Here is a 72,089-nt window from a genome sequence, read left to right as displayed (position 1 = left end):
AATACACGATCCTGGAGGTGCTGCCATCGTCACCAATGAACTTAGCCTTGACCAGTGGAGGGTCCATCATAGAGCTGGTTCGTGCTGGCTTCTTCAGACGTAGGAGAAGCTTCTGGCAGCTTCTCAAAGAAGCTGCTCCTGTAGCCCCCTCGCTACCAAAACCTGGTCATGCAAACCTAATACACCTGCTTTTTGAACAAGATGAAACTGGTAAATGGCTAGTTCTCACCAAGAATTTAATTTTGCTGAAAACTTATCAGAAAACAGTGTGATAAAAAGAATTTGCATATTAATGATATTTGCATATCATTATCTGTTTTCCCTTTTTAAAGAATAATGCTGTTTCTGCCAGACAGCAGATCTGTGCTGCACCAGAGGGAGGTTTATAAGATATATATTTCCTGAAATTGCAAATGGCTGCGCCTGAGATATACTATCAGAAAGCACTGAACTCAAGGGAAACTAGGAAACATAACTGACCATCTGTGCTTGAGGGATTAAACTCTCCTGCTGCATAACAAACCTGTAGCACCTAAAAATACTGAGCTTTCTACATTACCTACAACTGCTTTCAAATTATTGTAGGCTGATTTTCAAGGTGTTTGGACCAGAAGGTCTTGCAAGGGAGGTTTTTTAAATTTCTTGGGTACTGGCTTGTTAAGGTTTGTCATTACTGCCTCTTGAATGTCATCTGTTTTCCTGTCTGTGTTCTCATCCTTACTATATGGTCTTAGATCTTCTGGAAAGTAAATATATAGTCTTTTTAAGTCAGAACCTGGCTTTTTGTTTTGGCTGTCCTATGGTTGCAGCAGGTCTTGTCATTATGTTCTCAAACACTCTCCTGTTCCAGCCATCTCTTCACTTCCCTTGCTTTGCTGTTGGCACAACTGGGCCTTTCTCATGCTTTTGTCCTCTTTGTCATGGGTCTCTGAGTTGCCTGAGTACATGTCTGAAGGTTTGCTTTCTCTTTTTCTTGCAGTGGGGTGCCTCAGACAGGTTTTGCAGCACTAAATGAAGTTGGGGAGAAGTTTCCTTCTATCCACTGGTATAGTCAGTGTCAAGTTTGCTTTCTTTGTGAGAATTGACGATTTTCCACCTACAATAGAATTATTTGCTGGTCCTTATGGGTTTGTCTCAAACGCTTTTGGCATTCATGATCTGTATTAAACTTGTGTTTTTCATGTCAGTGAACTGCTTGGTGCGATGTTCTCATTTTCTAGCTTCCCTGTGTTCAATTCTTTCTATGTCCATTCTTCTGACACCTTTTTAACCACACAGCAGCTAAACAATTGTTCTTTGGGTACTAGGAGTCAAGCAAAATATATTCACTCTTTCAGGCCAATAAAAGACTTTTTGTATTCTTTCAAAAGTAGCCAGCACTGAAGAATGGTGGATTCGCAAAAATTGGTGTTATTTAGGCACATTAGTTGATTATTAACCTAAAAACAAACAACTGTGTCTTCCAAGACACCTTATGTATTTTGTCTCCCTCTCTCCTGCTCCTGTGAGACTGATGGAGCAGACATGATTCATTGACTGAATTCTTTGATGTCAATGGGATGAAAGTCACAGCCAAATATGCATATGAGCTTTCAAGATTACTTGGTGTATTTTCTGTTTGCTTTAATAAGGCTACTGTAGCAAATCTACAGCTACCAAGATAATTTTAATACAAGAACAGTGTTTCTCATAATTATACTGAGTCTAGAAAAAAAATGTCTTCAGGATATTTCTGGAGGCTGCTCTTCTAAAATATTAATTTTGATTGATAATCTGATAGAAAAACATGTTTACCTGTCACGCAGTCAGTTTGCTTGTTTTGTAAACGTGACTATATAATCTAAGATCTGCCTTTCATTCAAAGAGCTTGTATTGCCTGAGAGGAAGAAAACAAACTGGCAGTTTTACTCCAAAATGTCAGCACCTGAACTGCAGCATTAGCTCCCATGTTGGCTAACTCTTTGGGATGTGGCCAAATCTCAAATTCAGAGATGCTATTTTTTAAGGGCCTCATTTCATCTGCATGGGCAAGTCAAGTTTGCTTCTCCCTGACTCATATCAGCTGTGTGGATTCTGCCTGTGTCACCTGTCTGACAGGGCTGTGGCAGGTGGGTGTCCCTCTAAGTGCCTATAATGGTTCTGCAGAACCACGTGGAGTAAAAAGCAGTAAATGCATATTGTGACTAGAAAATAAGCAGGTATCCATCTACTAAAGGATCACAGCACCTTCTGCATGAAAAGCCTTGGTTGCTGTGCAGTCACAGTTTAAAGAGCAAATGAACCCTTTAGATGGTTTTCATTTATTAGCTTGTTCTGTCCAACATGGATATGAACATTTATTTTTGCTTCCCAGAAAAGAGGACTGCAGTGATTGCAAGTCTTCAGGTATTTTACATGTTTATTTAATTTTTTTCCAAACAACTACCTAAAGCTTCGTGAAATTAAAATTTATCAATTTAGGTTTAATTGAATTGTGTTGCAAAATCACAACATATATCTTTACTCCTAAGGTAAATTAAAAAAGAAAAAACAAAAAAAACATAACTGCTGAGACTATAATTGACCAGTATTTATCTCTTTAATCACTTGTTGGTTATGTTCCAAGCTTAGCATTTACAACTGAATATTCAACAAAATATCAGAAAGATTTTCTTTCTACACTACTACTTCAGTGCTCAAGGCATTTCAGCTGTTAGTAATCTAGCCAATACTCAGTGCTTAGTATGCTAGATCTGTGACAGAAACTTTCCCCCACACAGGCAAGTGTCTTTGACTTCAGTACAGTATTAAATAACTAATGTTGTGACAATCTTTCAGAAATGTCATCACTCCTGCTTGTCAAATGACTCTTCAGCACGTTTACTAACCAGCCGATAGCAGCATGGCTTGTTAGGTCAGCTTAAATAGTGGCTTCAAAGTATAACTTCATTTACAGATCAGAAGAGATTTTAAATTTCTGTCAGGGTGATTTTACAAACCATTAAACAAGCTGTGAGGCACAGGGGTGCTCTCAGAAAAACGGGGAGGAGCAGTGGATCCCATGTGATTCCCCCCTGCAGCCCCTCCATGCCCCTGCCATGAGCGACAGTTCTCCACTCAGCTCCTCCTCAGAGAGGGCTTCTTCCAGTTAGGGAAATACACAGGCATCCACACACTCTGCCTTCCTATTTATTAAAAAAAATAATAATCTGAAAAGCCTTTCCTATCTGTATTGTTGTACAACAGCAAAATGGTATAACTGCCCTGTGGCTCTGATGTATAGTGAGATTCCAGATGCAATAGATTGGGCAGTAGATTTCCACTAACCCACTCCTGTTTAAGCTCAGGTGACCAACTATTCTTTTCCATTAATATGTTGATCTTTTTATTATGCAAACAACAGAAGATGGAATATGGGAAGAAATAAGGAGGTGGATGTGGAACTGAATTTTCTTTTTATCATCAGCTAATTCACCTTTAAAAACCTATGTACAATCTACAGTGGCTTTGAGTATGTACTTACAGCATTGTGATGCCTGCCTCATATTTTGTCTGTTTGAATGTATTTATATTTAATCAGGGTACTGTGTATTTTTCCAGATACTACCTTGCCTGCAGCTATGGCAGCAGCCTTTTAAAAGAGTCTTTTAAATTGTAATTAAATAAAACAAATAGAAACAGAAAAAGTGCAGAAACTGTTAATGGAGGATAAGAGCATTCAGGATGTGAGAGGTACTATTTTTCTGTGTTGACCTCTAATAATTTCCATAAACCACCTGCCTTAGTTTATCCAACTGTTAAATTGTTATAAGAGCACATTTCCCCCCCCAAGGGTTGTGGACAGAACTCATTAATGTTTCATAAACACTTTCAAATACTTATCTAAGATCATCCTATTCATAGAGGTTCACACTAATAAGATCAAGTAATGAAAAGTAAAAAACAAGTACTATTATAATACTACTTATTCATTTACAAACAAAAATACTTTGACAGAGTATAATCATTATGGCATCTTTACAATAAGGATTTTATAATATTTTTAAATTTAAGCATTATTTCTAATTAAAATGGCATTAATTCTATAGCAATAACATTTTTTCCATTCACAAGCCAATCAAAATTCTGACACTGATAGAGATTCTGTAATTAAACTCTTCATAACACAGCTTTGCCTCTGATTTTTATCCATCTCCATGCACAGGGCTGCCAGTAGCTCCCCACAATGACTTGATGACCACACACAGCACCTGCAGTTTGTCCACTTCAGAATCGTGGAGATTTTAAAGATTTGCTACATTACTGAAGCTTTCCAAAGACCTATCTGCATATTCAAAGGTGAAGTCTCTTCCAGACAGATTCAAATATTTTTGTAGGATACTCTCAACTTTTCTTGAAAATGATCCCTGAAGGTAGTATTTAGTGCCTTGTGGGGGAATATTCAGTCCTCCAAATCTGGGCACGAGGTGCAGGCTGAATATGCTCAGATAAAGTTTAAGGCTGCTCTGGTCAAAGTTGGTGGAATTATGGCAACCAGAACTTCATAAATACACGAAAAATATTATATACTGTTTCCCAGGGTTTTTTTCTTTGTTTGTTTGTTTGCAGTCCTAGGACTGTCTAATAGATGGTAGTCTTGTTTACACAAGATTCCCCAAAGAAGTGCCTTATGGACACAGGGATCTGTGCAAAGATTTCCTTTCTATTCTACACATATTTAAAGCCAGCTCTAAAGCAGGCTAGAAAAGGTAAGTCCTGCTCTGTAGGAATTATTATATTCTTAGTTGACTGCTCCTAGTGAAACATTTGAGAATGTGTGTTCCATGAGACAGAAAAGCTGAAATGTTAACAGTGACTTTTTTCAACATTGTAGAAACTAATTTGCAAGAAGATTTTTAATTCATAGTTCCAGTGAAATGAATAAGTTGCTGCTGAATATTTTGATTTATCTGAAACTGCTTCCAACTGGAAAAATACAACAGCAATTGAAATACTGAATCCTGCTGTTGATTTCTGAGGCTATATGATTTTGAATCACTCTTCTTAAAAATACCTTTTTCAAGGAGGCTTGTTTGGGTGCAGGTAATGCACACAGCAGTGCAGAAGGACAGTTCAGCTTGGGTGCATAGCACTGTCCTCCAGCTGGGCCCTTCTGCCCCTGGCAGGGTGCCTAGGAAAGACAGCCTGTAAATGCAAGCACCCGATTTAGAGGCTGTAAGGCTCTTCTTTCATGTAAATAAAACACTTCACCATGGATTTTTCTCAACTTCACATAATCAGTTTTTACAATAGGAAGAAGATAATAAGGAAAGTAGCAGAGGATTTCATGTGGCAGAAAGAACGTCGTGATTACCCAGTAATGTTTCCTTCATTAATTGCTTGGAAAAAAAAATCGTCTGTTTACAAAGGTAAACAGGATTTACTGGGCTACCATGTAGCCACAGGATATAAATACTTGAACAGAAAAAGACAAAAAATAAGTTTTAATTGTAGATGCTTGATGTGCACTGGTAGCAAGCAAATAAAGTCTAGCATGAAAACTTTATTAACCAGGAATCTGTACGTGAATCACTGCTGAAAAGCTATAGTTTATCCAACTTGATTTACAAATCTCTTATGTGTTAACCTGAAATAGCTTTTAAGGTTCTGAAGGTAATAACTAACATGGATTTTGCTGCTTTATGAAAATTATTTAGGTCCTAAGAGTCTACGTGCTTTGCTACTGACCTACTGAATTCTATGGAATTTAAAAATGTAGGCCAGAGCTGGCCCTTTTTTTTTTTTTTTTGGAGAGGTTGAAGGCTGTGAATTTCTACTATGATGACCAGAAGAAAGCAACTGAACATAAGGGACAACTACAGACTTAAAGACTGTGGAATATTAAAGATAAAACAACCCACTTCTTCCTAGTCAGCTTTGGTGATACAGGTGATAAGTAACTTAGAGTGGGCCTTCCTTTCAGAACTTCTTCTCTTGTTTCTAAAGTACATATGGCTTTTCCCATCTACACAGATGACTTTCTGAATGCTTACTTTCTAATGAAACACAGAAGTAAAATGTTCCTTTGCAAGTCTCATGGAAAAAAGCATTTCTTGCAAGCTTTCCATTTTGCCCAAGACATTTTGAAGGTCTGCCAGTTGTATCAACAACAAAACAGCTTTGGATTGTGTTAGACAGGAGTTAAAAATATGATGTGCCTGTCCCAGAAACCATGATCACATTGTTGATCTTCATAACACAGCCGTGGCACAATTGCAATGAAATGTATTTCCTTTGGCTACAGGAGGTCCACAGTTCCCACTGACACCAGGAAATGGAAGTACCCTTAAGAGTAAGCAGACATTGATCCAGATGCAGGAAAATACCCACCAGAGCAATTGAACCCTGCTCTAATGAAGAGATGGGGTGAGACAGTGAAGGGCCCTGACTTTGCCCATGGCATCCACAGAGCCTGAGCTTCCCAGTGAGCTGGAAGCTGCTGACCTCACAAAGCACTGTCAACCAAAAGTGACAGCCACTCCTGTCACATCTCATCTTTGCAGCTCAAGGACCAAAAGTACAAAGCTCACTGGAGAGAAGATCTAGAGAGGATGTCTTCTGAGTGTTTGACAGAGCCTGGCCATTTCATTGCTATTCTACCAATATGCTATAGAGGATACTAATAAGGCCATTGTAATTGAAACAAGAATTTGGAACTCAGTTCTTCAAAAAATTGGAGCCATACAGGCAAGATTTTGGTTTTATTTGACACATTGTACTCTCATTGTACCAGAATAGCACCAATGGATTTAGCTCTGCGGGGGAACATGGGACTGTGCAGCTTCTAGCATCGCTCACTGCTATTGTACACTGCTGCCTACACTGGTGAGCAGCCACCTTTACTGCAGGCTCTGAACCAGCAGGCACAGCTGGATGTGCTAGAGGAAGTTTGCCCCAGGTCTGTGCCCACTCCTTCCCTCTTCAACATCTGCATATTGTGTTAAGTTCTTCTGAGATGATTATATCTTATCTAAACCCTCCTTTTGGCTTAGTTGAAAAGAATCATTACACACCTGATGATTTGGAAGCTTCACTGTAACATTTCCAAATCCCACTCCTAATTAACAAAGGAGGAAACCCAGCACAGAACTACTTAGTGTGCCACTTTTTGCTGCCAGCAAATCCAAAATGAGTCTTATTTGAAGCTTACAGACATAGCTTTGGACTTAGGACTGACTTTAAAATTAATCTGAAAAGAATATATAAGAAAACATTAAAACTGATATCTCACCTCAAATGAGAATACTGATGCTACTTCACACACACACACCTAGAAATGTGTGGGCTGAGTGTACAATATTTGCACCGAACACATCCCTGGTTGTGTAGCTGAATTAAATTAATAAAACAGAAAGTGTTTTCCCTTGGCGGCACCCATTTTGCAAATCTTTTTAGAATCACCAGGCTCTTAAAGCACCTGCGGAGTCTCCAGGGCCCCAGATTGCTGGTGTTTCAAGCAGACCACTTACAGACAACATCATTGAAAAGCCTCTAAGTATGAGCCCACCCTGAAAACTACAATTTGCATTGAACTGTTTCAGTTCTGATATTGCAGAACATCTTACACCTTGGGAAGGCGAGGACATTATGAGCAAAAGAGCTGGTCACAAGCTACAGCTGCATCATGAATCAATGCTGATGACAACTATTTGTCAAATGTATTTTACACTTAACAACAAACAGCATAACATCCAAAACTGTCTGTTCATAGCTCACTGACCTGAATTTATTTAGCTAAATGTTTCCTATGATTCCTTTCAACATGGGAATCATGGCCTTTAGTGCAGTTCTTATCAAAGGGATCAGGCTCTTATTTCTGCCTAGCAGACTGAGTTCTCCGCTGTGTTAACTAGCAGATCCTTCCATTACCTGGTATTAATACCTCCAAAATCTTGTCAATGTGGTTACCTAAATCCAGTAAATGTGTACTAAATAGCAATGCTAACAATTTAACAATCTAGTTTCAAGCAGTAAGTTACAAAAGAAGTCATCTCTGCCTTTCATTAATTTCCCCCTTAATGGTCTCATTAGTTTTTGTAGTTGGGCACAGCAGTTAATGGCCTCAACAATAAATCCTGCAAAGTGAGATTTTAAAACTTCAAGGTAGATCTGTGCTACTGGTTTGTCTTGTTATTTTCTATGTTGACCTCTGCTACCTTTATTTAGGTCATTGTCCCTTAACTTTTAACTTTTTCAGAGTCTAACAAGTGATATCTAATTCTGAAATATTAAATCTGGACCACACATATGCCAAGTGAGTGCTCCAGGCTCTGCAAAATGATGTAGCAAGACCTTCCAGGATTACAGTAGCTTAAAATCAGAAGTATTTGAAAACAGTGACAGTGAAAACATAGTTCCTTTTTATTTGTGTCTTGAACCTCTGAACTTTATTATTCAGGTCCTTCCAGCAGCCCTGTGAGGGCCATAAAGCCCCTTTTAAAAAATAACAACACAAAGCCAACAGTTTTTATTTAATCATCTGACTTGAGCACCTGCGAGCTTATGGAAGAGCAAAAAGGAAAACAAAAGTCACAATCAGAGCTCAAGGCTGGTAGCAATGCGCCTGACACAAAGACCCTTCTCGTGGCTTTGGGATCAGTGCACCACAATAATAACCAGATTAGTGATAAAGATCGTTGCATTCTGTATTTCCTTTCTCTTGACAGCTTTCATATCTGATTCACTAGGGTGCTTATTGAGTCCAGGGGTGTTCAGCCAGTGTACAACTGGAGTAAAACAGCCATGAATCATGCCCTCAAAGTGCTCTTTACTGCAGCCACTAACACTTTATAATGTTGTCTAGAAATCCAAAAGAATGATTTAGTCAAACCACAGCTTCTATTTCATTTTTATTAAACCTGGCTCTCTGCCTAAACTCTTGCCATTTTGAACAGTGAATATATTGCTTTATCCATAACATTTGTAACCTTCATTGATCCATTCAGGTAAAAGCACCAAGTAAAAGTCCTTTATTATTGATGTGGAAAATATTACTTCTCCATTGCTTTTTGTCCACAAACATCTGTCACTTTTCCCTGACAAATCTCCTTAAGGCTTCTTTGTTCTGGGCCTAGAAATCCCAGCCATGGTTATTTTGTGGGATGGAGTTGTTTCTCCATAAAAATCATAGCATACTTTGGTTTGAAAGGGACTGTCCAAGGTCATCTGGTCTAACTTTGAGCAGGAACATCTCCAGGTTCAACCTGACCTTGAAAGTCTCCCAGGATGGAACACCTGTCACTTCTCTAGGCAACCTGTGCCAGTGTTAATTGAACTTCGGGTAGTTAAATTAACACTGGTTCACAGCACTTTCCCCACACCTCAGCTTTGAGTACAATAATTTTGCACAAACACAGCTTACTGTGGTTACTCATCTTCTCAAACAAAGTAGTCTTTTCCTACAGCTTTGGGGACCCCTTGCCAGGGATCCCATTGCATTCACTTGCAGCAGCACTACCCCAGGGCAAGCGTCCATCTTGAGAACACAGCAGGTCTGCAGCTTGCTTTTCCCAGTGTGTGCATATTTTCCAGAAGAAAGTAAATTGTCAGCATAGCTTGTTGAGCAGAGCTTTGCTTTCTGATTTTATCACCCCTGTTTTTATTGCCCCCTGCCCCTCTGTGGATATTCTCAACTCAGTCAGAGAGAAAGAGAAAAGTTTTCTAACCAGGCAAGAGCCTGAGAAACAGTTGGGAAAGAATGTAAATAATTCTCTAATCTATCTTGTTATTCATATTGTTTATAGATATGTTCTACTACTGTGCGTCATTCACTGCACACCAATGGTGTGACATGTTTTTACTCTAAGACCAATAAAATTAACCTTCTCGATGTTCTCTATATATAGCGTAGCACATTTGAAATAAAGAGAGAATTCATTTTCTTAGCCTTCTAATCTAGAGTTCTCTGTTCCTGTCCTGCTCAACAGCGTCACCCCTCCTCTCCTGTTGCCACAGGAGCCAAGCTCCCCCCAGCAGTGGGGAACCTAACACCTGGACCCGCCCCAGAAGTTGTGGGTGTAATATCATGGCTAATGATTTTCTGATGTTTTTCCCCCTGCATGATGTCTCTAGTCTCTGTATCTGACAGTTCCAGCAGTGTAAGCAATAATTTTCCTACCTGTCACAAGTCCCATGACCCAGGTGCAGCCTGGGGAAGGTTGCTCTGTGCCTCTGCCCTGCCAGGGCTGCTATTCCAGCACCCTTTTTACTCTTGTGGCTTCTGAGGCAGAAGAAGCCTCCCAAGGTTTTCGGTCAGTGCATGGCTGTCATATTTCATTTTGCCTAATACACATCAAAGTGATACCTTTGACAAGTGCATTTTCCTATGCCATTTGTTGATTCCTCCTCTATAATTCTATCCGCTGGGACCCAAAGTGTCACCACATCAGTCACCAGGGCACAGAAAATTTCAATGGCTGTTTTCTGTGTCTGTGTACAGTTGGTTTTTTTTTACTTATTAGCATTTCAAATTATTATAGCTTATTATTTATGTATGTGTCCTTGCTGTGTATGAGTATGCAGTCATCGTTTTTGTTATTTGTTCATTCCCATCTGGGCCACATGTTAACTTTGTGTATATTGGTTTGCATATTGAGGGTGATATCATTCATCCCTGTACATGCATGGTGTGTGGGTCTGTGTGCATGCAAGCAGCTTACTGTATTCATCTCTTCTTCTATGTGCAACATGTTCCTGTCTGTGTTACACAAAGATGAGCCAATGCTGTGGTTTGTTGTTCTGCACGCAGCACATCTCTGTCTGCATGTTAATATTTCTCTGCACCCTGATGATTTAATCATGTATTAGGGAAGGAAGTCAGCACTGCTTCCCAGTGGAGAAATTTATTTTAGGTTTCCATTTTCAGAAATTATTTCAGGATGATTCTCCACCATTATGAAAGGGGAAAAAAGTAGTCCACTTGACTAAGCTATTTACTCATATTGGGAGCAGTATTATGCTCCCGCTGTACTAAAGAACATCTCTGGGTCCAGTGGGGATGGATCCAACTCCCCTGTTGATGGCCATTGCAAAGTCATCAACAAGCTCATCATCATGGCTCCTTCTGTAGTCAGTGAAAAAAACATACAGATGTATAGACTCCCTCTGTAGACAACCCATCCTACAACAGATGTCTAAAGCCGTGAGAGGACCACTGCCTAGGGACAGGTGTTTGTAGTAGCCCATCAAAACTTGCTGGGTTTTGCATTGCTTATGTAGGAGGAGAGCTTTACTCTCATCTTTATCTGATGAGCTGAATCCTGGGACTCCAGAAAAGCAACACTAGCTGAACTGAATGTGTCAGTTTTTCTCTTTATATGTTTCACGACTGCAGTTGTTCTTGCAAGCAAGTTTTTCAAGTCTAGACATGACCCACACTGGATAGAAGGCCTTAAAGGGAGTGGACTAGAATATGTAACCTATAAACAGCAAAGGCATTTAAAAGCATAGATCCTAGACTAACCCCAAAGCCAATGAAAACCAAACCCCTTGAATTTACAAGCTGGAGTATCATCCCACAGGTGAATGATGATTATCTTCCAAATGTAGATATCATCTGAATTTTAGTGAAGGTCAAGACCAACAGCTAATGTTTGTATTGCACTGTAACTGCTGGTCAAACAGGTCATCAGTACTACAGCACATGGCATTTATAGTAGTTATCCCCAAAGAAGCTTGAAGATGCTGAGTAAAAACAGTACAATCCAGGCAATGATCAATTAATACCCAATTTTGGATGACTTCCCCAAGAGGACTGAGGAAAGATAAAAATTCAAGGTGAAACCTGCTGCATTTTGTAGCTATTAAAACATAAAACAGACACAGATTTGAACTTAACAAAACTACAAAATATCTGTTATGCAGTGGAACTGGAACATCAAAAGGGTCTCGGAAGTCTAATAACATACTCAAATTTGAACAAAAGGTAAAAATATGAGCTTTCTCTTTTTTGGGTTTGATACTCTTGAGACAGTCAGTAATTTGATGGATCTAGGGAAGCACACTTATTTATAGAACAGAAAGGTTTTTATGAGTATCAGGTTGCTGATATACATAAAATTTACAGAAGTGGGTTTCTATGTTCCAAATCTCTCCTCTTAAGTGAGTTTTTTAATGTGTGATCAGTTGACAGCTTATCTCTGTGCAGGGTCCCAGAATGATAGAATCTGGGGAAAAATAACTGTCAACACCTAATTTAAAGGGCTGGGAATTAATTAATTTTTTTTGGAATGTCACTGGGATTGGGTGTAACTGAATCCAACTGCTTTTGGTAAGACTGTATTGGATTTCACTGGTTTTACTCTCATAAATGTAAAAATGCTTCAGATTATTACTTTTTTCCAGGGCAGTAATGGTTGATTGGTGTTAGGCATGCCCTATAGCTGTAGCCTTTCATTATGTACTTTGTTCCTGCCCTCCTCCAACATCCCATGACCCTTGATTCCTCGGTGTCCCTGTCTTCAGAGATTTATAGCACTCTATTTCCTTCCAACCAAGCAGCATCTTCTTTTGCGCTTAGATTTGGACCGAAGAGTGTAAAACAAAGTAAAGAAACATAACCTAACAATTCTCTCTCTTCTGCTCTTGAGTGTCAGCAGTACCTCTGCTCTGTCTTTTATATCTTATCTTTAATGCTGTCATGCCTCACTAAGAGGGCTTGACTCATGGGTTGGACATTACTGCTTTTGGTGATGACTTGTTACTTTTTTTTTCTTCTGTTTCTCACATCTGAGTGAACTCGACAGCATTCAGTCACTGCCAGATTGTCAACACTGGACCCAGACATTCTCCGTGTTCAGGACAAATGGGGTCATATCTTTCCAAGTACAGCATCTAAAAGCCTACTTCCCTCTGCTTCTTTCCTCTCCACAGCAAATATGCCTCAGTTTTTTCCTGGAGATATGACACTGGCACTGGGGAGGGGGGATTTGGCTTCTTTACTCACTTGCCGCGCTGCTTTTCAGTTGAGATGCCAGCCTGGGAGTCTGCAGTGCTGCTGGTGTTGGGATGTGGCTTACAGCAGAACTGGAATGGCTGTTTCCCATCTGGTTCAGAGCAGCTGTCAGAGACAAGGAATGCCAGTATCCGACAGCAGGAGTCTGTTTTTGTTGTGTGTACTTGTTTGTGTTGTGCACGTGTAACTTCTGAACTGCCTCTGTGCTGGGAAGCAGCTCTTCTCTTTGCTAATGGATGCTCATGTAAAGGTACATATAACCCTGTGCTGTGGTCTGCAAACCATAGCTTGCATTGCTCTGGCTCACTAGCTAAAAGATCAAGTTAATGTGTAAGTCTCAAAGTAATTTAATGAACTATTAACTGGAAATACACATTATTTATATTTTGCAAAGGGATCTGGGAGACAAGCCAACTTGACATTTTAACTAAGAATCAAAAAGGACTGTGATAAGTCCTTGGTTTAACATATAACATGATCCAATGGCTAAAACATCAGCTGTGATGTGTATAGATGGTGTTTACATAGGAAGCGTGCAAGGGAAGCAGGCTACCTGCAGGGTAGTCCTGCTGCAAGGACACCATATTTTCAAGCATTATAGAAACATTCTAAAGCCTGTAGCAAACCCACAAAATGGAAACAGTTTTAAAACTTTCCCTAACAGAACATTTTCAAATAAAAAAAGTGTATGTCTTCTGCACAGCAGGTCAGTTTGGATCCCTGCCTAAGGAAAAGTGAGGACTATTTCAAAACTGATTATAGGGGAGCAAAAAAGCTAAATAGCTGAGTCATGTTAAAAACTAGCACTGCTTGTCTGGAATTCTGGACAAGTCTTGTGTGAAGTTTTAACTACCTCAACTATCGACTGGGTGACAGGGCCAGCCTTCCAGCAGTTGCTCTTGCCCATCTGGCTGAGGCACTCTGTGTGCTTGGCCAGAACCTGAAAGCTTTCGGGACTGCTGGTGTGTGGCATTTAACCAGGGGGAGCAGCTGTTCCTTGTTGGAGAGCCAAGATCTTGCCCAGTTCCCAACTGAGAGCTTGTCATATTACATAGCCCCATAATGGAGATAATAATGCCTGCCCTTCTTTAGAAATTACTTTGAGATCTGCCAAAGAAAAGGGCCTATTCAAATGCAAAGCCTGATGCTTTTATTTATTAATAGATATTGTGCCAGAGTCACCAATCTGCTCCTGGTGTCTAGTGTGGCTTTGAAAACAGAGGATCTGCTTTCTTCATTGAACCCAGCTGGTGAGTTGAGGCCTAGGGCTGTTCTGTGATATTGGAAGGAGAAGGAAACAGCCAGATGTTAACCAGCAACTACTCAAGCTTGGTGTTTTCCTGCCCATTATTCCTCTAAAACTAGAGCAAACATGGGAGTGCCTAAGCTCACCCAGCAGCAGCAGCAGTGCTTCTGATGCAGAGGACTGGGCTTCTCAGAACACTTGTTGTTTCCTTAAAGGATCTCATACGCTTGCAAAAAAATAGCATTTATAGGTAAAACTATTATCTCCCCAGGGAAATATATTTTATCTACTCCACAGGATCCCATGGGAATTCTGTGCTGTAGCAGGCTCCTTCCTGGCAGGACCTGTGGCCCTGAGGAGAGAGAAACCCATGCTGGGGAAGGTGAAGAGTGTGAGAAGTCCTCTCAGCAGAGGAGGAAGGAGTGGCAGGTATAATATATGATGACCTGACCACAGCTCTCATTCCCCATTTGCCTGTGCTGCTTGGAGATAGGAGGCAGAGAATTCAGGAAATAAGTTGTACCCAAGAATAGGAAGGGGTGTGTTTTAAAAATTAGCTTTATTTCTTACATTCCTGCTCTGATTTGACTGGTAAGAAATTCAGTTAATTTCCCCACGCTGAGTTGTTTTGCCCATGACAGTAATAGATGATCTCTCCCTGTGTTTATCCTGACCCATGAGCCTTTCCTTGCATTTTCTCTTTCTAGCACAGGAGGAGAATGGTAGAGAGGCTTTGGTGGGTACCTGGCATCCAGCCAGGGTTAAGCCCCTATAGACTCAGAAGCACAGCACAGTATTGAAAGGTTCACCCGATGCATTAGCTTTACTACAGTACTACCTGGCATCTCTGGAGCCTCTAGCTCAGTTCAATCCCTACAAAGATTTTCAGGAAAGACAGACAGAAAAAAAAAAAAAAAAAAAAGCTTTTTTTTCAGTCTTGTTCTAGCTTTATCTCTCTGCTGTGAATGATTAACAGGTGAGAGGTCTGCTTGTCCAAATTTGTGCCTTCCCTGTTTTGTTTTTGGCTGCACTTTCCTGGTATGGAAAGCCTGCTACTGATTTCAGTCAATCCATGGTCCACACGGCTCGATTTATTTTTGCTGTCCTCAAGAGAGTCTTTCCATAGAATCAAAGAGTCACAAAATGTCTTGAGTCAGAAGAGACCTTAAAGATAATAGAGTTCCAAATGCCCTACATTTCTTCCTAATACCTAATGTAAACATCCCCTCTTTCGTTTTAAAGCATTCCCCCTTGTCCTGTCACTACATGACCTTGTCAAAAGTCCCTCTCCAGCTCTCTTGTAGGCCCTCTTCATGTACAGGAAGGCTGCTCTAAGGTCTCCATGGAGCCTTCTCTTCTCAGAGCAGAACACCTATGAGTCTCTTGGCCTGTCTTCATAGGAGAGGTGCTCCAGCCCTCTGATTATCTTAATGAGCCTCCTCAGGACTTGCATCAAAAGGTCCATGTGTTTCTTACGTTGGGATTTTGTTCACTTTCCCCTCTACACTTGCAGTACCAGATGACTTTTTGAAACAGTCCTATTAAAATGAAAACAGAGGGTGTTTTTCTACCCACAAATTGGTTGACAAACTTTATTTTATCAGATTAAATATAAATTTAAGTACCTTCACTAATGTGCTTTTACCAAGCTGTCTCCTTAAGCTGATATGTTATTGTCCATTTCTTTTGATCTCTCACATTTAGAATTGATTTCTCACATTAGGATTTTTCCTGTAGCATTTTTATCCCAGACATATTGTAAAATGATGGATAATTTTAAATGCTTCCTTACCACCTCATAAGTTGGAGAGAGCACAGTAGATCAATGCTGCTAGATGATGTACAGCGGGGTGTTTTGATAAATAAAGGAGGCGCTTCAGCAGGACCGAATGAGTTCCTCTCGGAGCTCCAGAGGCGGGTCTCCGGCCGGGCTGCGGGCCGGGGAGAGCCGGGAGGTGGCAGCCTCGGCTCGGCAGAGCCACCTCGGCTCCGGGGCGCTCCCGGCTGGAGTGGAAATTCCCCCTCCTTAGACACAAAAATAAAACACTGCGTTGCCATGGGTTTAAAAGAAAACCGAAGGGGTATTGTCAGGGAAAGGCTTTGCCTTGCTGCCCGGGCGGTTCCTGCGGCCACTTTCAGGGAGAACTGCGGGGCGGTGAGGAAAGCGGGATGACAGCGAGGGAGCCACGGTGGGAAACGCGCCAGGCTTGGGGAGCTCAGTGTGACAGATGAGGGGCTGATTTTCATCTGGTGTAGGTCAGTGTCATTCATAAATGTAAGAAGAAGAGGGTCACTGGAGCCAATCAGGAGAGAAAAAGAGCAAGCTTTAAAATCAGTCCTGTTTGCTTTGCTCGCTGATTGCTAACACCTTTTAATGATGTTCTCTCTCACTACGGGGTGGATTTTCATTGGCTTCCTTCACTTTCCATTGAAGTAATTCGGAAAATTCCAACAGTTTTGGGGGAAACAATAATCTGGGATTCTCTGAAGTGTCCTTTCCAAGAAACATAATCTTTCTGCGATAGAGAGAGCTCTATCATCTGCAGAACCTTAATGCATCACTTTTAATGCTGGAAATGTACCACATCAGAAATAATGCCTAGAGCAAATGCGATTATACACTGAGCTCCCTACTCAGATTAAATTGCACAACATTTTAAATATCTTGCATTATTATTATTTGGTCTTTAATTTCATTTCTTTGCCTGACATTTGAAATTCATTGAACAGTCCAAGTTACACTCAATTTAATTCACTGTCTTCAATGAGTTGACTTATATAGTGATTTTGGTTGGCTGTCTTTAAATCGAGATTTCCACTTCTAATTAGCAAATTCCTGGAGCTGTAAGTGCTTTTCTTGATTTTCTTACCTCCACAGTGCTGCTGTGAATTGATAGAATCACTCAGAAAGCAAAGCTATTTTCGGGTGTCTCCCTGGTCAATAAGGAAAAATGTTCCTCTTGCAAAAGAAAACTGTTTCTCTTCTGCATGAGTCATGACTTTGCTTGTATGCACAGAGCAAAAGATTTCCAGCTTCTCAGGCCTCACTGGCATTTGGGGTAGGATTCAGCCAGCCAAGATTCACATGTGGAAACTAAATATGGTCATAGGGTTACACTCCCATTTTTTGCCCATTACTCAGGCTTCTGCATGGTGTACTTCAGTGCCTACTCCCTTTCTGCTGCTGCATATCTCCCTCTGCAGTGAGAGTTTACTCTGTGGGTACTGCTAGTAAGATCTTAGACAGCACCAGTTACAAAAAAGTAGTGTATTTCATGGGCTTGGTTTACTACATAAAGAGAATCTGTAGTAATCCTGGGAAGAAAGCTAAAAGTTCAATACTTCTATAAAACTTCAGGCTAGAGGGTGTAATCTTAAGTTTTACTTGAGCTTTCACTGTTACAATTACCACAGTTTTCATGGTAAAACCTGCCAAAAATAGACAAACGAGGGAAAGAACATGTTGTTTTTTGAAAACAAAACATCCCATGTATTTTCAGCAACAACAAGTCAGAGAGACATTTTTATAATTATATACAACATCAGAAGGGTTCTGATGTCATGGAAGTCAGAAAAATACATCCTTAATTATACCACATTTCACTGTGGAGGTTAATCAGCATGACAATGCCATTTTTAGGTTCCAGTAAGGACGTTCAGCCCCTGCTTGGGACTAGTCAACAAATGTGGCTGTGGAGGCAAAGTGAACACAAGTTACTGGGGTCTCCCAGCTGTGCACTGCTCTGACCCCGAGACACAGCTCTCAGCAAAGCACTGGCTCCCTTCCCACCAGCTCTCCCAGGGGGCCCTCACAGCCAGCCCCCAGGTGCTTTCTAGATTCTTGTGGGAGTTTGATCTTAAACTCAGGCCTCAGTTTTGACTTCCTTAAGGGCTCTATATTCTCTTTTCATCTTCTAAGCTATTCTGTGCTGCCTGGGGCACAAACTGCAATGCATCCAAAGTGGAGAGCTGATGTCTGTGTAGGTCCCACTTCCCACCTTCAACTTCCATTCAGAATTCAGTACAGAACAGTAACAGCACCATGAGCAAAGATTTCTATGAATTAGGACCGTTTTCAGCAAAGCTTTTACATAGTGTCAAACGTATAAATTCTCTCAGGAAATTATATGAGACCAGACTTGATTAAAACAGAATTATGGTTTACCATTACCAGGCTGGATTACCATTTGGTCAGGAGATATTTTGTTACCTGATGAATTACTTTTACTCTATGAGACTTTGTGGCTTGCTGCAGTATTTCTACTAGAAACAAAACACAATAATGTTTTGCAGTAGCTGTGGTGACTACATGGATTAGAACCATTGAACCAGGAGTATCTTATACAAGTTTCTTCAGCCAAACATTTTAAATTACACTTATGCTTTTCTGCATTTTGTTGTGTTTAACTACAAAATAGTTACCAGTAGAAGAAATGAAAAATAAATTATTCTAACTTTAATTAGATAAATACAGCTAATTTCCACAAGAATACTACACACTAGAGAACCACAAAATTTAAATTCACATCTGGCTATGCAAAAAAAAATTCCGGCATCTTATTTCTTTACTAGAACCAGCCCTTGGAAGATACATAGGATAGACAATGCTGCAGGGCAAAATGAAAGTGTTTCTACTTCTGGCATGTGTACCAATATTTATTCTGGAAACAGACAAGTCCTTTTGTGAGAACTATTCCATTTCATGCCCCTTTCCAAGATTATTGAACTGGCTTTAGAAATATTCAGACATGCCTTATGCCAAGTATTTGCACCTGTTACATTTTTTATGCAAAATTAAGTCACTGACTGTAAAGGTCCTAAGGGACTTATGTTCTGCCTCAGAAAATCATTTAGTGTTTATACATATGAAATTTGATAGTGTGTGCCATGAAAATCAATCAGCATGACTGCTCATCTGGGCCTCAACTACCCACCTATCCTTGGTTGACAGATAAGCTGGTGTTTGTATATTCATATAAGATAAAACTGGTTTTTTTTAACAGACTTTCATAAATAGCAGGGTTTGTTAACCCAGAAGGACAGCTTAATTTTGAGAAGCACTTTAAAATTTGCATTGGATGTGACTCTTGGAGCCAAGGCAAGTAGCACTACATACTGAATAAACTGGATCTAATACACTGTTATCTGATCACATAGCCATTACCTGATTGGAATTTAGAAAAATAGTCCCAGAACCCAACACAGAGCAATAGATTGGTTATCTGTTACTTTTTAAGACACATTTTATCTGGTTTCCTTAAAGAAATAAAGGCTTTTTGCTTCTAGTTGATGTTTGTAAACAGAGACAAAAACAAATGCAAGCTCCATCTATGAGAAGCTTATGAAGTATTATTGAAGAGGGAGAAGAAGAGAGTGCTTTTATTACCCCTGTACTTGGCATGGGTGAGGCTGCACCACGAGTGTGCCTTCAGCTCTGGGCCCCTCATCACAGGAAGGATATTGAGGTGCTGGAAAAGTGGGGCAGCGGATCTGGTGAAGGGTCTAGAAAGTGAGTCATATTAGGATCAGGAATGGCTGAAGGAGCTAGGGTTGTTTAGCCTGGAGAAGAGAAGGCTCAGGGGAGACCTTATTGCTCCCTACAACCACCTGAAAGGAGGCTGTAGCCAGGTGGGATTGGCCTCTTCCCCCAGGCAACCAGAGACAGGACAAGAGGAAATGGCCTCAGGCTGAGCCAGGGGAGGTTCAGGTTCAACATCAGGAGGACTTTCTTCCCTAAAAGGGTGGTCAAGCATTGGAACAGGCTGCCCAGGGAGGTGGATTCACCATCCCTAGAAGTGTTCAAGAAATGACTGAACGTGGCACTTAGTGGTATGGTTTGGTTGATATGGTGATGTGTGATCAAAGGTTGGACTCAGTGATCCTTGAGGTCATTTCCAGCCTAACTGATTCTATGATTCTATTTGCATGAGCTTTCTATCCAGAATCACCTACATAACTGCTGGAAGCTCATGCTGAAATGGAGGCAGACTAGAAAAGAGATTAGACTAGAAATGGAGCAAGGACTTTTTTAAGACTCCTGCAAGTTATAGACCTCCTTCAACATTGTGATGAGCAAATATGGAGGTAACTTTGGAGGGAAAGAAATACCTTGAGCTGAAGCTGCTGAACAGAGAAGCATGGCTCTATGAATTCTCTATAAGTGTCATGAAACAAGTGGGGTAAGGCTGAGCATTCCTATCAGGCAGTGACATGTCTGTGTGAATGCAGGAATTCCCAGATGTTGGGGTGGTGTAACACTGATGGTGAAACAGGGAGAAGGGCTAGCTGGAATGCCAATAGTGACCACAAAATAGCAATAGCTGAAGGCAGTACTGTGGCTGTGATGGCTGTGAAACTAAGTAAAATGTTTACTGCAAAGAAATAAAAGATAGAACCTTTAATTTTAGTTGATACAAATAAATGATTAATTCATCTTTGTTAATTCTTCCCAAGTTACTTTTCTTTGTGTCTACAAAAACTTAAGTGTTCTAAATGAGAAATTTTGCTTATCAAGAGAGTCAGGGTTCAGTATCCCTCCAATTCAAGCTGAGGATTCAGACTGAAGGCTTTTGCTATTGCTCAGATAAATCCCTCTACATTTTAGCCTAGTTCTCGTTGCCATCAGCAACAGGGTTTCTTTGAGTTTCAGTTCTCAATAATCCATAATGCAGCAGGTCATTGACGATGATGTTTGGTGTTTAGTTTTGTTTGTTTGGGTTTTTTAAAATTAATTTTGGATGAATATCCACCAGTACAGTTTCAACTGTAAATTTTTTAGTCTCCCGGCCAGGAAGGAGTAAACTGATACATGGAGAAGTCCAAATTTTTTGAGAACTCTGCAACAGAAAGGCTTTCCTCAATACACTGAATAGCTGGGTAGTGCTGGCTTTAAATTCTCTCTGCTGAATAATGTTATTTGCTAAGACAACTCTGTAACCTAGAGGAGTAAATCTGTATTTTCAGTGGTCTCCTTCAAAGGATATTTGTTAGACACATACAAAGGAATTTTAGAACTATAGAGATGATGTTCTAAAGACACTCAGGTTCAGACCAAAATCCTGCTAAAATATGACAAAAACTGTTCCAGTTTTTCATCTCTAAGCATCTTTATTTCATGGGTTTCTTTGGACTGTTTCAGCACAAATGAAATGAAACTGACAGAATTCTAGCTGCTTCCAAATCTAGTGAATCATTAATCATTGTCTATCAGAGAGTAAGAACACCTGCTTTTGTTATAACAACTGAATTGACAATTATGTGTACCATTTGAATGGGAGCATACATGAAATAAGGAGATAAGTTAGAGGCAGCAACTGAAAAAAGGTATGAAAAGTCATCCCATTCCTTTTTTTCCTTTCAAAAATCTCCATCCATTCCTTCCAGATGGAAGTGTGTGTGCTGTGCACAGCTTTGCGTCATTCCTTGAATATGAAAGGCAGATCTGAGATCTCTCATCCACTTGTTCTTTGTATAGAATATACCTACTCCTTTTGATCAGATTTTTTTTTTTTTCATTGCACCAACTAGTTCGTTTCCATGTCAGTTTTTTCACTTGGGAGTTTCTGCCAGTAGGGTTTCTGGCAACATGTACATCTGGGCAAGCTACATCTGGAGCTTTGGTTCCTGGAGATCAACAGGCTGAATGTTTTGATGACTAATAGTCACAGATGAATGCCTATATTCTGATAGTTGCCAAAAAGTTATACAACTCTAGAGTCTTTCATCCTTTAAGGCTACTCTGAGTGAATCCTCGGGTGTAAAACATTTTCTAGCTCAGAATAAATAGCCAGGAAAAGGCTGTCAGTGCCTAGATGCACTGCAGGGGTACTCCACACCCTGGATAAAGTTTCAGACATATAATCAGCCGAGAAGATCACAGTTATGATGGCCTTATATCTAAGTTAGTCCCTGGGTGCCAACAAAACTCTTGAGAACTTCCGGCAGTCTGCATGCAGAACAGCCTTCAGCCTAGACTGCTAGTGTTTCAAGCTGGAAAACAGTTACCTCTAGAAGTGCTAGAACTGGAGACCACAATGCCCTTATTCCCCTCTGATAACCACTAGATAGAAGGGAAAATCTGAAGACTTTTGATCAACAATGATGTCACACAGCTCAGGCAATGCCTTTAAGGTGACCTGGCTCCTGTTGGAAGCCATCATGCCACATCAGGTGTCTATGGTTAGTTCCTGCAGAGCACACCATCGGTCTTATAAAAACTGTATTCATAGTAGTCATCAAACTGAGTGGTGAGCAGCTGAAGTTTACACCTGGGAGTGCAGTGAGAGGAGTTTAAATCTCCTATCTCATGGAGCGAGATGTTAGACTACAAGCCTCAGAGAGACATAATTTCCCAGCACTTGCTAGGATCCCTGAGAGCATTTATCATCTCCAGCTCCTACAGGAGAAGGTCAGATAGAGTAACACCTCCTTAATACCTCCCTGCAGTATGTATGTGTAACCTGAGCACCTGTCCAGTGACTTTTAATGACAATAATGGGCCAAGGAAATTTAGGTTTTCAGAACAAAAGCAAACTACCTACTAGAATTGAGCCTAGGCATTGTGGATTGTGTCTTGAATCAACACTAAAATGTGCTTTGACTATGAGAGAAGGCACAGGTTTGTGAAGAGTATAATAATCACCGTCTTCCCACTTGTGCTGTCCTTAGAATCACAGAACCATTAAAGTTGGAAAAGACCTCAAGAATAATGATTCTTGAGTCTGACCATTGACCAAATACCACCACATCAATCAGACCATAGCACTAAGTGCCACACTCAGTCATTTCTTGAACACTTCCAGGGATGGTGACTCTACCATCTACTTGGGCAGCCTGCTCCAATGCTTGACCACCCTTTCAGTGGGGAAATTCTTCCTGATGTCCAACTTGACCCTCCCCTAGTGCAGCTTGACACCATTTCCTCTTGTCCTGTCTGGTTGCCTGGGAGAAGAGGCTGAGCCTACCTGGCTACAGCCTCCTTTCAGGTAATTGCAGAGAGAGGTAAGGTCTCCTCTGAGCCTCCTTTTCTCCAGGATAAACAAACCCAGCTCCCTCAGCTGCTCCTCACAGGACTCACTCTCTAGGGTGTTTCACCAGTTTTATTGCCCTTCTCTGGACACACTCCAGGCTCTCAGTGTCTTTCATGCAATGAGGGATCCAGAACTGGGCACAACACTCAAGGTGTGGCCTCACCAGTGTTGAGTACAGAGGGGCAATCACTTCCCTAGTCCTGCTGGCTATTTTTATATATAGACTGCTTAGTAACAGTGAGAATACTGTGCATTTGTATTTTCACAGTTATCAAATGCACATTATACCACTGTCCCTTCAGAAGCCCGTAACAGAGAAAAGCATCTTGGAGACAGGATGTGCTAGTTGTACTATACGATTGAAATTTTAATTAAAAGTTCTACAGAAGAGAGCAAGATAGAAATAAAAAACCCGTGTCACACGGTGTCCCAGTGTCAGATAACATGAAATGAAAAAGTCAGGGTTTGTAAGACATAAATGAGGATAACAAAGGTGTTCTATCTTAGTAAAGACTTTTATTCTGTGCTTCTTTCCTCCTCCTCAGGACATGAGGAAACAAAAGGATGCAGCAGACATGAGGTAATAAAAGCAAGCAAGTGAACAAAGAACAGCTCCAGTTAGACCTAAGTGAGGGTTAAAAGGTAGCTTGGGTGCAGATATGGAAATTCTCCATCATTATTAAAAGCCTAAGGTTCGTCTTTGTATTTTGTTGCAACTTCATTTCAGTAAGTGTATTTTAAAGAAATAGTCTATATTTAGTTCTCAGTCAAATTCAGACGATCAACCACACAGCCAGACAGCTCACATGCTCTCAGTACTTGGGTACTCCACCTTGTTTGAAGTGCCCAGTTCTCCCATACTTTGTCTCAGGAACACAGTTCAAACCACATGGCAAAATCTAAGAACTGGTGACTCAGAGGATGAGAAGAGTGACCAATGACAGCCACAAATTTTTTGGGTAAGAGGAAAAACTATATTGAGCCCACCTGAGTGCGCAGGTCTTGAGGCAGTTTATGACTCTGACTCGTATCTAGCAGAGTGAGGCTGTCACATTTACAGCCAAGCCAAGAAATTGCCTGGTGCCACTGTCCAACACCTAATGTCTAATCCTCTACTTGACAAACCTTGATCTTGCTATGGGGTATATCTTGGCTATGATCCTAAGTGTTATGGCAGGAGTATAAATGAGATGCAGCCACAGCACAGCCCTGTGACCACGGCTCAGCAAAGCACCAGGGACAGTGCAATCATAGTGTGAATCTGCACATCTCTCCCATGAAGAGTCTTGGAGTCATGATATTATAAATAGTTAAGCCTGAATATATCAGGCTCTTTGCAAAAGCAAGATGGTTTTGGATACCGAAGGTGTATTTGCTTTTCTTTCACATTACAACCTCCCTTTTACTTTTAAAATATTTTACATTTTGTCACATAGTCCAATTCAACATACTATTTGCTACCACTGACCTATTGAGTGCTGCTAAATACACCATTCAGTTATTGAAAAAGATATGATGGACTACATTTATTTGGCATGTGCCATTTGAACATTATAATACAGTTAATAGATTTGTAGACCATTCATAATAGCATGTTTTGTTGGGCTTTTGTGTAACAGTGTGACAAGTATTGTGCAACAGACCCATAGAAATGAACTGTCCTGTCACAAGTTACATCCATACATGGCTGAATAAAAGCTGCCATTCCCCTATTTCCATACATTAAATGCTAAGGCTAATGAGATTTTATTAGGAAAAATCCTGTTTCTACTGGACTGACAAAGAAAGCTTTAAACAAATTTTGTCCACATGATTTTCAAGGAAAAAGAAGTCAGACAGGATCTACCATTAAGCATCTTTTTATTGTAGTCTTCAATGTACATGCAGAATTTTTAAAAAAGGTGTCAGTTATATCTGTAAGCTTATAACAATAATGTAAATGTTTGGATCAGCAATGTATTTGGATTAGGGACTAAGAAATCTAAGTGAACAGACATCTTTCAGGATATACAGTTTACATGGTAAATCAAGGTTTTCTTTGGAGTGATTTTCCTCATAAAAAGATAAAATATTTCTTGTTTACAATCTTGGTTGTTTTTAATACTGAAAAAAATCTACAATAGTACACTTTTCATTATGTACATAGAAAAACATAAAACTATATCCATACCAGTGTCTGTTTTAAATGCAAATAGTAGTTAATAGCTTCGTAAATTTTTGTGCACCCTCTCCTACCCCCATTCTCTCTCCCCCACCCCCACTTAAAAATGCAGCATTTCCTAAAGTTTTCAATGCTTTGGCAGAAACGGAATGGAAGGCACTTCCATGTTAGGTAAAGCAATATGTGAAATATCAGCACTAAATAAAAAAGCTGTAGGTGTACCAGACAGCTCCATGTTCATCCCAAGGGATGAATTTTGCACTCCTGCAGGTCAAGAACTAGTTTGCTAGAGATTCCAGCTGGAGCAGGCTCAGACCCCAGCTTGGTTTACAAGAAAGCTGATTAGCCTCACAACTATTTTTACAAATGCTTCACACAAACCAGAGAGGATGCAGAGAGCATCTCTGAACACAGTACTATCATGAGGGCAAAAAGCTCTTGCAGGTCACAGCATCAGAACATGTCGCAAAGGCCCCGCTACTGAGGCCTTCCACTTTGCAACACGGTAGTTTCACACAACACCCTTGTTTAAGACTTCCTGATGTGCCAGCTCAGCTAAAAATGAACAAAGCAACACACAAATGTGAAGATTCTAAAGCATCTCTTGTGATGGATAAATTTAGACTCAGCAAAGCATCCTGAAAACAATCTGTGTGCTAGTGGCAGGCTGACCTCTGCTGATAGGGAAGTTTTGAAAGCTGTAGAAAAGTTTCTCGCAGGGGCAGCTCCTCCCTGGCCTTCTGTGGCTTGTTTGGCACTCCTTCATTTTTCTTTTAACTCAGGATTATCTCTGGCATACCTGCGATAGGCATTTATATTAATACTTTGCAAAAATATCCCAGATGCCAATGAGATAAGCACCTAAATGCTTGAAAAGGGATGCGTCGTAAGTCACAGTCAGGAAAACATTTCTGTAATGACCAGTTTTAGCTCTCAATTGCAGTTTGTTTCTGCAATCCTAATAAAGGCTGAGAAATGACTGGATGCAAACTTCCAAGACAGAATGAGACAGAAAGGCACCGACCAAAGCTTTTACATGTCAATGTCTCCAGCCTGACAAAATGTTACGTTTTCAGGACATATGCTAGTTCAGTAATGTGTTTACTTAACTAATTTATTCATACTGCACAATATCTGACCACGACTGTAAATAGCTGCAGTCAACTGACAATCCAATTGAAAAAGAACATTCTGCTAAAACCTGCCAGCTGGTCACGTTCATTCTGCTGTGATAGCTCTGCACTCTTTAGCCACAATAAAATGAATGGCTTTATAGTGTTGGAAAGAAAGCATTTTTGTCATTCTTCAATATCACTGTGGATTTATCTCTCAAGGAATGAAGGGTAAGATAAAAAGGCATCCAACAACACTTCAATCTCTGAATTGAGCAGCCAGCAAAATAATATGCAGCTAGCATGGAAGAATAACCCTTTAAGGTTAGTTTAAAATGAAGACCAAAGGGAGGGAGAAAGGCAAAAGAAAGGAAAAAGATTAAAAAGGCAAGTAGTCCAGTAAGAATGAACAGTAGAAAAGGAAAATGAGCAAGTGATTCTTTGTTTTGGGCCAGTCCACCACCAGTTGCTGTATGTTGCTTTGGGAAACACAAAACTGGCACCAAAACACTCCAAAAAACACAAAACCTTCACCCCCTTCTTAGGCTGATGGCTCTCCTTGAATTGTCCCTCAGATCTCTTTCCGTACTGTGGCTCGAATGCTGCTGAACACTTTGCCTATGGCCTCAAAGAGCGGGTCGCAGAACGTGTGGATGCAGATGGAATAGACACGGCTAATACACTGGATCTCAATCAGGTAGCTCCTTATGCACGGCACCACTGCCCAGATGTGCAGGAATGACAGAATGGCAAAGTAGATGCCCCAGATGAGAGCCATAGGAATACCAAAGATTGCTGACAGTAAACGATAAAACCAGTATTTCGTTACAGTGAAGGTGGTAAAACTGGCCTTCCAAATCCCATCAAAGCTGTGTGTTCCCTCTGGCTCAGCAATCACATCTTCAAAATCGATCTGCAGCAAAGAACACAAAGTCAGGTCAGTCAGACATTCACATCAAGGGTGTATTCCAGAAACACCTTTCCTGGAGGGCTATGGTCCCCTGCAAGCAAAGAAAACACGAAGCACATACTTCCTACATCCTCATGTGATTCAACCTATTATAACCCATGATTTAAGTCACAAATCTTCAGTAACCTTTACCCAGTGACTATCAGGGAGCCTCAATGATTAGCTCAAAATTAGACATCTAACTTCTAGATGGAGTTTTCCACAAAACTGAATATATTTTTCTCATCTCCTACAGCCCTAAGGTACGTAGTGCCCTTATGGTCTACTTAAGGTACAAAACAGGTGAATAAAATCATATTTCATAGTTTTGACTATTCATAAATAATTCAAAAAGTCACCTAAGGAAGCAGCACATTCCAACAGGCATATTTTAGCACTCTCTGTTGAAATACTGAGCTGTTCAGGAAGCTTAATTGTCATAACATTTCTATAAGAAAATTAACAGAATTGCAATGATGGTTCAGCTCCATGTCACGCAGACATGTTTGATATAACCCACAATACAGGATATTTAATTTAGTCAGAGCAACCAATTGTATAGGCACTGCAAACAACAGGAAAGAGAACATCACAACACTATTCCTCTGCAAGGAAATAAATGGCTGTTGAAGTCAGATAAAAGAAAAAAAATATTTGCATTCCTGGGACTGGATCCTGAAGTGAGATAATAATGCTGTCAAAAGTGAAGATGTACAGGAGCAAGGTAAGTATGACATGGGCCAGCAGCCTCAGAAACTCCGGCAATTGTACCTTAGCATGCTGGAAGAAGGCGAATATACATACGCTCTGTGTAAATACTGCTTATACTTTAAGAAAAGCCTCACAATCACTTCTTTTAATCTAAAATATATGCAACAATTGAAAAGCACTCATTCTTCTCTCCTGCTGAAACTTTTATCACCTCCAGACGTAAGTTACTAACAAAGGGAAAAATATAAAACCACTGGACTTTCCAGTTTCTTAAAGAAAAAAGATAATTACAAACAAAAGTGTATAGTCTAGGTGCAATCTATGGGAATGGCTGGTAAGTCCTTGAGAGGAAATTTCTGAATTATCTGTGATATTCAACACCCTGAATGCCTAACACCAGGCTGGCTTAATTTAACATATTCACATCACTCTCTCTGCCAGTGCTTCTCTCTAGACATCCTGTCATGCAAATTATAAACCTCCTCTTTTTCAGCTACTCTGAACTAGGTTCTAGTGATCTGAAAGTCATTCTTTGGAATGGATATTTGTCATCATCATCACCATCACACCTAAAGGTAGCATTTGAGTTGAAACTTGATCTCCACAGAAACCTTTGGCAGAGTAGATTTTCTTTTTAGAATACATAAGGAAGCAGACTTATACAATCTGTTTCTGCAGCTATTCAAAAGCAGACTTTTCACTGTAGCACATCTCATGTTAGCTAGTTTTCAAAGTGAATGGGTGTTCTTGGCTTATTATCAAAATTTTCCTTGAAATCAGATAATAAAAATATCTATATGATGGCAAACCCCAGGATGACAACAGTAAAAGAAAGCTGCTTCTCAAAAAATATTACTACATAAGGACTGCATGGTTCAGCATAGCCCTCTTATCCTAAAACTTTTGTCAATTTATTGTATGCTTCCCACCAGCTGATGCTGTAATCCTTGGCAAAGGTAACACAGCCATCAGAGAGGTTCAAAGCATCGAAGGCCAGTCAGTGTCATATCTAAAGTCTTTTTATTTATTTCAGTTGTAGTGGAAATATCATCTTGTATTATTTCAACTGGTTGATAAGGGAAATATTAGATCTCCTAAGGGAAAAAAGTTTGCATTGAGCTCCATCAGCCTTTTCATGGTTGCATCTTTATTTTAGCCAAGCGAGACCTATTTTTATTAGAAATGCATTTTTTGGCAAGCAAAATGAAGCCATAGTTTAATGTGAATTTTCTAGAATTTTAAAAATATATAGTAAGATTAGCCCACAATTTGATTACTTTCAAAGTAATTCATTGTTAACAAAATTGAAAATGGAAGCCAATAAACTAACTGGTTTTCAAACAAACAGTAAACTTTCTGTAATTGTGATTCTCAGTAACTAATATTTTTAGCCTGTTTGGTCAACAAAATGTCCATGGAGAGCTGGGGAGCTGACAGAAGAATCATGCCATATAGCATTTCCAGATGGACAGCCCTGTACTCCTTCCAGGAGATGATGCTAATATTAGAACATTTATTATACATGTTTGGTCAGGATTTCCCAGCTCAAGTCATACACTGTTGTCCTAAAAGTACTCAGGAATAAATCTGTCCGTGAGATAATAGGAATGTATTCACGACACCAGTAATTATCAAGATGTTAGTTTCTTGGCACAGTATCAGAATGTTTCTAGCAATGCAGAGAAGTAGAAGAGATGGCCCTGTAGGAATGGTAGCTGATGTCACACTACTATGTCTGCCCATTTCATTATTCCTCAAATTCCATTTCACATTACTCCAGTTTGAATAAGGAAACTTGTGAGTGAAAAGACAAAAATGGCCTGACAACTTAAACTCTTAGCTGAATACAGTGTTAAAATGAAGCTGTTATCTTCCCAAAAGTTGTAAGAACATTATGAAACATAAGAACATTATGTACATGCCAAGAAAGTCCAGCTAGGCCTGGCACATGAACCTCTGCGGTGCTGTCCAAAACCAGATTTACCTGCAGCAATATCTAAATAAAGATAGGCAAGGAGTTGAGGTAATCTGAGCTCTTCCACTCATGTGCTAACAGAACACTGCCTGGGAAACACTGTTTATTTCACTCTTCAAGCACTACAGATAAGTCCTTATGCTGCAGGAACTGAGATATCACTCAGCTTCTTCCTGCACTATACCACTCCCATGAAGGATCCTGATTTTAACTTGTAGGGATCAGCTCTCCACAGGATGCAGGAGGAACAGGTGACTGGATGCATTTTGCCTTGCTATGGATTACATTTACATCACTCAGATTACTCATTCTCTCCTCAGTTCCTCCTACTACTCTCCTCTGGTTTTTAGTTTGGTAGCACTCACTGATGGTGAGTGTCATCAGACTGATAAAGAGTGTCCAACTGAAGTAAGTAAAGTAAAAATAGGACTGACAGGAGAAAGAGAAGTGCCCAGAAATATGATCCTACAGAAGAAAGACGCTGTCATTTCTGGTAATGAATCTAACTGTCTTGCAAGTATAAGACAACATTTTTAGGGTATTGTTCTCAAGGTCACTTTTGTCAAAGCATCATGTTCATGTAAATCTGTGAACTCTCATTTTATCTACATAAAGGTTTTCTTAGGTTGTGCACAGGTCTTGTTTAGTAGATTGCATGCTCCTTGTGTAGTTTATTCCTCCAGAGCTGTCAGGATGTGCTGTGAAATCACACTGAGGCAGTTGCCAAGCTAGTGAAAATACATGCACGTTCACTTGTGACAGGAGAGAAGTACAGGAAATTTGGTTTGACCCTCTAAAGGCTGCTAATAACTCACTCTAGCCTTCTGTTTCAGACTAAACTATTAAACACTATCAACTCCTGCTCCATGCCTACAATGTACTTCCTGACTTCAGCTATTCTTTGTTTCCTACTATTCAGTTTGGTAAAGCCAGTTTTTACATTGCTTGAAGCTTTTGTCTGATTCTGCTATGAGAATTAATGCAGCTTCTTTTGCTCTGCACTTGTTTATTAAATTCCTATCAGGAAACTGAGGAACCTGCTTTGATTCTGAAATAGATTTACTTACAAGAAAGGGAAATGGTATGGGATTTATTTACAAGATTTATTAACAAGAGCAGGAAAATGTCTATTTAAAGATCAGAACTATTAATTAAAAAAGCTTAACAGTGTGAAGTTATCATCTGACTCAATAATATATGCTACATGTATGAAATCAGTTGACTTGCTGAGCTTATCACTTCAAGTCCCTAGGTACCACAAGCTGGCTGCCTGGAAAGGTATATTAAATGCCAGGCTCAAATCACCTACTTACCAAGTTACTTACTTCTGTGCTTCTCAGAAGTTTGTTCTTTGAGGTTTGTAATATTCATTACATAGAAAAAATTACTGTGCTTGGTTTGTCAAAAAAACAAAAATTATTAAGACCACCAGATTAGGCTTTGACCTACATTTCTGTGACTATAACTATCATAATTCATATCTTTGTGTGTGGTAGCTGCATGCTGCTGCTGTGCTCATAGCATACAGTTCAAATAGCCAGGCACCATCTCTATTATACTCCAGAGGAACCCAAACAAGTGCTGAGAATGCCTAAATTTTTGTGTGTTTTCAACTGACTCTTTGAGTCAGTAAAAGGAGGCTTAGATCCTTACTGTATCTCTATGGATTGATGACTAATTTGTCCAGGCAGGCAGAACACTTCAACATGCACACAACATGAAAAATGCGAACTGTCGCACTGATGTCAATGTGCTTACATGCTCTGCCAGACTAGGGCTAAAGTCTAGGTTGAATGTACACAGGAAAGAGTCATAAGCTAGTTTTCTTTACATTTTTATGCCCAGAGAGTGGAAACTGTCTTTACTGCTTACCCTGAGCAGTTTTTAAATAGGTTTTCCCTGATTCCAAGACTGCAAGTGTAATACTGTTTCACTGTATTAAAACATGTCCTTGCAAGGCATGAGACAGATACAGTATTTTTTTCTGTTGTAGTAAATGCAATTTGTAAAATTACCAAATATATTCAATGTTCTTTAAAGAAACATTAGCGTAAGAAAATGTATAAAATGACAAGCCTTTCTATGGCATGGGTCACATTTGGGAGGTGATGTTAAGGACAGATGCAACACTTCTTATGTTGGAGAAGGCTGTGATGTGTATTATTAAAAATAAGAAAATGGGTGACCATATGAGATTATTATCTTAGCACTTCTACATGCTATTTGGAACTTAAAAATTCCCAGTTACAGTGCCTGGAGAAGAAAGACATCACAGCTGGAGAAGAAAGACATCACAGCAGCTGAAAAAAAAGTTAAGCAATAAATTCACAACCTTTCTGTTAAATCATGGATGCCAGTTAAGCATTTATGTATTTCTTTGATCCTTTGGAATACCACATTACCACATATAATGCTTGTCTTGACTGCTGCCACAGTTTAACAGAAAATAATGAAAAAGTTTATACTCTTTCTACTGAATCTGCAGGAAAGAGGAAGGGAGTTGTTGGGACTTACAGTAGGAAATTTGCTCTTCTCCCTTCCCTCCCCGACACCCAAAGACTCACTCACCCTTTTAAGAGCACTGTGTTATCTCCATCTGGCAAATCTGTAGTTATGTAGGAAAGCTGGTACTTTGTTCCTGAACACATAGGTCTTCATGATTCCTAGATGGTCTACTTCCTCTCTGATCAGTGTCAACAGCCAACATTAGGCGATCTCAGGTGTTCACTAAAGCAAAAACTCATTCTGTTCCACAGTATTTATACAAACCTCAAGCTAAAGCATGGATGACTACAAAACGTGAACATCCAGCAGCGTTCTGTTCCTTCACAAGCCAAGAAATCGCATTGAATCTTGGTATTGGTGGCAAGCATCTAACAAGGGAACCCAAAGAGTCCCTCCAGGGTGGGCTGCAGCATGATTAGGCTTTGCCTGTCAATCTCAAACTCTGTCTTCAGAACACACTGTTCTTCTGGGGACTGGCCAGATCACAAGGCACAACATTTGCTTCTTTGCAAAAAAAAAAAAAAAAAAAAGATGCCACAAGTGCAGATGGCTAGGACCAGAGCTGTTGTGTAAGGCTTGTTGAGTGCAGAAAAATTACAAACAAGTATTTCCAAAGTGAATGAAAGCCTAAACAAGCAAGCAGAGCTGTTGCACCCCAGTTACTTGCACAAACTGACCAAAGAATTTGCTCTACCTTTCCTGTCTCCCTGTGCCTGCCTTCCACAGTATGGCAGAAAAGTGTTCTGCTGGCAGACCTCTTAATGGAAACAGTGAATCTTGCCTGAGTGCTACAGAGTATGCCAGAAAAGCAAACAATGCTTTAACAAACAAGGATATTAATGTTGGAAAGTAGAATTGAAGGACTGCACTCTTCTAGCCAGAGAAGAAAACCAGTCTGGTCTGGAGTGACTCCTACTGCATGCAAAGCAAACACTCAATATGTGAAAATGTGTAAATGATGCCATGACTCAGAAAAGCAGGTGATTGCAGATCACCATTTCACAAACTGAAAATCATAGAAAAAAGAAAAAAAAATGGCTTCTATTTACTGAGAGAACAATGTCCTGCTCCCTGCCTGTGCTGATTACATATCAGAAAAGCCCTGCTGATGGTCTTTGTTTCATCAGATGGGCAGGCTCTCCAAAACCTGCAGAAGTACTAATGAGAAAAATGTGACTGATGCCAATGGGTCAGCACTGTAGCAACCAGCTGTTCTCCGGAGATCTCTTCCTGAAGTACTTGCCTTTCCTGTTCCAATACAGGCTGGCAGAAGGAAAGACAAGCAGTTTCAAGGAAAGATCTGCACTCTGCAACACAGCAAAACTTCCTGTACAGGTGGGGATACCGTGTCTGCTACTTCCTTAACAAATGTCTTGATGTTGTTGGAGTAAGCAGTCAGAAAATAAAATTACTGTTTTCCTCCCTGGAAACTGGGCTACTGGGAGGTTATTGCAGCTTCCCCAAAGAGAAACCCTTAAGAAGCTTTGTTTTTATTATTTGGTTCGTGCTCCACAGTTCCTTGTTTGATACAGCTATTTTAGCAAAGAACCCTAATACATTTATGTATATCCACGTATGTCTGTCCATCTGTATGTTTTAAGAGGTATATTTATGAACATGAACACCAGTGTGAAGTTTTGACTACACTAAACATAAAAGGATTTTTTTTTTTATTTTATTTCGCTGATGCCTGGAGTTAAGCTGAATCCAAGAGCCTTAATAAAACACATTGTGTAAACTGATCTTATATTTTAAACATGACAGCTTTCTATTTTATTATTGTATGCTTATATATGATTAAGGTAATAAACTGGTATTAAGTATAACATTTTAGAACTTGGTTTAGCTTTATCACTCCTAAGGCACTATTGGAACGTGGAAATGTGGTGACCTCAGACTCTTTAGTAGTGCATGGAGAGACAGGGACCTTTGGAGGTTGTTTTAGACCTGGAAACCACTTTTTTCTGTTTATAGTTTGTAAAGAGAGTCTGAGGAGACTCTTGATTATGTATACTATTGATAAACACACTCCTGTTAGCTGCTGTGATTTTTTTTGAAAATTTGTATAACTTGTTTTCACCTTTTCCCCTCATTTCTACCTGAACCATGCTTATTTAAGCTGACAGTGAGTATGCAGTGATGCCCAGCTGCCTCTTTTCCTTTAAAAAAAGACTTGTCCCTGCATTTGTACTGTTAGAAGGTTATCTTTCTTATGGAAGAGCTTAAGTTACTGATCCTTAAATATAAGGTATTTCTTTAGTATTTCACAAAAATCAAGATATTTTATAGTTCTGCTCCTGTCATAAACTGCATGAGAACAGCAATGGGACTGAGTGCAAGTCTGCTGATTGACACCAAGCTGTGTGGTGAGGCTGACATGCTGGAGGAAAGGGATGCCTTGACAGGCTTGAGAGCTAGGCACCTGTGAGCCTCATGAAGTTCAACAAGGCCAAGTGAAAGGTACTACACCTGGATGAGGGCAGTCCCAAGCACTAATACAGGCTGGGTTGTGACTAGATTGAGAGCAGCTCTGCAGAGAAGGACTTGAGGATGTTGGCTGATGAGCAGCTCAATATGATCTGGCTTGCAGCCCAGAAAGCTGAGAGCACCCTGGGCTGCATCAAAAGAAACAAGTTGAGGAAGATGATTCTCCCACTCTGCTCTCATGACACTCCACCTGGAGTACTGGGTCCAGCTCTGGGGCCTCCAAGATGAGAACTGCTGGAGTAACTCCAGAGGAGAGGCAAAAAGATGATTAGAGGGCTGGAGCACACCCTCTGTGAAGACAGGCTGAGAGACTTGTAGTTGTTCAGTCTGGAGAAGAGAAGGCTCTTGGAGTAGTAAATCAAGTGGGCTATAGAGGGACTTTTTACAAGGGCATGTAGTGACAGGACAAGGGGGAATGGCTTTAAACTGAAAGAGAGTAGGTTTAGGTTAGGTATTAGGAAGAAATTCCTAGGAGAGGCACTGGAACAAATTTCCCAGAGAAGCTGTGGATGCCCCATCCCTGGAAGTGTTGAAGGCCGGGCTAAGGGGTCTTTGAGCAACCTGATCTAGTGAGTGGCATTCCAACCCATGGTGGGGGGCTGGAGCTGGATGATTTTTAAGGTCCCTTGCAATCCAAACATTTTATGATACATGAACTTGGACTTCATGTAATGAAGTTGATGATTTTATGGCTGAGCTCTATAGGAGATAGATCCCTGATCTTGAGGGAAAATGGTCATTTTTTTGTAGCATCTGTTTGAATTCCAAGAAGGGATTTCAAAGTTGAAAGAGGAAAAGTTGCAATCCATCTATGAGACTCCCATAGACTTTTTTGGAACTCAGAATATAAATTCAGCACAGCAGGAATTTGGACAGAGAATGTTTTGGACAGAGATGCTTTCACCTTCAGCTGTGAGAATGTCTTCTCACTTCTTTTCTATGAAGTTGAATTTATCAGCTCCTATTTGTTTAACTACAAACAAACTCCACCCCACTAACATCTACAGCACAGCTCCTACATCTTGAATAAAATCATATTTTATCAATTAATGAGCTCATTAAAATAGGACAGTGTCACTGAAATTATTTTTTCCTTTGACTGTTAATCTGGTAACAATTTCTGACAAGAATGATATCGCATAAAGTTCAATTTTTTTGAAACTTTTTCTAATTTTTTTAAATTATTTTTTGAAAACTTAAAAATTTTTTTTTTAATCAAAAGACATTTTCCTAAGAAATCTATCATGAAAATATAAAGAGACTAATGGCATAAAACCTGCCTCCCTAATAAATCAAATGAAATTAAATGGCATAATTTCTCTTTCATGTTCAAAATAAGCAACTCTTTTAAAGTCCAAGATGGGTTTTATAACTATCATTTGTCTAGAAAACAAATATGGTAGTTCTGGATCAAAAAGCTCAGAAAATCAAGTACTGATATAGACTTCATCCTGGCGTCTTTGAGAAGGGTATTTGAGAGCTGTGGGAAATACAAACTTATCTTAGTTTAGAACTATATCTGTCTTCAGTTTTCCAGAGATCACAAGTGTTTCAGAATCACCCAAGTTCATTTGTATTTTCTTCTTTCTGTTGCCTAAAATACAACCAAGATAAAATTTCCTCACTGGGGACCTCATTGGTAGACCATTCTACTGTACACAATTGTCCCTTTTTCCCCTGGAGAGTTTTGCATTTCAGTATTTTTTGTTTGTTTGTTTTAGATATCCATACTCTATGCAACAAAAGACAGTGCTTATATCCACATAGTGCACTAAAAGTTCTACAATCAGTTCAAATTGTTCTTAATATTTTCTAACATATTATCTAAATTCTGTTGAAGTTATCGGAATTGAAAAGTATTTGCCTCTTTTGAATCTGAGATAGTGTCCAATAAATTCTAACAAAAGAAACAGCCATGCTGAATCATTTTCTCTGCCCCCATGGCCATCAAATTTTTCTATGGAGTTATGAGTCATGTTCATCATGCCAAGCAAGAAGGCTGTGCATAAGGCTTTAATACGATGAGTTTAAATGCGAACAGTTTTTTGAGAAAGAAGCTTTCATTAGAACAGATGCCATTATTAGCTGTACTCTTATGGACATTCAGAAATTCCGTGTCTGAGAACTCCTAATTAATGTGCAAGAAAACTATTTTTCAGAACTTTTAAAACCTTACTCAGACCTTGTATAAACTGGCATTCATAATGACCCGAGTTTTTAATCTCATACTCCTAGACTAGCCTTGGAAGAAATATTTGAAACAGAATCGAATCATGTGGTCAGCCAAAGTCAAACATCTGAATTTGCTTGCATTTTAAATCTAAACCCCATAGCTTGTTATAGGACACAACGTTACAGAACCATTTCATTTATTTAGTTGCTTGGCAGAGGTGTCATGTCTAAACCATAAGTATCAGCAATTGAGACAAGCATGCCCTCTGAGAGCACTGCTTCTCCTGTCCTGTGGTTAAACACTGTGATGTGAATCTACCTCCAGAGGCATCACACTTTGGTCACTGCCAATAGCAAGAGCCCAGGTGACAAGCTTGGATTAGAACACATACACACACACATATGTTCAGGTATCTAAGTATTTATATGGATGTTTTTAAAGGTAAACATTTATCTGTGTTCTCATGACTTTTAACAATTTCTAAAAACAAAGAAAAAGGGCCTACATTAAATTTCACTTAATTACTTATTTCAGAAATAGCACCTGATTGAGCTCTGCTTTTCTCTCATTGTACTACGTTGAAGAGCAGAACTGTGTTCCTCTCAGGTTGACACTTGTCACATCTGAGTGACAGCCCACCTTAGGTCTCCCATTCAAAAAGAGCATGGGGTGACACCTGCTTTCCTTCCACGAGGTTCTCAGGTGTGGGGATGGGAAGTACTCTGACCAGTCGTCTCTGTGCATCTTACACTGTGCTCAGTACAACAGGGAGGGACCCTAATAATGAAAAATTACATAAAATGTAAACTGCTTTTGAAAAATCCTCTCATTATTATGAGGCAGAAATTGTAAATAGCTTTAAAAGCATGCCTGAGTAATACTTTCCTCCCTAATGAGTACATAAGGGTACTACAGTGTTTGTCAACATCTGACTAAAAACTCCAGACTTTTCCTTGCAGTAAGCTGAATTGCCCTCAAGTGCATTAGTTTTAAGTGGAAGGTATGAATACGTAACTCTCCGAAACTCGGTACAAAAGCTCTGCATCCTCACATCTGTAGCCAAGTACTAGATTTTTTTTTTCCAGAGCAAAAAGAACTCCTATACAACCAACAACAGATAGACACCACTTGTTTAAAACAAAATAATAATTATATTCTGGATGGTAGACCAGCCACAGGCCTTTCTTCCACTGCAGGAAAAAACAGTAAACTAGCTGCAGATGTGACTGCACAGTTGGTCCTCACTAGTAAAAGTGAGGATTAGAATTTGTAAGGTTGGCTACAAGGTCTGTCCCCATTCTCAGCAAGGAGCAAGGAAGTGAGACGAGTAATCTGTAGGAGAGCTGGCTCCCTCCTCCGTGTTTTCCAAATTCAGTAAACTCTGTGCAGACTTGACCACAGATATGTTGAGAAAGTTTGAACTCTAAAACTCAAAGGCTGCAATTTAGCTGTACTCTGAAAAACACAAATACTGTGTTGGGAAACAAGAAGAGAAAAGCCTGAACTGCAGGCACCTTCATGTGAGTCCCGGGTCATTGGGGAATGAATGAGAGAAAAAAGCAATAAGCTTTCCACCCTGTTTGTTGTGTCTCATCACAAATAAAACCTGCGGGACACAAATCCAAGAGCAGAACTGTCTGGTCAAGGACATATGAAACAGATAAAACTATGGCAAACCACCTGTATAATCACCAGCATGACTCCTGGAGAGCTCCCACATGCACAGAGGCTGTTTCTCCTTTACTAGATTCCCTCCTCGCCTCCTGCCTGACTAGCCACCTTCACAAGTCAGTGCCTGAAAGAATGGAACCACTAGTGCACATTTCTCCCACTGTCTAGGTGATGTATGAGGAAGAAAATCCTTCCTTTCTGGTCTCCACTGAAAAAAAATGGGGAAAAAAAGGAAATTCTGGTGATTTTTAGTAGTTTGTGCTTTCTCCTGTTCAGAGCCGTTACTTCCACTGTCTGCATACCTCAGGTTCCATAAGGCCTTGTTCATATCCCTCTCTGAACAGAAATCCAGTCATTTGCCCCATTTTTCTGGAAACCTCCCAGCACTAAGCTTCCACTTGGTAGTTAATTCAAAGACAAACCATAAGCAAAGTCACAAACAGCTTTGATGCAAAGCTGCTCCATATGTCTAGTTTTCATAAATGGATCTTGACTGGGTTTCTGCCCCTTGCCTGGATCCCAACCCTAATGCTGCCTGCACCACACATCTGCTGCAGGGGAAGCTGGGCAGATGCTCTGTGCTGCAAATCAAGGGAGCATGTCTCTTGCTTCTCACAAGAGAAGGTTATTTTTAAAATGTGCTATGGGAAGTATTTGAATACAGACAACACTGAGGCCTTTTAGAGAGCTGCTTACAGAGCAGATTCCTCATTCTCTGTCTAATCATTTCTATTTCATGGCTGACTGATTTGTCCCCAGTTTCCATGCTGTTGTGCCTCATAGTCAAGTGGCAAGAAATGCAAAAAATATTGGGTAAAAAGCAGAAAGTTCTGAATCTAGAAAAATGCAATGGATTTAAACAAAACTGAGCTCAGCCCGAGCCATACTTCTGGCATTATAGGACTTTGACACATTTTTTTTTTTTCCTCTGACTTTCAGTACTTAAGACTCAGGTCTCCTTTAGTTAATTTAGCATTCTGCCTGGAATTTTTACAGCCAAAGTAAGAATGGCAGATGCATGTCAGAAGGGGACTACAGACTGATGGCTAAGGCAGGAACTGAATTGGTGTATTTTCACCCCAATCCAAGTCTGTCCCCTAGGTATTGGGTGTGAATTTTATTGCTACGTCTAATAGACTGAATCTGAACATAGGGTCCATATAAATGCAAATTGTGGCAAAAATTCCTCTCTACTCTGCAGGTTGGTCTATCTATGAAATACTTAAAATAAAAGTTATTCTTATTTATCCTTGTAACAAACCAGAAAATGTTAATTTACAATGCCATTTTGTACAAATACTGCTGGTTTTATCATGTAAAATGGAACCTATCTGGTTAACATAAAATTAATTTTGGTATATTCCTGTGTCTTGACTGTTCACTGCCAGGAGCTCACTTGCTGACATTGAGGCAGTACTGGTATTCTGGCTGTTTGCTGTTTTTCAGTGAATATGTTGGTCCACAATTATTTCAAAAGGAAAAACTGTTTTTTTCCATTCCTGTACTTATTACTCCCCAAGTTTATTTTAGAAGACAGAATGTATAAAACTTCCTCAATCCTTTTTTCTGTCAGTGGTCTCCCTCTTTTCCCATCAGGGTCTTTCTTTCATTAGGCTAGGTTATGGACACCAGACTTCTGACTTGCTTGGGAGCTATGACTCATCCTCAGAAGGTTTGGTTGCTTTGGGGACTTCTCCTGTTGACATACGCAATAAACTGTGATGCAGTGCTGTTCATGAGCTCTGGCATTCCCTGTCTACTCAGCTGCTCCTCCATGGGTAGAAGAAAAAAGAATTGCTCTCTCCTTTTTAAAATCATCAATTTTAAAGGCAGTTCTGTACCATTAGGTATACAGATGATTTTTTCTAAACAAATAACAAATTGTTTAGAAATGCCTTTTCATTTTTATATGGCTCCTTAAAGATACAGGCTGCTGTGACAATTGTTAGCATGGATCCAGCAATATGACCATGGCGTGTCACATTCAGCACCTTCAAACTCCGTTGAAGTCTGGAATTTGAATTTACTTATGACCTTGTTAAATTGTCTGCTCATAGCATGAATCATTTTACAGACACACATTAAGGATCCAGAGTTCACCCTCTTGATTCTCTGGAAACAGTATTTTTTTTCAGTAACGGGTCTTCATTACAACAAACATGGTGAATTGCACACACTCTGACACTGCTGGCCACTAAGCAAGCCAGTTAGTGGCTTAGTCACCCACTACAACTGGGCAGCTCCCATTTTTCCTAGGGTCTGACAACCCCAGATGACAGCATCCTCAGTTTTCAAACTGGTGGTGTATTCCCCTCTCCATCTTTCCAGGCTGCAGTGTGATCTGAGAAATGCTTGTTAGGCCTTGGCTTTGGAAACACCACCTGGGCTCAGCTCTTTTCAAGCTTATCAGAAACACTGTCTGCTCCCAGGAATTGCTAATAAGCTGCTGTTTTCCTTATGACCACCCTTGGAAAATATTCTACCTGCCTGCATGGCACAACATTCCTGTTTTCACACCTTCGGACAAGCGCCTACACAAACTGTGCCCAGGATGAAACATTGTTATGACAAAAGCCTATAGGCTTTTGCAAGCCTATAAACAGCAGTCCAAAATGGGACCCTTTGAGCTCCCCTGGACTGCAGCAAGCTACAACCATACAACATACATACATACAACATACATACATACATACAAACATACAACAGATGCCTCTCAGAGCCTCATGTATGGAGGATCACTGAAACAAGCTGTATCCTGGGACAATATGCACACTCCTCAAGGCCCAATCCTTTGCCCATTGGGAGATGCAAGAGCATCCAAAGTGAGTATTTCGTTGATCTCTGGGGGGAATTTTTCACAGGCACCTTGCTTGCCTTGACTCTTCATGTCTGTGTGCATGCCCCTGCACATATGCTACAGCAAATCAGAGAAATATTGCTTTCTTAGATGTCTAAGTACCTTGGATATCAAAGTAAGTTAGGCTAGTGGCTAAGGCTACATTATAAACTCACTTAAATGTTCTTAAGTATTGTTCTTTTGCTAAGTTGTTAAACGTAAGTTATAAGCTAAGTGTTGCTAAGAGTTGTTCTGCTGTGTTGCGAACTTCAAAGTTATAAATTAGGTTAAATGCTCTTCAGTGTTATTTTCAGTAAATTGCTAAGGTTAGGTTAAATTGTAAATTAAATTTAAGCTATAAATTAGGTAAAAGTTAAGTGTTCTTCCTATGTTAAATTGTTAGGCTTAAAGTATAAGTTAAGTACTGTTAAGTTGAAGTGTTGTTAAGCTTTCAGGCCCTGTTCCTTTTTACCCTTGCCCACACTGTCTTTTGTCACACACACACCCCTAGACAGTTCTCAGTTCATTTCTGTTTGATTGCCTCGATTTTGTTTGGTTTTCTTGTTTCGTGCTTTCCCTTGTTGTGCCTTGGCTGTCCTATAAGTAGTAAACTGAGTCTTGCCAATGAACTTGTCGTGCTTTGTCACTTAATATTAAATCTGACTTTTGCTCATATCCTTGCTGTTGATTTTTTAAGTGATCTCAAGCACTCTCATTCATAACACGTGGATTGTACAAATTTGTCTGTATAAATTCTTTTTCTACAAGAATACCTATCTCTGTGATACTTCTGACCAAAGTGACTTCAAGCAAAAATCTCCATCGACCCTGACTTGTCAAAACAGTCAAACTGATTTATAAACCCAAACAAAAAAATCCAGGCAAGGGCACAGCTAGATTTTGCTTTGCTTGCTTATCATCTTTTGAAGGAAGGAAAAGCACCAAAGAGAACAAAACAGAACAAGGACACAAATCCAACCGCCACTAGAATCTCCGATTTTGCACCCGCCAGGCTCAGAGAGGGCGATTCGGTTTGTGACATCTACCCGCCCTGCCTCTGTGCGTGCCTTGGGGAACGAAAATCCTTCCGACGGTGTTACACAAGGTCACGCAACTCATCCCCCCGCTCCCCGGCCCCGGGCGGGACGGCCCGGCTGCAGAGCTGGCTGCCGGCACACACCGCGGCGGGACCCCCGCGGCCCCCGCCCGGCTGCGGCGAGCCCAGCCCGATGCGCCCCCGCGGGACAGCGCGGCCAGCCCGAGACAGGGCCAGCCCCGCTCCGCACCGGAGCGAGGAGCTCCGCAGGGCTGCCCTGGCCGCTGCATGCCTCTCTCCTACCCACTCCGCCTTTTCTTTAAAAACAAACAAAAACCGATCAGCCCCTGGCCCGTTCCCTCATGTAGCAGGTGGAGGGATGTGGTTCGCGGGCTTCAGCCGTCCTGACAGTGCCCGCGTATCCTGCCTCGGCAGGACTTGGTATCGACCCCCGCGACGCCCCGCCTCGGCCCCTCACCTTAACCACGTCGTCGTTGAGGTGCTTGGGGTCTCGGTTGACCAGGTCGATCTCTTTGGTGTGCACGTCGTGCACCGCCTTTTCGCTCAGCTCATCTGCCATCATCTTGTTGTTGGGCTTGTAGATGTTGCCCTGCTCCCGGACGGGCGCCGTGTACAGAAAACCCTGCGGGGAGCAGAGGGAGCGCAGGCGGGAGGGGAGAGCCCAGTGAGGCGGGAGAGGAGGGGAGGGCAGGGCCGGTCCGCGCACGAGGGCGGGCTGGGGAGGTGGCCGCGGGTCCCGCGGGCAGCGGGATCCAGGCTGCGGGGCGGCCCTCGCCCGGCTATTTAACCGCGGCCGCGGGGCGCGCACCACACCCCCGCCGTGCCAGGCGCCGGCTCTCGCTCCCGCCGCCAGGCGGCCCCGGCCCCGCGGCGTTGCCCCAGGGCGGAGCGAGTGGCCCCTCGGCGGGGTGGGCGCTGGCGTGGCCCCGCGGGCACGGCAAGGAGCGTCCGGGGCTACCCGCACAGCGCCCTTGCCGCACAACACCCTCCCCGTAAAGCGCCGTCCCCGTACTGCCCTCGCCCTACCGCCTATGCTGCGCTGACCTGAGCACGGCGCCTGCACCGCCCTGTCTTCACAATACTTGCCCCCCTCCCTGTACCACCCTTCATTCAGGGCCATCGCCGTACCCTCTCCATCCCGGTGCTCTCGCTGTAGAGCTCTCCTTACACCTCTCTTTCCGCACGATAGCCAGCAGCCCCCTCCCCGCGCCCCGCCGGGGACGAGCGTCCCAGCTCCCCCTGACCCGCCGTCCCTGCCCGCAGGTGCCCGGCCGTCCGCCCTCCTGCCGCCGAGCCGCCCCTCGCCCCGCTCCTCCGACGGGTCAGGGAGCTTGGGGCCCGAGCCGCTGCAGGTAGTCGGCGGCGGGGCAGCATCCCGGCCCGGCGGCGGGGCAGCATCCCGGCCCCATGCCCTGGCGGTCCTACCTCCGAGTCTACGTATTTGGTGCCGGACATGCTGCCGCGGGCTGCTGACGGCTCTGCCGCGAGTTACTCTGCCCTGTGACTTGTAGGACCGGAGGCAGGAAGATTCCGCTCTGCGGAGCGGCCGGCCGGGGGAGGTAGCTGCGAGGAGAGGGCTGGCCGCTGGCCAGGGCGGCTCCCTGCCTCCGCCTGGGGTGGATGACAGCGGCGGTACGGCCCCGCACATGGCAGGGCGGCCGGGAGCCGCCGGGGGTGGGAGGGGAAAATAGCCCTGCCCCGGCAACCTGGGATCTGGCGGACCCAGGTCCGTGCGGAGGCAGGGGCTCACGACCCGGTCAGTGGGTCCCCGCCGCTGGGTGCCGGGGTGACAGTGGCTGCGTGCGGCAGAGCCACCTGGGCAAATGGGGGCGGGGGGCGGGCAAGGAAACAGTGAAGAGATGGAAAACTTTGTGTTCAGCGTCCAGAGCGAGCGAGGTGTTTGCCGGGCTCCCCCCTCCCGGCATTGACAATAGTTTACACAGAAGCATCGCTGCTCCAGGAACAATTGTGGAAACTTGGATATCCTTGGGATGAAGAAAAAGAGGTTTTTCTCAACTGGTTCATTTCAAAACTATGCAAATATTTAACAGTTCTGCACTTTAACACTGCTCTATTTTTCCCGAGAGGAGATTGATCCATGCATGCCTGCCATGCATATTAACCATTGGGATTAACTTTTAAAGGGGAATGGTGTGCCACCGTCTTGCCATGCTCGGTTCTCAAGGTTTTTGTAAGCTCAGGGGCATATGTAGATGTAAACGGTAAAAATATAAACATTCATCACCGGGATTCAAGATGGCTCAGGTTAGGGCTGCAGCATCACTATACATTTAAAAAATGAATTATATTTCACTTTTTTTGTGTGCATATGTTTGCAGCCATTAGTTTTATGTTAGGAAATCAGACTATGGTGAAAGATTTATAACATTAACAGAAAAATTATGACCTTAGTGTTATGCCATTTAGCACAGAATTGCAGCAACAGAAGCAGAAAATTCCTAACTACAGTATATTTGGCTTTGGCACTTCAACAGAGAAATGACCTCGAAGAAGCCCCTGGCTAAGATGGATGTAGGCACTACAGATGTAAATAACTGCACCTGTTGCAAATGCAGTTCATATGGACATGTGTTGCTGATACATTGGTTAGCAGTCAGCTTTCTTTACTTTATATTGCTCGTAAACAAATGACTTGGATGGAAGATTTCCAACTTTCCAAGTCAGTTGTAATTTTTAAAAGTAACTTTTTTATTGATGCAATAATTCACTTAAGCCATTGTTAGAATATTTTTGCCTGTCCAAGCTTTTGAGTGTGAATATGGAGCCAAATGAGTTTATTGAAGGATATAGACTCTGCAATTTTTCCATCCATCTGAAAAAAACTGCAAGACAGTTCTTTGTTTTCTTATCTAGGAAAATTTTTCATTTAGTTACTGTCCTCCATATGAGTCAGAACATTTTGATCCATCTTTCAATATGACTCTGTATCTCAAGAATGACTTTTTAAAAAGAGAAATAAGAGAGATACTTGTCAATTTGAAATGCTGAATTGATTCTGAAATAGTTTTTCAGAACCACAGTCCCCTTTAAAAAATATTTCTGAATCACACAACAATACTGCAGCTAGAATAATATCATAAACTAGTGGAATTTATAAGTTTTATGAGATGAATTCCAGAATAGGCTACATACAAAGCAAAATGAATGTTAGCAGTGCTTTCTTGAGCTGGAATACCAAGGCAAAAAAAGGCATGGGTACTATCAAGCAGTAAGAGTGAGCAAGTTACATCTGCAGAGATGGAGAGGGATGGAGCCATAGCCCATTGCCTCTAGCACTGCTGTATGAGAAATGTAGACAAAAGCAGAGATCTGGCATGGATGCACACAAGAGTTCTGCAAGGATCTCCTGTTACACTCAGAAGAAGAGTAATAGCTCAGTGGGAAAGGGCCAGGTAAAGGCCTGCAGAAATCTTCTGAAAGTGCAAAGGCTCCACTCCCCTTTTCAGTTACTATGAATGGATTATCCAGGGGTGGCCAGAAATTACCAGAAATTGTAGACACTCAAACTGGCCTTCGAAACACCACCCAGTCTTCTCATGGAGCTTTGCTTTGTCTTTAGTAGTCCAGGTCAGTTGCTAAGCAGGACTACATGCTACCTTGGTTGGCCACCTCACTGCATTTCTTCATGACACCAGCCTTAGGCATTTCATACCTAATTTAAAGAAATTTTTATTGCTCCAAGACTTTGCTTTTACTGAAATTTCAAACCTCAGGATTACCTTAGTTAAATACTTGCTCTAAACCTGGAGCAATGTGCAATTTATGATTTATTTTTTTCCATTTTGAGGGGAGGAAAAGTTTTGTTATGGGTAGGATTCCCAGAAACCAGTGGTGGAAAAAAAGGATTTAACAAAATCCCTCAAAAACTGGCAGAAAATGAGTCATGAAACTGAACTGAATGTGAATGACTGCTCACTGAGTGTCTTTGTCAGGTATCAAACACTCCTTCTTCCTCCACTCCTCACCCCCCTTTTCGTTTTAAGCTTGTGTAGTTATTCCAGTTATGGTATTAGCAATACTCCTGATATATTCCAATGTCAGCAAGATCAAAATCAGCCCTGGGAAACTGTTTCCTTTATGTATAGTTTCAACACCAACAAGGCTATCAGGTAACAGAGGCTGTCCATGACCAGCCTGCCTTATGTAAAGCACTTAAAAACCTGAGGCTTAGGAGTGAAAGATCATTGTTTTTTTGTGTATCTTCTATTCAACTGCTCAACTGCATCATTTTATGTGCAGTTTTGTATGTTTTGCTGGATGAAAGCCTTAGCTGCCAAAACTGTTGGTATTGAAGTTTTAGTAGTCATGCTACTGTTCTCACCCTATTGCATGATAACAAGCATTAGGATAGGATAAACATGCAGGACAATGTTTTCCCCATTCCATTATTTAAAGACTTGTAGTCCTGGAGGATTCACAGTGTCCTCACTCTCTGGAAGGTTTCTGTATTTTAAAATGTAAGTCTTTGGATCAAAATTTTTCCATAGAGATGTGTTCCCCTCGCCCTGGTATACAGGGCTGCAGGTTCATGTACACATTTGGTATTTGGCCTGTTTGTGCCTTGAATCCAAGGATTAGTTATACCAAGAGAGATGGGTAGCTCTTCTCACATTCCTTCTTTCTCACAACATCTAGACATGAGTGATTTCATTTTATGTGAATTGATGCTGCTACAAAACATTTCACAATAGCCTAAGGGCTAGAAGACTCAAACCAACACCTGAGAAACCTGAAATCAATTTTTGCATGAGGCATGCCAGTGCATTTGGACTCATTCCTGGGAAAGTGTGTTTTGGGAAGTACCTTATTCTGCTGGTGCGCAGTTAAGTATATTTTGAGGAGTCTAAGGCCCCCCTTCTTTTGGGGTTCTGACTGGGCTTAGATGAGTAAGATGCCAAGCTGATCAAATAAGGGCAGTTCTGGGCATGACAAAAGTAAAACTGTAGGTATTGTGGGGGGTTATGGGAAAGGGAGGTGCCTACTGAGTTCAGACATGTTCCTGGTGGGTGGCAGTTGGCAGGGATTACTGTTTTGGATCAAAATGCATGGCTTTTTCTCATCTCAATCTTTTATTAGAGCTAGCCCCTGTATCAAGATAGCTTGTAACTGCCTTGACTGGAGAGGCAAATAGATTGAAACCTTTAATTCTGCAAGACCCTGTGCAAACCAAGTCTCTCTTTTCTCAACCCTTTTCAGTATCAAATACCTTGAAAACTGACCTGGACCATGAACAGTGGTCTATGTCAATGCTGTTCTGTACCATTCTTCCAGTCCTACCATATTATTAAATGTTCATGTGTTTTATAGAAAATGTCAGACTATGAGAACTTGTCTCATTAATGGGACTTAAGTACCCACTCCTTAAGGCTTATGTAGGATGGGCTTTTTGTTACTCTGCTTCTCTACCTAAGCACTGCCTGATAAACCCTAGCTGATAGTTGTATCATTGTGATAGCTCTAAGAGTTTAAAATAAAAAAGCAAAACCAGGTGCATAGGGTGAAAAGGCAGCTCTTTTTGAGCTGAGACAGTTGAAAAAATAGACAAGCTTTCCTCAAGGTTTGAAATAAAAGTGAATCTCTATATTTTATCCCATCTGAGCATCTTAAGTAGGGTCTGATTCAGTACTATATGAAGGAGTCCTTCTTTCAGCCACTTGCAGTTGGAAGGGGAAGCTATACAACAGCTGAAACTGAACATCTAAGACAGGGGACACTCACCCGTGGCATCAAGTTGTGAGAGAAGGGTGTAGAGAAGAACCTGCCTCACTACTTTTATGAAACTCTAGTTGCTTCCATCAACCTTCCCAATTTCTGCAGCAAATACAACTTTCTATGTAGCAGAGCAAAGAAGCCAAGCCCAGCCTTGCCCAATATTTTGCATTAATCAGTACAGACTCTTTTCTCTGGAGGATGATTCAAAGCAGGAACCTATTTTAGCTCCTCTGAATTGCCTCTCAGATGTTTTCCTTTTGTTACAATAAGCTTAGGAAGATTAATGTAACCAAGATATAGTTAGCCTTTATTAATTAGCCTAATTTGTAAATCCCTGAATGAAGAAAGAACCTCCAATTTTAATGCCCACCTGCTGGTTCAGTATCTCTGGAGGCCTTCAACTCTAATTTTCATGAGCATAGACAACAGACAACACTGGTAAAGTCTCTGGTGTTTGACCTTGTTCCATTTGCATTTTTATTAAAAAAAAAAAAACCAAACAGATGTATTTTCCATGTTTTTTTAAAAGAGTTAATAACAGCAATAGTTTTATCTCTGCAGGTGGGGGAATGATCACACCCTGTAAAAATAAAGGACTTATCATTCTTTGGCTTCCACTTTATATAAGTGTGTGGTCTGAGGTCCCAGAGCTGCAGGGATGTTCTGAACTTTTAGTCAGTGAATGCTTAAATGAACTTTTTGGATAGGTGGGAGCAGGCTCTTCATCTACTAATACTTCAAAGTTTCTGTTAAGAATTTGTTTCAATTTATACGATGAACTACTAGGGTGGTGAAATACAAGATACAAATATAAAAGTTCCAGAATCAGATTAGGAGCATTTTAGGAAACAGCTCTTATAAGTAGGCAGGTTAAACTTCTCCATAAATTAAAATTAAGAAGTCCATAAACACAAATCCAGGGTGAGTTCTGTATGTTAGTTGTGATCTTCATGAAAAACAAGATGCTGAAATATTTTACAAGTCAGAACTGAGTTTCCAGCTCATGGTTGTAGACCTAAGGCCTGCAGTAACAAGAGACAGGCTGAAATCGTAACACCACACATTTATTTTTGGTAATACCTCTACCATGATGCTGGAAAATCTACTCTTGTTACAAGCAATAACATTTTCCCCATTCCACAGACATGAAGATTCATCAAAGTAATCTAAATCTGGTGTAAATTTTCTTACATTTGTTGCAAACAATGAGACTCAGTTTCTGGACTCCCTTGCCTAAATTCTCACTTGTGAGCTGCTTTTAAGGGATCAGCTGGGACGGTTTGTCCACATTTTGAACAAATTAGAGACAAACCTGCTTCTACATCGAAGAACACAATTCAGAGCTAGTTCCCATTCAGTCCCTGTTGTCCAACAGTCCTGTGAGGTTTTCACAGTATATGCTGTGCCAGACCTTCAGGATGTATGTCAGAACCATAAAAACCTGAGAATACTTGCCAGCCAGAGTTGCCTGGGCAGATTCACACCTGAGTATTGGAGAGTCTGTAAATACTGCTACTTTCTTCCACTCCTTTTACAGACAAAGTAAGAGTATTTGCCAAGCATCTAATATTTTACCCAGAGTCTTAGAGTGCACTTTTTATTTGCTTATAGTAAAGGCACACCTGTTCCAGAGAAAGATATTGTTATCAATATTTAAGAAACTAAGAGCTTTAATTACAAGTTTGCTTGAGTCTTGTAGCAGCTAGAGAAATGGTGGAAAGAACTAATCGATGACAAGCCTAAATCAAAATAAGAACAAACCAAACCATTCTACTTAATTGTGATAGCTAGAGCCAGTTGACTTCAGTAAGCTATTTAAGAATGCATACCATAAAACATAAAATATATATCCAGGAATGCATACCATAAAATGATACATCTTTCTCTGGGGAATGGCCTCATTCTCAAAACTTAAAATGCAGACTTGGGTTCCTTCAAAGCGGAGGCTTTTATAGGGCTCCTTTTAGACACAAGAACTAGTACTGATTGATTTATTTTCTTTTTCTCTTTTAAATGAATTCATCAAGAGGATATTTTTCAGTGGAAAATATCTTTGTAAAAGTTCTTGGATGCTGTAAAAGAAAATAACTCTCAAAAGAGTTCAAGCCTAGCCTGGCCAATTTTTATTTTCAAAAGAGTTATTTCCATTTTTAACACAAGAAAGGTATTTTGAAGAACACATCTGAAAAACAAGCTAACTTCTTGCAGAATAAAAATGAACAAGAGCAGTTTCCATGGGCACTAATCATTAAGATCCAGTTTTTTAAAGCCATATGAATCCCTCTCTAAATGGCACAAATGCTAAAATTACTTTTAATATACAAAGATATTCTTAATATACAAAGAATATCCAGCTAGCTCTAATAGGCCAACAGACAAGAAAAGGAAAATTCTGCAGCTCATCTGTAAAGAAAGTGTGCGCCTGTAAAAAGAATTAAGCATTATTTCGAATGTTGCCAAAATTCTGCAGAGATAGCAATCATTCTGTATGGGCTTAGTTGCACACTGAGATATGTAATTTTCTACTATAAATACATTAAATGCAGTTGATAATAGGGGAACTATATTGATATTCATCCATTTCCTTACCTCTGAGATATTTTGGAAGAACTGCACAGTATTCTATGGTGTTTGGCATTTTAAGAGTTTGTTTAAAAGCTGAAAAATCTGAAAAGAAATGAAGTTGAAAATGGGAAACAGTGGATATTTTGTTATTTTATTAGATATCTCTCGTTTGATAAGAAATTTGAGACACTTTAGAAAATAACATTCTAAATCATACAAACATTTTACAATTGCAATTTATCATCTGTATTTAAATAAAACAGCAACATAAGCCCACCAGAAGGCTAATGCAATTTTAATGTACCTCTGCACATTTTCTGTTATTCTGGTTTAAAAAGTCATATTAGACATGCAGAAGAAAGAAGGTCTTTTTCAGGGGTTAGGCTTTGAAATACTAAATAAGCAACAGAGAGAGTCAAGTCAATAGTTAGGTGTATTAGACAAGGATACCAAGTACACTCATTTGCCTTCTGTAAGAGCTTGCTACCTACTTAAAGTGCTAGCATAGTGTCTATTGCTTTAAATATCACAATGTTCGCACCAATAATATACAGAAATAGGCAGGGTAGCATTTATTACACCCAATTTTTAATAAAAAACATTTCTCATAAACAGATATTTCCAAGTCTTTTTCATAATCGTGTATAAAAACACTTATAATCTTTGCTTTTACACACAATCATATATAATTAATATATTAGAATTGCACAGCAACACTCAAAATCTACTTAATTTAGAAAAGGAAATTTTAGTTATCTAAAATAATTTTTGCAGTGTCTCACTCTTGCTGCTTAATAAGTTGGTTAGAATTCAAATACTAGAGAAACTATGCTTCTTAGAAACCTGACCAACTGTCATTTACAAAGGTACAAAATATACAGCAAAATTAATCTCTCATTAAATAAAATATACAGATTAGCTAATGTTACAGATCATTAGCTAACACCTTATTTTAAGGGACAAACTTCTAGGGAGCTTCCCCCTTCCCACCCCCCCCCCCCCCCATATAGGAGAATTACACAACAGTTCCTTTCCCTGTATGTTTATGCAATGAGTCACGTTCACTTTAACTGCTGATAATAGAGGACTGGGTTTATCATTCTGCATAGTGAGGCCAAAAATGATCCCTGGTGTAACTGCAGTTAAGTCAGTGTGAAACCCTAGAGATCAGTTTTGTCTAAGGTATCACAGCCTATTCATTTATTTATTTATAGTAAGAACACCACTCATTATCACTATGGGGGCTTTTAGTCCTCCATGAGAATTCTCCTGTAATCTACCAATCAACCTACCATTAAAATAAAGTGTTGCCAATATACTCCACGATCACTCTGTTGTTAAAATAGTGAGCTATGAAAACTGCCTACTAATTCTTAAATGGATCTCCCTGATAATAAATGAGTTTTAATAAAAACAGCATGTTCCCACTTAAACCAGCCATTGTAATTTAACAGTTTGGAATGAATGGTAAGTGCTTGTATGTTAAGTTAGCAAAGAAGTATAACACCAGCTACAACTACAGCAGTGTCACATCTCTGATGTTTACTCTTGGTCCAGGCGTATATTAACCATGGCAAAGCAGCGGCCTAGGCTCTGAAAGAATGGTACAACAAAAACATCTGTCAGGCTCTTCCATACAGTTTGCACTGAAGGCAGGACCATGAGACAGGTTTTCACAAAAGGCACCACAACCCTGTAAAAGAAAAAACAAAAAATTTGAAGATTGGTGCTGCTACAGCATGGGGAAATCAGGATAACGAAACACACGTGTGACATCTTACTGAAAAGAAGTGGTTCTTTACCTTTTATAACTTTATAATTTAAATATTTAAGCAAGTTGACTCTACTCTCTTGCAGTCATTCTCCATCAATTTTGTTTGCTCAAGGCCTCACACCTGCATATGCATGTGGTCCTCTGGCCAGAATCATTTGTATGCAACATGAGTGTGTAGACATTGGCTTTCTTTTCATTGTGTCTGTTTGCTAACTGGCAATTTCTTTACATGCCATTTAGAACGATGAACTTTTGCTGCCTCTCCCTGCTCCTGGCAGGGCTGGTGTACATGATCTGACATAGCCCTGCTGTGACCCACCGTGGCTGAAGGGCAGTCATCTCCTAAGGACTCACTTGAGCTGTGGTCATATGTGAATGTCTTTAGGGGTTGACAGAAACACCATGTTCCCCAGTTTGATTGACTGGAAACAGCATGCTTTACAATCTGCTCTTGCTCTGCTGTATCTTCTGGTGTTTCTTTTATCTGTCTGTCTTGCAGGCACATACAAGTGCACAGGCACACATGCACATCACACCATTGGTGTCTCATTCCCACCCATTCCTGTTACAGTGCTACAGTAAAACAGAAACAGGGAGGCAATATCTTACAATACAGGTACATGCCACATCTCCAAAAAATCGCTGATCCTGTCAAGTTCTTAATTTGTGAGTGAGAAATTAACATTAGAATATGGTCAGAACTCCTTATCATGGGATAAAATCTTTTTATTCACCCAGGATGCATACTAGAAAGTATTGTGCTTTCATCTCCTGAACTTTGGTAAGCATCTGGGGATTGTTCTTCATGTGTGCCAATTCCAAAGCAATGTCATTACTGGTGGCTTGAGCCAAGCATGCCAACAGTGGAGGACAGCCAGAAGTACACATATGGGAAGTTCAGGAGGGCCAGGGAATACATTACAACTGACCACAATATTTTAAGTTATTCTTCTTCCTTGATCATTTACTGGTCTAAACCTCTGGTCATTTCCCTAAGCTGTTCTTATTTGGGTGCAGACAAACTAAATGTATACATAAATAATACCGAAGTTCTACTTGGGCAGATTTAAAAAAAATCTCTCTGCCATACTGAACATGTTTGCTTCCTAAATTAGGTAAAAGGAGCTATAGATTCTTTTGACAATGATAATAAACTCTGTTCTATTTTACATTCAAAATTTAAGTTCCCAGTCTTGTATTTGCATAATTCCACTGCAGAACTTTCACTGACTTTTATTGGAATGACAGAAAATACCTAATTTAATATTTCATCATAAGTCTGAAAAAAAAAGGTGTCATGTATTTACAATGCATACTCCTCAGATTAACAAAGTAGAAAAAACCTACCATGTTTAAAAAAACGTGAAGGTTAGAAATGTACCGAATCAAAATTAATTACTTTCAGTGTTTATCTAACAGCTTTTGTCCTACAATGCAAGCCATATACTGGTACATCAATGCTCTACTCAAAGCTAGCCCAGATGGATTTAAACAAGAATAGTTTTTCTAAAACCTTCTCTTTTGTCTCTGCTGAAACACCCCATATAGGACTGTGAGCATCACTGGAAAATTGTGCCTCTAGTTTTAAACTGAACCCTGTAAACTATGTGTTTATAACCACCTATAATGTCACTGCATATAAAATAGATGATTTATAGAGTAAAAAACTTAGGCCTTAGCCTGTTAGAATACAGCTGATAAACATCAGTAATGCAAAGAAAAAAAAAATTGCTATTTTTCCAAGCAACACAGGGAAAGCACCAGAAATGGCTATTCTGTTTGTGCTGACTTCACCTCTTTTCCATTTCAGATAGTTTATAAGGACAATGTAATTGCTCCATTGATACCATCTATAATTCATTCGGCCTGATTTTTTAAAAAATCTAACTGAACTGGAGAGAAGCAGAAAAGACAACATTACTTTTGACCCTCTATTGACAGGATCACACAAAATACAAATAAAACAAATACTGCAGTATGCAGAAGATTCACAGAAAACTGTAGAAGGCTGGAGAAGCAATGATCATAGTACTTGAAATTGCTGTAGAGGTCAATCACACAGTACTGGAACTCTTTTGATAATTATCAACTATTTTGATAATCTTAAGGAAAATAAACATTAAAATGTTTTGGTAATGTTTTATAATCTTTTAGCACTTGTTATCAATTTTTTTATTTATTGTAAATGCATGCAAACCCCAATGTAGGCTAAATCCATAGGAGTATACATGAGACATAATAGCAACCAAAGCTAATTAATGTAAATAACTTTCAATTTTACAGTAGAAGTCCATCTACTAATAGAACAATTACTGAAACCTCTTTCATCAGAGAAGAAAATCCTTTACACCAAGGAGAGTCATAAAAGGTATTTTCAAAGTTTTAAATTATGTGAGTGTGTATTTACATTTTTACAAGTCTGCATCCCGTCCTGCAGAGGATGCCTTATCTGACAGTGTGATATTTCCAGGTTATCAGAGCGTGTAATGTGCTTTCTGTGGAGTGACCAGTCACACTTAAAAAGAAATAATCAAATGCCATGAGAAGCCATGTATTTTTTTTTGTGACTTGACAAATATAACATACCCATCCTTTGCTGTGGATTTATTCTGGTCTGCACTTTTGTTCACAGACATAGAAGCTACCTGCTTGAGTAATGTCTAACAGTAAAATTAAAGTAGCATATCCCAAGGATATCAACACTGATGCCATATTGGTAGTAGTACCAATAGTTACCATGTAGTACAGCATTAGGAAGAAAATGAAAGGTGTGTAGAATTTGTCATCTAAGCTGAAGACAGCTACCTATATGACCTCTCATTGAATCTTGCTATATATATATAGATATAAAATACCTCTTCTTTGACCAAGTGGGATGAATAGTGTCTTTTGGACACTGTTGAACTGAAAAGCGCCAATTACCCCATTTTTTCCCCTCCTATCCTATTTTCTCTTTATTCTGTTCAAGGCATGACATCTACAAAATTATACCCCTCAATGTTTCTCACTTTTGTTCATGTTACTTTTTCTTCTTGCTAAGCCCTGAATGAACAGTGTCAAGAACCAAAGACCTCTTGGAAATGGCAGAGCACAGTTTAATTCCCACTGAAAATGAGAATCAACTTTTCACAGACTTGGGCAACAATGTTGGAGTAGTCATGCACCATTAATTCAGATTCCGGCTTCAAAGTGAAGAATCATACCTTCTCCTGTAATGTTTTTCAAAATGGAATCTCAAGACACATGTCTGAGATACTTAACACTTAAGATACTGAGATACTTCATACTATTTTTCAAATGCTCTATGTTTCTGTGCTTAAATTGCCTCACTCCATGTACTACATCAGGATTGTGAATTAAAAGTCTTGTATAGCTCTAAAATACAAGCAAGCATTGTGAAAAGATGGCTAAAAGTTACCTAGGAGTTGTACAGCTTCTTGTTGCATGCCATTAACCACTGGGACAAGTGAGGCAATGGATAATCACCAAAACCTTTCACAACTCATACACAGTATCTGAAGTGAATTAAAATAAAATAGTATGTATTCCAGGACCTGGGTAGACTGGAATAGATAAAACTACTACAAAAGAAGTAAGACAACATCCACATACTTCCTTTCCCTAAACCAAGGGATATGTACTGGACATCAAAGAAGAGGCATCAAGGCAGCACCACCCGACTGATTATAAGGTAGGCCTTCCTAGCTGTAGTGTAATTTATTTAGATTTCAAGCAGTCAGTAGGGACATGGTTTTATGGTTGAGTATGATAGCAGCAGTTATGTAAATGAAGTTGTGGAATACAAAAAGGTAAGAAATAATGCATGTCCATATCTGCTTTTCATGTAAGTCCCTGTCTGTATCTCAGCACTGTGAATGGAAGCTCAAGCGGAGAAGTGCTGTGAATACCTACTGCTTTAGCCAATGGTGTATAGAGCAGAGTGAGCCCATCTCAGATCCAAGACTCAAGTTATGGATCACTGATTCTTAGCGTAAATATGCTATGTACCAGAACGCTATTCTAATAAGACTAGAAAAAAGCATATATGAAATTCAAGTGTTAATTTCCGAGAGGTGGCAAACATGTGGCTTGGAACAAGAATCAGTCACTGATCTACAAGAAATATAACAATTTTGCATGAGCCTCTTGAAAAACCAGAAGTGTTCTGTTCACATTCAGAAGTCAATAACCTTAAGAGCTACAATCTGAGCACATATTTAAAAGCTTGCTAATTTCACAGAAAGATGTTACAACTCTGTGTGGCCTGTATACTCTGGTGAGAATGACAGTCATCAGTAAAGAAAAGATGTGAAGTTGACTTCCTTGAACTGGCTTGTATGTGGATCACCAGCCTGCTAGCTGGCCCAGTTTCAGCCCATCTGTATCTTTTAGCAGGTAGTGTGAAACCAGATTCTGCTCAAGCAGCCAGTCTGGGAACACAATATGCTCCATCTCCATGGTTAAAAAAGAAAATTAAATGTATTACTATATATTTCTTACTTAGCTTTCTTTTTGCAGGTGAAAGACAACATTTACTATGAGGTGTGATGGGGGCAATTCACAAGGTGCCCTTGAGTGTGAGAAATGCTGAGTTAGACTTATGTGGATTTTTAACATGCTGATGAAACTGCAACAACTGCAACATGTGTGACATCAACAGAGCTTTCTGCTTGAACACCTCCAGAAGTCTTTGAAACACTTTTTAATTTAGCCCCAGAAAAGGATGACAAAAGTGAAGCACAGAGACTGAGTGGCAGGCTTCTGGGAGGGTTTGCCCCAGGGTCCTCCCATGACATTTAAACAGTTGAAGACAGAGTTATAGTGGAATTCCCTTTCTTTCATATACAAAACAAGGAGTTACTTTTTCTTTCAGACCCAATGGGCCTACAAGGGAACTATACCCTTTATTTAGGGCCTCTAAATGTTCACTGCTTTTGCACTCTCTTCTCAAATGCAGCAACACTGAACTCCTCACTCTCATGATATCTGGAACATGAAGAGGTGCCAACTTAGAGATGCCAACTTAGTTTCAGTGTGTTCCACTTTTGTGTTGGAACAAATCCAGCTTCTTTGTGGGAGTTTGTGGGAATATGAGGCAGTATTGCCTTTAGAGGGTAGCACTGGATGGAGTCCAAGGGGATGCAGATAGCACTACTGAGTTTTGTGATTCTTTCACATCCATCCCAGGTGCAAGGAAGATCAAAACAAAAGATCAATTCTATGTTGACAACGAACCTAGGCAAAGAAAATGATTTGTTGGGGAAGCAAGTGTGTTCACAGAAAGTCAAGAGAAACTTTTCAAGGGAAGTGCTACATTCAGACAGTCCTATTTCACATGTACTGAGAACCCACGGTTCCTGAGATAGTCACTAGGGACTACGTTCATAAATAGTAACTGACCTCTGTGTCCTGGATCAGTGAAACCCTGTATCCAGTCTGTGAAATCCAGATACAAGATCCTTCTGAAGCACAAAAAAAGTACTGAAAATTTAATAAATTTGGCATTGATGAATTTTTCCACATATATTTCACTACTGGAAACCTATATATTCTCACCATACCCTTTTGCAGTCACACCGCACACTATGGCAGAGTGACGGCTGACAAATCTAAAAATCTGGGCAACACTATGCCTATGAACTGTTTGTTTGTAACGATTTAGGAACAAGAGATATAGCAAGTGGGCATCCCTAAACAGCACTGCAACTTCTTGAATATTATGCAAACACTATGTTTCAAAATTCAAGTTAATCAGTTTTCAAAGTGGCTTGACAATGTCATCAACACAAGCTTCCACTGTACTTTCAAAAACTGAAATCTGCACCCACGACATTACCACCACAAGTTCAGATAATCAATGTATTCCTAGGGTTTTGAGTTCACTTCCAGTTTCTGTATGCTGTTTTTCTTGATAAAAGGAAAAGGATTCCAGTATTACCCAAATCAAATTAGACTTTGCCCAAAACTCATGTATATGGAAAATCCTGGTCTGCACAAATAATGTCAATAATCTGCATTCATCCCTTCCTCTACAGCCTTTTGGATTGTCAGTTCTTTCCTCAACCTCATTATTCTCCCTGCCTTTCTTCCTTCTCCACCATCATCTCCCTTTCTGGTCTCAAAGTATTCTTCCTGATAGTTTGTGAGCATATTATGCTTAAAGTACACAGGTTTGGTGTGACTTGCATGGCCATGTATTTGCCTGTGAACTTGTGCCATGGCCAGAAGCAGCTTTCCTGTGTTCAGCAGGGTTTTCTGCTTAGGTGGAAGGGCTTTGGAGCACTGCATCTAGAGATAGCTATGCACCAGATGCAAGGCACTGGCATTACATTTTCACTGGCAGGAACACAGAGCCAGCTGGGCCCTCAAAAGCTTTCTTCAGTCTGTGAGGAAAAAAATGAAAGAGGTAATGGTACTAAGAAGTTAGCAATAACTTCAGGTGTTAGTAATACTTCTGCCTAGATAATTCATTTAAAATACAGGCTTGAACAAATTCTGCAGTTCAGTCTAGAAAACAAATTCAGTCACTATTATCACTCCAGAAGCCAGCAAAGGCTGGAATGCATTGCTGTAGCTGCTGTCCAAGCGTGTATACAGGCTCTCTGCCCCAAGGAGCTTTCGCAGTCATGACAGACCGCTGGTAAAACCAAGGCAGGGAGCTGAATCACAGAGAAAACATTGTTTCCTGTTCTGTCCCTTTAGAAATAAAGCAGTTAATATTAGCTGATCTGGCTACCGATGTGAATTCGGAGACCGGTGGTTGGGCAGTAATGAATGCTAGAGGAGCTCTGCGGAGCTGTCGGCAGAGCCCGGACACAGCACGCCCTTACCAGATGTGCAGGCAGCTGAGCGTCGCGAAGACGATCCCCACAACCAGGGCCATCGGTATGGCGAGGACCAGAGTCAGGACCTTGTAGATTACGTACTTGCTGAGCTCAAACAGAGCGTGGCTGCAGATCCAGACCTTGTCGAAGGAGTGGGTGAGCTCGGGCTCCGCGATTACATCCTCGAACCCCAGCTGGAACGAGAGGAGGCTCTAACGTCACGGGGAGCTGGGGCGCGGGGAGCCCGCAGGGGACCCCTCCCCGCCGAGTACCCGAGCCCGGCCCCGGCCCCGGCCCCGGCCCCGGCCCCGCCCGCCCCCGGCCCGGCCCGGCCCGGTCCGCACCTGCAGGTGGGAGTTCAGCCCGTGAGGGTCGCGGTCCAGCTCGTCCTCCGCGCACTTCTCCGTGTCCGACAGCGCGGGGCCGCCGCTCCGCGGGAAGTTGTCGTCGTCGTCCATGAAGATGCGGGTGTCCACTTTCTCCGTCTCCAGCCCCATGGCGCTGCCGCCGCTGCGCGGCTCCGGCCCGGCCCTGCCCCGTCCGCCGCAGCTGCCCCGCCGGGCCGGGCCGGGGCGGAGCGGGGCTGCCCGGGACACGCCCCGCGGGCCGCGCCGGGAGCCCTGGCGAGCGCCAGGCACTGGCGGGTCGGGCTCGGGGTGGGTGCCCGCCGGCAGCCCGCGCCCGTCGCCTTGGGAACCGCTCGGTGGGCGCTCAGCCTTCCCGGCCGGCTGCCCCGGCCGCGCTGGGTTTCCCCGTTCGGCTGCGGTGCCCGGCTGTCACCGCGGCCTCGCGCCCGACTGGCCTTTGTCAGCGCTTGTGGCATCGCAACAACGGGCAGCAGAAACAAAAAGCGGAGGGGATTGTGCTCTGGGCCAGGCTGGGCCGTGGCTGTGGCCCCTTTGCAGCTGTAGGGGAAAGAGGGAAAGAAGCGGGGAGGAGAGGTGGGTCGCCACTGCCCACCGAGGTTCCCGAGTCCGGCCCCACCGGCCCGTCACACTCCAGGGCGACTTACTGGACTCGTGCTGCTTAAACTGCCTAATTTCTGCTGCAGTAAAATACCGCATCTGCCATTACAAGTATTTTCATGCCTTCTTTGGGTTTTAGCTTCAGTCCATACAAATTATTTCCTCTATTTTATTTGAGAACATGTTTTAAACCTAAGAGTGATCTGTATAAAGTCACAAAACTATTATGACTGCTAAAAATACCTGATAATATTGATATGCAGAGTGATCTCATGAGCTGCCAGGAGTTCATTTTTGCTGCATTCAATAACCACAGTCACCTGTCAGTCTCGGAGAGAAGTGATATTACTAGTCAATCCTCCAGACCTGTTAAAATAGAGAGGAAGTTGCTAATTTTAACTTCCTTTAATTTTCACCACTACATTAAGTTAAAGAGAGCTTTATGCTTTAAAAACCTCACAAGAAAGCGATATAAAAACAACGATGCAAAATTTGGGTAGGATATCACCTGTTACAATGCTCTGGTTCATACTGCATTGTTCTTGTCTGGAAGTTCTGCAGAAAAGCTTTGCATCTATGTGTAACTCATATTGATGGGTATTTTCTCCCGTATTAGTGAGCTTAGTGATACTGATCTCACATAAATGTTTTGGACTAGGTTTAAAAAGCCTGCAAATTGGAGTTTACAGGAGGTTCAAAGTCAAGCAACGAAACAGTGTGATGACTCAAGACATCCTTATGTGTTGCATTTCTACCCTGCTTCCCCTCACCCCTCCTGCCTTCTTCCATTACTCTTTGCTCCATGAGTGAGAAGAATAAAAAAGCAGGTAGAGTTGAGGTTCAGCCCTACCCTTCAGGGTGATTCTGTCCAGCAACTGTTATTTTTTTGGCCTATTGATATGGAGATGTGGGTGCAGCCCAAAGGCATTCATCAGGTTTCTGATAGCTGCTTGGGTTAGGCACAGAAATTTGGACTTGGTGCTGCTGAAAAGGAAGGTAGGAGCCAGCAACACAGGCTCCCAAACTTGCCCCTTAGTTACAGAAGTCAGACCATACTGTTTGTACCAACTATTTTCTACTTCTCCCCTCACTAGAGGTATGGATCAGGTGCATGTGCACAATCTGGGACCTGCTTTTGAACAGCTCTGCCCATTTCCCAACCCCTCCTGCTGCATCTCACTCAACCCAACCAGCTGGAGCTGTGAGTCTGTAGCTTTATTGCTCTGTTCCAGCTTTGCTAAAAGCTAGGGAGTGGTTCTTCTTGAAAGATCTCCGAGATCACAGTCTGCCACTGGAGAGTGGGCTTGCAGTATCAGCTACATCTATAAAAAGCAAATAGCACTTTCTTGTTCATGTCCATATACTTTTTGAAATCTGTTATTGTATTAATTGAGAAAGCACCATGGAAAAACCAAGAGTTTACCTTTGTAATCTCTGAGGATTTGAAATAAAGTGGTGATGCAATTACTCCTGAAAGACTAATATTTTTCATGGAAAGCCTATTTAAAAGCAATAAAAGCTCAAGTCTGCATATGACTGAGGACTGGGGTTATTAAAAACCCCTTAAATCATGCTGTCTTCAATAACTTTGGTAGTTATTTGGAAAATATTTGTATATGTCTTATCAAGTGAGGTTGAGAGTAAAGTCAGAGCAGCATCAAGTTATAATCCCTGGCAAATGCACAGAATAAAAGGACGTATATACAATGTTCAGTGAGGGGGATTTTTCCAGTACCCATGTTCAGGGACACCAGCCTCAGTTTTCTGCCACCATGTACACTTTGAAGTACAAAAGTAAGAGTAGGGAAATATGACCATTAACAGGGTGCAAATCTTCTCCAATCTTACATGATATTCTCTAATAACCTTTGGACAGATTTTTTTTTTTTTAAAGATTCTGTGTTGGTAAACAGCCAAGGAATTCTATCATGTATGTGAGTATTTCCACGTTTTAGCCCAGGTGTAGTTCTTTATGTGCTGAACTTCTGCTTGAAGGTAACATCAGCTGTTGAAGAAATATATCTCCATTTTCTAACCATTACACCTTTTGCTGCTATGTTTTTAACAAGTGAAATGGTGACGTTTTTCATTATTATGAATTCTTTGTATTAGAAGAATCTCTCAGAATGTATTGTGGTACAGAATACACAGCTATTGAACAAATAGTCTCTCCAAAAGCTTGTAATCAAAACTATAGGCCCAGGGATGAACAATGGATGCAGACGGGGTATCAAAGAATACAGGTGGGGTATCAAAAAAAATCCAAGCAAGGCTGTGGTAGGCTCAGTAGTTTTATTACTGTTTTCATGCACACCGTTGGAAAAGGACTTTCATGAACTGTTTTGTAGAAGGATTATATTGCATGTTCACTGCAATTCCTCTGAGGTATTGAGTGCAGCATAAGGGGAAACATCTCAGTTCACAAACAGATTTATGGAGAGTGAATGAAGATTTTGGCAAAAAATTTTCATATCTGTCCTTGAAAAAAAATGTTACGTTTAGACTCTAACTAATGTGTCATTTTATTGAAAAAATGTGGTGTCCATCTATATTTGTTTTATAAGGGTGTTCCTGTTTAAGCTTTGAGTATTACTTTGATTACTTTGATTATTGTAGCATTTTATAAACAGACACAAACTGTCTTTCTTGACCAGGGCAGGCATGTCAGTTGTGTATCTTTTGGCACCAGCTTTCACAGTTTCACTCAGCATTCGAGAAAGTGCCTGTCTTCGCAAGAAGACCATAGACAATGGCCAGTTGGGTCTCATCCATTCTATTTTGCTTGTCAGGATGAGTTCAGCTCTCAGGGTATCGTTTTCCTGTTTTTTCTCGCTTTTCCCTTTTTTGTAGTTTAATCTAAAAGTACCATATAATGATTATAATACAAAAAACACATTTTCAGAGGGATAAATTACAAGGAGTCCTATTATTTTCTCTTATAGTTTTACTAAGGTTTTAACACATGTGTACTTCAAATATGTTATTTTCTTTTCAAGATCAGTATTGAAAATCTTAATGATTTCAGAGGAGCTGTGAAAAATAATCTTTTATTTTACCCTCATATCTCTATGACATACCTGGGGAATTTCTGTTGCTACCATTTCACAGATAGACAGTATATGAAAGGTCAGATGGGCTCTCAATATTTATTTACATTATAAATGAGGTGTAAAATCAGTGGCTGCAGCCGTCCCCTGGCCGTGCAGCATGGGTGGAAGGGAGAGGCAGCTGCAGAGCTGAGATTTCAAGTGAACCAGGCAGTGTTAGTGGAAAACTTGCAACTTTTTTTCCCAATTTTCCTTCTGATAAGTTTATGCCTGGATGTAAATCCATTTGAAGGAAGCAGAGTAGAGAACTGAGAGATTTGTGTGGCACTCAGGGATATGTGAGATGTGTTAAAATGAAACCAACCCTGAAGGGCCTTGCAAATTAAATATTGATTAGAAGCTACATTTTCTTATTTAAACAGTGGGCAGTTTAAATACTCAGATTTGACACATAGAGAGGTTTAAACTGCAAATGCTAATACATTGCCTTGATATAGCCATATCTGTATAAACTAAAAAAAAAAAAAAAAAATTAAAAAATCAAATAAATTGCATGTTTGAGGAGTTTGCATAGGAAAGCCCGATGGGAGACTTTTGGAAAAAGTGTGTAAATCATGTATGTCCTACTTTGTCACCACTGAAGCAGTGACCTTTGACTTGGTCCATTAAAAGGATAATGAGATCCTGTCTCTGTGTATGGAAACTCTCTTATGCTCCATTGCTTTTCTTGTCATTTTTTTTGTCCTGTGGAGTGTAAAATTCACTGTTTTCAGTGGCCAGTCAATGTAAACAAATGTAAGGCATGGATAAACATTTATATTTAATTTGCTGAATTATATCTATTGCTGCTAAATTTAGCCAAATGTTTCTATGAAGATTGGTTTTATATGTATTGAGGTGAAAGCTGCTGTGAGAGTCAGAATAGAGTTGACATGATAGATATGTTGGGCCAAAAAACTGGTTGTGGAAATGATTTTGGGACTTTCTGGGTCTTTTTTAGCCAAGCTAAATTAGTGGCAATAGAGATGTTTATAGCAGCTTTCAGAATAGCTTCTGATTTCTAATATGAGAAATGAAGAAAGCAAGTACTCCCATGAGGTCTCCTGAGTTGCTGTTTTGATGACTTAATAGTGCTCAAATAGTCTCCACTGAAGGATGAGAGAGTTTGCTGTTTAATACCAACAGTGGGAACAGTGGGTTCCTAGTGAGCAGATAGAGACCATGGGGAACAGCAAAGGACCTTTTTAGATACTTCCTTTTTCTTTTCTCCTACCAATAGAAGTTTGGAAATGTTTTCCATGTGTTTTCATAATTCATTCATTTGAGCTTTCAATTTTTAAAAAATTTTGCTTCTACCAGCAGTTTATAGGATGTATCATCAGAGTTGTTATTAATATGTCAGTATATGTTACAGGGTAAAACTCACAATGATTCACCGAGACTCGGATTTGAATGCTGAAATAAGCGGTGATCTAGTGAAAAGTCCCCAGGTTGGGATTTGGAAGCTGTCTGTATGTATGATATGTATTAAATAATAAATCATTAAGGTTGGAAAAGACCTCCAAGATCAAGTCCAGCCTTTGACTGAACACCACCACGTTAACTACACTATAGCACTCAGTGCCACATCCAGTCACTTCCAGGGATGATAATGCCACCATCTCCCTGGGTAGCCTGTTCCAATGCTGGATCACATTTTTGGGGAAGAAATTCTTCCTGATGCCCAATGTGAACTTCCCTTAGTGCAGCTTGAGGCCATTTCCTCTTGTTCTGTCTCTGGTTGCCTGGGAGAAGAGGCTGACTCCTACCTGGCTACAGCCTCTTTTCTGATGGTTGCAGAGAGTGGTAAGGCTAAACTACCCAAATCTCTCAGCTGCTCCTCACAGGACTTACTCTCAAGACCTCTCACCGGCTTTTTTTCCTTCTTTGGACATCTTCCAGCACCTCAATGTCCTTCTTGTAATGAGGGGCCCAGAACTGGACAGAGAACTTGAGGTGTGGCCACGCCAGTGCCTAGTACAATCACTTTCCCAGGGCTGCTGGCCACTTCAATGTTTACAGCATTTCAGGGGCTGATATAATCAATGTTTCCTGTGTGTTTAAGCATAAGACTTAAGCAAAGTAAAGACACCCTAATGGGGTTCCTGCTCAGTGGGCCAGCTGCACATTATAAAAGGTTGAGAAAGGGATGTAGGATATGAAAAGCTACTCAGCACTGAATGGCAACTCCCGAGCCTGTTCATGCTCCAGCCCTGCTAGAGCTGGGGAGCAGAGCTATCTGCTTTAGCCTTGCAGCGGTGGTCCAACAGCTGCTACTGCTCAGCTGACTGGTGGTAGCTTATTAAAATGTGTAACCCCAGTGTTTATGGCTGTTTACTTCTATAAGCAGAGTAAAAAAAGGCATTAAAGCAGTGTAGCATGAAACCTGGAAGCTCATCAGAGTTTGGTCTCTTTGCCCACTGAAATGAAAAAGAAAAAGGGATATTGTGGAAGAAATATGGAAACAGCTCATGGGATTTGCAGGAAGGACCAGGTGATTTCTCTATGAGCGTCCAAGTTAAACCATATTCTGATGAAAAATCATTATAAAAGCAGTAACTCTCCTTGGATGATTTTTGTTGCAAACATTCTGTCATTAGTTGTCAGTGATGGAGGATCCTTTACCTTGGACCACACCACATTTTTTGGAGATTGCTGAATGTTCTAATTAGGACTCTGCTAATGGTTGTTTTATTCTTTCTTCTTTGATGAAGTGTTGCTTTGCAGGAAGCTGCTGGGGGTGGGAAGCAGGTGATGACTGGGGATGTGAAGCAGTGTGCTGTCATTGACTGATGACTTTTATAAAGATAAAAATCAAACTCTTGAACTCTTCAATAGTTACCACAAGCTTAAGTGCTTTGGATATTAACAAAACCCAAAGCTGATTATTTTTTTTTCCTGAAGACACAGATTTCTATCCATTCAGCAGCTGGATCAAATACTTCTCAGGTCTGTTTTTAAAAGCCATCCATCTGGAAAAATGTGGAAGTCACTAGATTGAGACTAGAATTGGTTTGTTTGCATTTCCAAACTACATTATGTGTTTAAAAAAAGACTGGACATGGCACTTGGTGCTATAGTCTAATTGAGGTGTTAAGGCATAGGTTGGACTCGATGATCTTAGAGGTCTCTTCCAACCTCATTATTCTGTGATTCTGTGATTCAGGGGTTTGCTGCCACTAAGTTTTCCAGATGCTTTCTGCAACTTGCTATTTAACAACTCTCTATGTGAAAATTTCTTTGATCTTTTCACCAGTTTCTGCTCTTTTCATGCTTTGTGCACGGAAGAGGAATAGTGAACATATTATGCTCTAATTATATCATTCTTTTCTGTCGTTCCTTTAGAAAAATACTTAGGGTCTGATAAACTACTTCTACTAAGATCGCATTTTTGGTCTGTTTGCAGTATGTTAATGGCCCTGAAAATCTCTGAGGTATTTAGTACACTCTCATCCATAAAGTAGATAAAACTTTTTATTTCTTAAAAACATAGAAAAACATATTTTCCATTCTTATTCATCATATAGTTTTCAAATGGCTTATAGGAAATCCAGAAATATGTATCAGTCAGCTGTACACAGAATAAAGGATTTTTCTTTTCCAAGACTTTGGCCATTCCTACACTTGGGACTTGTAAGGATCTGACTTCTACTTGCCCAAGGAATGCTTCCTATACACTAGTCTTTGGATTTTTTTCACTTAAACTTAACTTTATTATCTTTTTACAGTGTGATAGCTTGGTTAAATCTTGACTTCTTTAGGTAAGTAAAGTAATTTCTGGGGTAAAACCATTCCTTTATGAAAAAGGATGCTCCTCTGAGAAAAGTAGGATTTTCAGGATACTTTTTCAAAAGACATGCAATTTAAAAAATTCCTACTTTGAAAACTCCACTGAGAAGAGATGACAACAGAACACAAATGCCCTTGTGAGCAACTGATATTTTTTTCTAATTATTTTGAGTCAAAAAGTATAGTTGAAGAACATACCATTCTTGGAGGTGCACCTGGATTACATTCCTTTTCTCTGTAAGACATCTCTAGTATGACTTGGCCTGTTCCTGTGATGTCACTGCAACTGGTCCATGTATTACAACACAGGCACGTATAAAACATATGCACATTATATGTATGAATGTATGTCTATCACAGCGTTTGCTCTGTCCAGGTTATCCTAAGAAAGGAGATTGGAGCAGATAGAATGCAAAGTTACTTTCTAGAGAGGAGGTACATTATCAATAGTCAAAGTCTAGCAAATTGTGATTAACCTTCAATTGGCTACTTCTGGGGTTTTTCCCTCCAGGCCAGTCCCCTCCTAAGGCTATGTGCTCTTCCTCTTTCCGTCTGTCTTTTTATTAAATCCAGGGGGAACAGAGAAACTCTTGTTTAAAGAGTTAGCAGCAGCCAGTGAGTTCAACATGTGCTGAAAGCAACTGTTCTGTGCTTGCATCTCAACATTTCCTTCAGTCTTTGTGCTTGCGTTAGCAGTGGTAGGAGACATAACAGAGAACAGGGACTAGGTTAAGGATTGGTTTGTTTTCAAAAACTTTTGACCAGGGCTAGATGGTCCTTGAATAAAATGGTAGCTACTATTCTGTTTTAGTAGTAAAGAACACTTAACTATGCAGATGAATTAATAAGAATGGGAATAAGAAATTTTTAAGAGGCCTACTGTAGACAGGTCTGGGAGAACATTGTTAGTCCTAGGCTAGCAGATGTTTACACATTCCATGCCTGGAAGTCTAGTTCAGTCTCCTTTGGAAATCCAGAATGCTTTTTTTTTTTCTTATTCAGTTTCCCTTTCTATTTTTCCATAAAAGTCCCTCTTTTTTTTTGTATTCATGCTTTCAGACTGTAGATTGCTGTATCTCTTTAATTGTCACACAGCCAATGTCTTAAAAATTCACTTCTATTTTAGTCACTCACTACGTATCAGTCTCTCCAGCTCTCTGATCATTTTTGCTGTTTTCTGGACTCTCTGGACTCCGTCCATTTTCTCAGTTGGTCTTTTTGATAGTTAGACAGCTATAACTGCATGTAAAATTCCTGGCAGGCACAGAGGGAATAAAGTAATCTACGGATAGATTTTAACCTTCCTTTTCTTGTCTTGTTGTGTTTGTGAAAACAGCTCAAAACTGTTTTATTTGTTCTGCTAGCAATGCATTTATCTTTTTTTAGTGCATGCTCATTCATTATAGCTTTAAGATTAATCAGCACTTCTGTTTATACCAGCTGAAGGTCTGCCTCTTTTATTTTCTGTAGTCTGCTTCAATTTATAGCTGTTTTTGTTATTTCGTGCGTGTGCCTGTGCGTTCATGTTCGTTCATTGAGTCTATTTATAATTTTTCTATGACTCTTTCTACGATTCTCTTATTTTTCTCTTTGAGGAAGAATTCTATGTAAATTCTAGTCTATCCTTCAGATGGAAACCTGTAGATAATGCAGCTGAAATAAGTAAGAGTTCCACCTTTTCCAATGGAACCTTTGAGAATAAGGGCAAAATCAGAGACCTGAATGTCAAAGTATTTCAAGACTGTATCCTGGCTATATATGGTAAACCAGCCCAGGCAATACTCTGAATTCTAGGCCACTCCTGAGGCTTAGCCCACTCTTGCCCTTTGAAGTAGCGTTCCCTTGACATGAGCTCTGGTTCCTAGAAAATCCTGCTCATACTGGGCCAAAAAATGCTCTGAGAATGTTCCTGGGGCCCTTCTAAGGAAGCAGCCAGGAAGCAGAGACAACAAATGTCCCAGCAAAGCACAAGGACAGCGAAGGTGCATATATATCTATGCTTTGTTTTAGTGTTGGTAACTGTCTAAGGCATATGCTGGACACTGTGAATGTTTGAATATCAGGTTTATGAGAGAATATTGGCTTATACTGAGACAATGGCAAGCCCAAGTAATTTCTTGGATTGTGACTCATTCTGTTTTCCATTTCAGCAGCTCCAGGTTTATACTGGTGCCTTAACCAAAGATTTTAGATTTGTTTAACTCTTTTAATTATAAACTTTCTAATTTACTTCAAATGTTCTAGTAAAAGAGACGTAAAATACTAGAGAATGCATCTCTTGATGACCTTCTGACATAAATATTAAAGTATCACTGTGGTTGTCTGAACACTGAGACCTGGTAGACCAGGGTTGTTTTTCTCTATATATAATTTCTGGCAAGAAAACGGAGCTTTTTGTGCTATATTGTCTTTATCTGTCTAACTCATTACCATTTTTTTTTTTTCTGTGGGAATGAAATGCAGTTTTGTCAAGCTCATGTTTATTAATCCTGTGAAGCATATCAGGGAACTCATTTGCTTTTATAAGTGCCCAGTGTACCACTGAAAATCTGGTTAGCATGTGCTACACAATATTGTATACATCACTTCCAGCTGTATCATGAAAATTTAAAACTTTTGATAGACTCTCCTTTTCTCTCAAATTAATTTTATAGTCCACATCCTGGTGACATTGTATGGGTATCCAAATTCTCAGGAACAGTAAATCTTTTTAGCCACTTAGTTTGCTTCATTGGTGTACCCTTTGCTTCTTGAACTGATGTATAATAAGGAAAAGCACTGTTCAGCACATTTGTAGGAAAAGCTATTAGAAATGTGGGAACTGTTTTAAATAGACTCTGCTTGTTGCATGTGATGAAACGGATGCAACCTGCACTTTCACAGTGAGTTCGAAAATACAGTACAGACTCAGCTTCGGGATCACCACAAAGTCTCATGAAAAAGCAGTATACCAGGATGTTTGTTCTCTTGCTCCAGTAGAGATATATTTTGCCCAGTCCTTGATTTGCAGTTGATTGCAGGTCAATGGTATAGGTAGGGTCAAAAAAAACATCACTTTTTTCCTAGCTTGCTGCCTGCCCATCCCATTGATAGGAAGTAGATGAGTGGTTTCAGTGCTGAGTTGTTTCCTCTGATGATTGTTAATGCTGAAAGGAAAGCTGATGTGTAAAGGGACATGGAAGAGTCCATTACTACCCACAATGAGTGCACAGGATAACGCACAAGCCTGCCGAGAACTGTTACAAGTAGAAATAGCAGGGAAACCCATAGGGCCAGGAATTCTGCAGATTGACTGGGATGTATTTCATTGAAGATGCTCAGACTGCATCAGAAGACCTCTTGTGGTAGGCTGACAAGGAGGGATCTTAAAAAGAAAATAAGAACGCAGTTGCAGAACAGAGGCTGTGCAGTCTCACCGTCCCTCTAAGAGGTGTCAGAAGGAAAAGAAGTTCACTTTGGCCGGTTGTGCAGAGGATTATTCTGATATTTTTAAAAATACCATTTTGAGACAGGCCTGTGAGAAAATGTCTTTTCTTTCCATTTTTTTCCATTCAGAGACATTATTTCCAGATCACTGTGACATGAAAGAGAATGTGTTTACACAGTAGTACAGAGTGCCTCTGACAGAACATAGCTGAGGGCAATGTAATATGGAGAAAGATGCCTCATAAATTCCATCCCATTTCATGATCCATCCAGAAAAGGTGGTTTTGTTCAGACACTGATCAAAAACCAGCTGTCATCATGTAGGCAAGAATGATTAACAATAGACAATGAGAGCATTTACACAGAGCTCACCAAGGAGTGGGTGGTGGGCAAAAAACTAAAGAAAATTCAGGAACAGAGCTGAAGCCTGACATGATTAACAAAAGCATGTTTTTGTAATAAGTATGCCCTTAATAGCCAGAATAATTTGCTGCTTAGTAAGTGCTCTGTACAAGCCAGTTTTGCAGTGGGTAACAGTGCCCAAACATTCCTGGTTTGCAGAGAAGTGCCACATGCCTTTTCTGTGTGCAATGTTTGAAGATATTGCAAAGTTATTGTCCCTGTAACATCTGCAAACTATGACTAACAAAAAAAAGAATCAGAAGAGTACAGTGCTGGCTATGCCATTCTTTCCACTGACAAACTCAGTCTCTCTTATCAGCCCTGGCAGCATTTGTGCTCTGGGCATCCAAGTCCTGATGGCTGCGAGAAAGCTGACAGTATAGCAAAAGAAGGTAAGCAGCTCAACTCAAGCTGGAGTGGTAGAGAATGGATGAGAATGAAAGAAAAGAAAGGAAAAAAGCCTCATATCGAAAGTGTTGTTTTTTCCCTTTGAATATTATACAAATCTCCACTAAAAACCTCTACAACAGGAATTTATAGAACACAATCTCGATGGAGACGAGTTTTGCCACTTGTGTACTCTCTCTCCAGCGGCTTTTATGCACAATGTCCAAAAGAAGTTGAGCGCTGCCCAAGTTTTATG

The 72,089-nt window shown here is 40.6% G+C and overlaps 2 protein-coding genes across 2 annotated transcripts; both read right to left on the bottom strand.

The window, feature by feature from the left end:
* Nucleotides 1-25,088: 25,088 nt before the first annotated feature.
* CAV1 (caveolin 1) lies at nt 25,089-44,447 on the bottom strand. The gene is made up of 3 exons (XM_053944008.1): nt 44,308-44,447; nt 43,340-43,504; nt 25,089-27,431 (listed from the first exon to the last, which is right to left on the bottom strand). The coding sequence occupies exons 1-3, from the start codon at nt 44,335-44,337 to the stop codon at nt 27,090-27,092; spliced, it is 537 nt and encodes a 178-aa protein (XP_053799983.1). The 5' UTR covers nt 44,338-44,447; the 3' UTR covers nt 25,089-27,089.
* A 4,607-nt stretch (nt 44,448-49,054) lies between these two features.
* On the bottom strand, nt 49,055-60,345 carry CAV2 (caveolin 2). The gene is made up of 3 exons (XM_053944000.1): nt 60,123-60,345; nt 59,785-59,972; nt 49,055-52,873 (listed from the first exon to the last, which is right to left on the bottom strand). Exons 1-3 carry the CDS (start codon nt 60,273-60,275, stop codon nt 52,723-52,725), a joined length of 492 nt encoding a protein of 163 aa, XP_053799975.1. The 5' UTR covers nt 60,276-60,345; the 3' UTR covers nt 49,055-52,722.
* Between the last annotated feature and the right edge of the window lie 11,744 nt (nt 60,346-72,089).

This window comes from Vidua chalybeata, chromosome 5 (genome assembly GCF_026979565.1).
Source record: "Vidua chalybeata isolate OUT-0048 chromosome 5, bVidCha1 merged haplotype, whole genome shotgun sequence".
Lineage (NCBI taxonomy): Eukaryota > Metazoa > Chordata > Aves > Passeriformes > Viduidae > Vidua > Vidua chalybeata.
Note: the sequence above shows the minus strand (reverse complement) of the source record. Positions and strands in the feature narration are given on the sequence as shown.

What these genes read in the sequence shown, in the direction of transcription:
- CAV1 (XM_053944008.1), bottom strand. Translation starts at nt 44,337, where the DNA reads ATGTCCGGCACCAAATACGTAGACTCGGAG. An exon ending in CCAAATACGTAGACTCGGAG is followed by an intron (nt 43,505 to 44,307) that starts GTAGGACCGCCA and finishes TGCTCCCCGCAG; the next exon opens with GGTTTTCTGTACACGGCGCC. An exon ending in TCAACGACGACGTGGTTAAG is followed by an intron (nt 27,432 to 43,339) that starts GTGAGGGGCCGA and finishes TCTTTGCTGCAG; the next exon opens with ATCGATTTTGAAGATGTGAT.
- CAV2 (XM_053944000.1), bottom strand. Translation starts at nt 60,275, where the DNA reads ATGGGGCTGGAGACGGAGAAAGTGGACACCCGCATCTTCATGGACGAC. An exon ending in GGCTGAACTCCCACCTGCAG is followed by an intron (nt 59,973 to 60,122) that starts GTGCGGACCGGG and finishes CTCTCGTTCCAG; the next exon opens with CTGGGGTTCGAGGATGTAAT. An exon ending in CTCAGCTGCCTGCACATCTG is followed by an intron (nt 52,874 to 59,784) that starts GTAAGGGCGTGC and finishes TTTCTTTTACAG; the next exon opens with GGTTGTGGTGCCTTTTGTGA.